At 37.9% G+C, this 72,089-nt stretch overlaps 7 protein-coding genes across 7 annotated transcripts; 3 read left to right on the forward strand and 4 right to left on the reverse strand.

The window, feature by feature from the left end:
- Nucleotides 1-5,319: 5,319 nt before the first annotated feature.
- LOC105260890 (keratin-associated protein 21-1-like) lies at nt 5,320-10,675 on the forward strand. The gene is made up of 2 exons (XM_023238568.2): nt 5,320-5,366; nt 9,960-10,675. The coding sequence occupies exons 1-2, from the start codon at nt 5,320-5,322 to the stop codon at nt 10,342-10,344; spliced, it is 432 nt and encodes a 143-aa protein (XP_023094336.2). The 3' UTR covers nt 10,345-10,675.
- A 6,201-nt stretch (nt 10,676-16,876) lies between these two features.
- On the reverse strand, nt 16,877-17,303 carry LOC111556359 (keratin-associated protein 20-2-like). The gene has a single exon (XM_023238824.2). The coding sequence runs from the start codon at nt 17,301-17,303 to the stop codon at nt 17,157-17,159; it is 147 nt and encodes a 48-aa protein (XP_023094592.1). The 3' UTR covers nt 16,877-17,156.
- Nucleotides 17,304-22,284: 4,981 nt separating this feature from the next.
- Nucleotides 22,285-23,125, forward strand: LOC102899561 (keratin-associated protein 6-1). The gene has a single exon (XM_006935954.3). The coding sequence runs from the start codon at nt 22,562-22,564 to the stop codon at nt 22,808-22,810; it is 249 nt and encodes an 82-aa protein (XP_006936016.1). The 5' UTR covers nt 22,285-22,561; the 3' UTR covers nt 22,811-23,125.
- Nucleotides 23,126-29,636: 6,511 nt separating this feature from the next.
- Nucleotides 29,637-30,253, reverse strand: LOC111562341 (keratin-associated protein 6-3-like). The gene has a single exon (XM_023260847.2). The coding sequence runs from the start codon at nt 30,182-30,184 to the stop codon at nt 29,936-29,938; it is 249 nt and encodes an 82-aa protein (XP_023116615.2). The 5' UTR covers nt 30,185-30,253; the 3' UTR covers nt 29,637-29,935.
- A 9,520-nt stretch (nt 30,254-39,773) lies between these two features.
- On the reverse strand, nt 39,774-42,853 carry LOC105260889 (keratin-associated protein 6-3-like). Its single transcript, XM_045036453.1, has 2 exons — nt 42,810-42,853; nt 39,774-40,053 (listed from the first exon to the last, which is right to left on the reverse strand). Exons 1-2 carry the CDS (start codon nt 42,851-42,853, stop codon nt 39,774-39,776), a joined length of 324 nt encoding a protein of 107 aa, XP_044892388.1.
- Nucleotides 42,854-44,018: 1,165 nt separating this feature from the next.
- LOC111556335 (keratin-associated protein 22-1-like) lies at nt 44,019-44,165 on the forward strand. The gene has a single exon (XM_023238574.2). The coding sequence runs from the start codon at nt 44,019-44,021 to the stop codon at nt 44,163-44,165; it is 147 nt and encodes a 48-aa protein (XP_023094342.2).
- Nucleotides 44,166-51,746: 7,581 nt separating this feature from the next.
- Nucleotides 51,747-52,418, reverse strand: LOC105260897 (keratin-associated protein 21-1-like). The gene has a single exon (XM_019839464.2). The coding sequence runs from the start codon at nt 52,376-52,378 to the stop codon at nt 52,064-52,066; it is 315 nt and encodes a 104-aa protein (XP_019695023.2). The 5' UTR covers nt 52,379-52,418; the 3' UTR covers nt 51,747-52,063.
- Between the last annotated feature and the right edge of the window lie 19,671 nt (nt 52,419-72,089).

The raw sequence follows: 72,089 nt of genomic DNA on the forward strand, positions 1-72,089 counted from the left end.
CATGCTCATGGATTGGAAGAACAAACACTGTTAAAATGTCTATACTATCCAAAACAATCTACAAATTCAATGCAATCCCTATCAAAATACCACCAGCATTTTCACAGAGCTAGAACAAACAATCCTAAAATTTGTATGGAACCACCAAAGACCCTGAATAGCCAAAGCAATCCTGAAAAAGAAAAACAAAACTGGAAGCATCACAATTCTGGATTTAAAGCTACATTACAAAACTGTAGTCATCAAGACAATACTGTACTGGCACAAAAACAGACACACGGATCAATGGAACAGAATAGAAAACCCAGAAATGGACCCACAAATGTATGGTCGACTAATCTTTGACAAAGCAGTAAAGAATATCCAATGCGGAAAAAACAGTCTCTTTAACAAATGGTGTTGGGAAAATTGGATGGTGACAAGCAGAACAATGCAACTGGACCACTTTCTTATAGCATACATAAAAATAAATTCAAAATGGATGAAATATCTAAATATGAAACAGGAAACCATCAAAATCCTAGAGGCGGCAACTTCTTTGACCTTGGCTGGAGCAACTTCTTACTAGACACATTGCTGAAGGCAAGGAAAATAAAAAGTAAATATGATAACATCATGTTGACATCAAGATAAAAAGGTTCTGAAGGAACCAAGCAATAAAGCTAAAAGATAGCCTATGGAATGGGAGATGATATTTGCAAATGGCATACCTGATAAAAGATTAGTATCCAAAATCTATAAAGAACTTATCAAACTCAACTCTCAAAAAACAAATAACCCAGTTAAAAAATGGGAAGAAAACATGAACAGACACCTTTCCAAATAAGACATCCAGTGGCTAACAGACATGAAAAGATGCTCAACATCACTCATCATCAGGGAAATACAAACCAAAACCACAATGAGATGCTACTTCACACCTGTCAGAATGGCTAAAATTAACAACACAAGAATCAACAGGTGATGGTGAGGATGAGGAGAAAGGAGAACACTCTTGCTCTGTTGGTGGGAATGAAAAGGGGTGCACCCACTCTGGAGAACAGTATGGAAGTTCCTCAAGAAACTAAAAATAGAACTACCCTATGATCCAGCAATTGCACTATTAGGCATTATCCAAAGGATACAAAAATACAGATTCAAAGAAGTACATCCACCTTAATGTCTATAGTAGTTTATCAACAATAGCCAAACTATGGAGAGAGCCCAAATGTCCATCGACTGATGAATGGTTAAAGAAGATGTAGTATGTATATACTACATCCCACATTATATACATATATAATGGAATATTACTCATCCATCAAAAAGAATGAAATCTTGTCATTTGTAATGACATGGATGGAGCTAGAATGTATTATAATAAGAAAAATAAGTCAATTAGAGAAAGAAAAACACCATATGATTTCATTGATATGTGGAATTTAAGAAACAAAACAGATGAACATATGGGAAGGGGCGGGAAAGAGGAGAAATAGAAATAAACCACAAGAGACTTTTAACGATAGAGAACAAATTATGGGTTGATGGAGGTAGGTCAGTGGTTGATGGGCTAGATGGGTGATGGCTACGAAGTAGGACACTTGTGATGAGCACTGGGTGTTGTATGCAACACTGAATTCTACTCCTGCAACCAATATGTAAATGTATATTAACTAACTAAAATTTAAATTAAAAAAACCAAAAAAATTAAGATGTAATGCTATAAAATGTTAAAAAATAACTTAGAAGGCAAGAAAAATAATCAGAGTAACAAGAATTAGAAGAAACAAATAGAAAACAAATAATAAAGTGGCAGACTTAATTGCTAACATATCAACAATTTCATTGAATGCACATGGTCTAAATACAACAGCCAAAAGACAGAGATTGGAAAAGTGCATTAAAAAAATCCAACATGACCTAGCTATATTCTGTTCATAAGAAACTGACTTCAAATTCATTGACATAGGTAGGCTGAAAATAAAAGGATGGAAAAAGTTAGGCTCTATAATTGTTAACAAACTAAAGCAGGAGTGGCCACATTAAGACCAGATAAAATAGACCTCACATCAAAGAAAATTACCAGAGACAAAGAGAACTATTACATATTTTATGAGGATTAATCCACCAGGAAAAATAATAATTCTAAGTATACACCAAACAACAGTCTCAAAACATATGAATAAAATGTGATCCAGTTGAAAATAGAAATAGAGAAATTTACAATTACACTTGGATATTTTCAACTCCCTTCTGACAAACTGATAGAACTAGTATGCAGAAAATAACCCAAGAGACAGATGATCTGAAGAACACAATCAGTCAAAAGAGTTTTTCATATATAGAATTCTTCACCCAGCAGTGAGAATATATATATAGTTTTTGTCTTTGTTTTGTTGTTGTTTGTTTGTTTGTTTGCTTGTTTGTTTGTTTTTTAGGCTAGTCTTCAAGGTTTGCCCTGCACCCAGGAGGGCTCTTAGCCATCTTTCCTCCTGGTTCTCTCTGGTAAACTAGCCAGCTTATGGTTTAGCTTGTTGTCTTAGAGCAACAAACTTCCTCTTAATTGTTTATCATCAAAATCTCTATTGTTTGAAGCATACCCCTAAGTTTGAATTTCCTACACACTATTCTAAATAAACTAATTCATTTGAAGAAGTGTTCAGAGCTCTCTGTTTTATTTTTCATTTATTTTTATTTATTTTTAACGTTTTTAAATTTATTTTTGAGAAAGAGAGAGAGACAGAACGTGAGCGGGGGAGAGGACAGAAAGAGACAGAGACACAGAATCCGAAGCAGGATCCAGACTCTGAGCTGTCCACACAGAGCCCGACATGGAGCTCAAACCCACGAACTGTGAGATCATGACCTGAGCCAAAGTTGGACACTTAACTAACTGAGCCACCCAGGCACCCCAGAGCTCTTTGTTTTTATGGCTTGCCTCCTGCTCTGTGCAAAATATCTGAGCAACTACTCCAGAACTGGAGATAGAAACAGTTGTTTGCTTATTCTCTCATAGAGACACATCTGCATTACTAGTAGTCACTGGGCTTGGGCAGTAGCCTCTAGGTTTTTAGGTTTGATGTACCCATCCTGTCATGAAACCTCCTTCCTATGAATGGTGTGATGGAAAGCAAGATAAGGACTTATGGCTGTTAGCTTGTTGGGTGATGGGTAGAGCTTGGCACTACAGGTAGGAATGGGTAGATGAAGGGAACCACCTACCTCTTGGCCAAGTTCACTTGCAACTTAGTCATTGCAACATAGAACAAGAGATCATGAGATATACTAATGGCCTGCCTACATAGGAGAGATACTGTAGCCTTTGACAACAAAGAAGGGGTACTATTTTTATGGCCTCCTCTGCCCAGTGTTGACCTTCTGCCATTTTAACCTGGAGGAGAAGAAACAGAAGGAGCAGATTGTAGCTTAAGTAGATCAAGACTCTCACTAAACCTAGATTATGTTGATTTTTTTGAATGAATGTTTCTTCATCTGTTTTGTGTCCTTGGGACAATTTCAGAAAGACTTGAATTTTTTTAAGCGTGTAATATATCTGAAGAGGGCCTGATAGCTGATGGCCACTTTTTAAGTGTGTGGGATTGGGCCAAAAGCCATAGCTTCCACATGGCTTCCACTCTGACCTTTTCGACTGCTTTAAGACAGGGCCCTCTGTTGACCTGCCTTTTAAGACTTCTGCCCAGTTTGTAGATGTCAGAGTGGTACAATTATGTGTTGTCTGTTTTCAATTGATGGAGGATAAATAGACATCCTCTGGATGCCTTCAGGAAACATGCATTTTGTTGCTGGTTAAGAGTCTTTCCAGCTTCATACTTTAATAGCCATTCAGGAAGTAATTCTGTGTGAATCTTAAATTAGTTGTAAAGGCCCCAAATTCTAACATAGTCATTAAATGTTTAGAAGATATTGTTATGTTATACTTTACCATTATTGACATCATCATTAACATTAATAATAAATGGGGTGGGGCGCCTGGGTGGCGCAGTTGGTTAAGCGTCCGACTTCAGCCAGGTCACGATCTCGCAGTCCGTGAGTTCGAGCCCCGCGTCGGGCTCTGGGCTGATGGCTCAGAGCCTGGAGCCTGTGTCCGATTCTGTGTCTCCCTCTCTCTCTGTCCCTCCCCCGTTCATGCTCTGTCTCTCTCTGTCCCAAAAATAAATAAACGTTGAAAAAAAAATTTAAATAATAAATGGGGTAAATGAAGAAGTGTTATTATGAACACCTTTGCTGAACACGAACCAAACTAGAAGGCTCAATGCTGCACTTTCCAGCCTATAGTTGGGTCAAAGTTGCGTTTCGTGAATTTGGCCTACCCGAATTACTGCTTTGTTATGAATAATAAAAGGTCATTGGCTTGAAGGCAGGCAAATATCAACCTCTGTGAAAAATTTAGGGAAGCAGACTTAAATTCTGTGTTCACTCTATGCCCACATTGGAATCGCAGGCAGAATAGCTACCTGTGTAACCACCATGCATAGATTGAGTTTGAGAATATATTTTGTCGGTGAGTGACAAGAAACAGGCATCCTATATAATTTAGAGGAAAACAGTTACAGTTGCCCAGAACCACAAATTCAACTGCTGAGTATCAAGAAACAATGAAATTGAATGAAGCATTAAGTAAGGGGGCACTGTTTTTACCAATGATTTTAGCCAAACACTGGAGATACTGAAGATGAGGCTTTGATAAGACCAAGGTATATTACAGTAGCCTTTGGATCTGCCCATGAAAACACATTTTGCCAAAGTGCTGGTTGAATACAGTGATCAGGCCTAACACACCCGTATTATCAACTATACATTGCCAAAGGGCGAGCAAACTGTCTCTCTTTCTTTCACACATACAGCAATATGTATACATATATATATATATATATATATATATATATATATATATATATAAACACATGTGTATAGTGTATGCTATGCATTTGTAAAATAAGATTACTTTCAGTGAAAAATGAATTTGGATATTTTTTCAAATGGAATTGTTAAGGTTGCTTATATTTAATCATGTATGAATAACACAACATTGAGGCTTTTTGTTTTTGTTTTAAATTGTTAGAAACTCTAGATAATAGATCAAAGAAGTCCTGATGTGGTTCTTATAGGCCAAGATTTGGTTGTCATTGTTTGAATAGCCCATAATACTGTTATTATAAATAATGGAGGGGATACACATAGTGCCTCACAGGATAATGATCTATAAAGATCAACAATCTAGATTTCTGAGAAGAATCCAGAAGACCAGAATCTTCCATAGCAGCATGGACGATAAGAGGCATATCCATAGCCACTGTAGTAGCCATTTCCCAGGCCTCCATGGCCATAGCTCAGGCCATCATAGTAGTTGCTGTAGAAGCTCATCTGTGAGAAGAAGGCTCAGAAGAACAGAGTCAGTTTCTAGAGCTTTAAATTTATAATATACCCAGAACCTTACAAACAAACTGAGTGGTATGTGGGGCAAACCACAGGCACTGTTGGATTCATGTTTCAAACTAGTTGGTATTAAAACCATCTCAAGAATTTCTCATGACCAATATATTTAAGACAACTTTACTGTGTGTCAGGATGCCTATAATGAAATCATGTGCCTTTGATGAGAGATTCTTCTACTTTGGTGACTTGTTTATTCCAGATTCCAAATTTAGACTATGTTATTGCTACCATGCCATCATATAACCTATGCAGATTCTACCTGTGTAAAACCTTAGTTTTATTTAACAATATTCTCCTTACACCTGAATATTTTCTGTCTTGGGAACAAAAGGGTAGTTTCAAAGGGGGAGAGAAAGATGGAAAAATTGTGGGAGAGGAGACATAGTGCCAGGATTCACTTGTAAACATTGAATGACTAAGTGTTTTATCTTTTTTTGGGGGGAGTAATATTATTAGCTTCAGTTTTTACTTCACATGTACATGTAATCTATAATTTTATACATGACCCCAAACCAGACAGTGACCTTGAAGTTTGACCCAATTACCCCTAAATATATAGAAAAGAAGGGACTTATTTTATTAGAAATTTGAATTTTAAAGGATGCCAGAAACTCTCAAGTGGTTTATTGATGTCATGCACTGTTGGGTATGTTGCCCCGAAAAGACACATCTCTTCTGGTTTCCTTGCTCAAAATGTATACCCTCAATCTGGGTATGATAAAAATTCAGACAAATCCAAATTGGAAACTCTTCTACAAAACACCCAAATCTTTCAAGCTGTCAAGGCCAGGAAGGCCAAGGAAAGACAGAGAACTGTCACTAATTGGAAGAGACTAAAAAGATCCTGCAACTAAATGCAGTGTGAATTGGATTCTGAAACATAAAAATGACACTAATGGAAAAAAATGGTGAAACAAAATCTATAGTTTATTTTATTTTTAATTTTTTTAACGTTTATTTATTTTTGAGAGACAGAGAGAGGCAAAGAATGAGCAGGGGAGGGACAGAGAGAGAGGGAGACACAGAATCTGAAGCAGGTCCCAGGCTCTGAGCTGTCAGCACAGAGCCCGACACAGGGGTTCAACCCATGAACCGTGAGATCATGACCTGAGCTGAAATCAGATGCTTAACACAGGCACCCGTAAAATCTACAGTTTAAAGTACTGTTCAAAGTTAATTTCTTTGGTTTGATAAATATACCATGGTTATGAAAGATGTTAACATTATAGAGCATTGAGTGTTGGGCATATAAGAGTTTTCTGTACTATTTTGGCAACTTTCTATAGGTCTAAAGTTATTCCAAAATATGAAGTTAAAAAGAAAAGTAAAAATAATCTTTCATTTTATTGACTTGGCCATTTACTAATTCACTTGTCAAATTTTATTAAGAACGAACTATATACTAGGCATTATTATGAGCACTGGGATGGGGCAATGAACAGGACAGACAAGGATGCTATTGTTACAGAACTTATGTTCTAGACTAAGTAGGGGCAGAAAATTCAAGACGGACAAAGATTAAGGGAGTGAATGAGATAACTTCTGATAGTGACGAGTCTATGTAAATAATAAATCAAGATGAGCTAAAGAAAACTTCAAGAGTTATTGGTGAAGGATTACTTCAGACTGACTGGTCATGGAAAGGTTCACTGAAAGAAGCAAGAGAAAGATAAACCACTCTCGATGTTACTTCAAGAGATCAAAGGCAGAGACTTTAAGTTGGAAACAAGCTAGGGTCATTTGAAGAGCTGAGAAACCACTGTGATCTATATATTATAATGGAGAAGAATCATATGAGCTCATAGATGTAGTCAAGGCTCTGAGATGCAGGGTCATGTCGGCTGTATTTGCTAAGCTTCGGGGTTGCTAGGTGTAGCAAATGAATATTGAAATTCAAATTTAACTGCATGCCTTGTAGGTACTCAAGTCATTCTAATGTGGGTAGTAGACACTGAAGGATTACCATCAAGGAGGGCCATGATCTGATCTGTGCCACGCATGCTTTGAGACATAAAAGGAAAGAATGAAAAAGTCTGGGTAGTATAAATAATCATCAACTTAATTTTGTCATGTTAAATTTCTAATGATGATTAATCTATGAAGATATATACATTTATATATTAAGATTAGAAGTATATGAAATATTATATATAATACGCCTGCAATGAGATTGGAAATATAAATAGAGACTGATTGGAGAAGAGAATGTATACAAAGTGATTCATCTAACAAGAGTTTGGGTAGAGACCAGAGACCATAAGTGGGGCAAATACCTAGCAAGACATTCTCACATTTGGGGGTAAAATCTGAGATGTAAAAAGACAGGACACTTAGAAGAAGCAGTTACTGAGGTTGGGATTAAACCAAGTGTGCCTGGTAGGTTGAAGGTGAAGGTTGGAGAGCCTTTCAGGAATGAAGACAAAAGTTGGTGAATCTGAATGCTGCTCAGAGGCTGAGTAAAATAAAGACTTGACCTCTAGATTTGGCAGGACTGCGGTCTTGATGACCTCAGTAAGAGCAGTCTCAGAAGCATATTGGAGATGAAATACTGAAACACAGGACCAGATCGATAAAGGTTCTCAGAACACTGCCATAGAAATACACTTGTGAAGTTTTGTTATGAGGCAGGATATAGAAATGGGGATTACTCGGAAGAGTACTAATTTATGATAACAGAATATATTGAGAATGGAGTATATTTAGGACAACACACCAGAAAAGATAGAAAAAAAGAAAAAGGCAAGTGCGAAGCTTTCATTGCTATTATCAGAGAGAATAACTTAATTTTTCAGGAGAACCACATTCATTTTAGGAAGTAAATTCTAGAGAGATAAATGTCTAGCAAATGTTATTACAGATATCATTTGCACAAAATGCAATGTATTCGATATCCTTTTAAATCAAATACAAAAACCTTAATTATAGTTTTTTTTAATTAACTGATGCAATTCATGTTTACCAAATTTAGGCAATGTTTTAAGAGCGTAAGTATCTTTGAAGAACAATAAAAATCATGCTATTTCCACTATTTTTTCTTAAAAACTAATTGTTTGCTAAAGCTCTGAACTCTGAGAATTGAGTTTATTGCTATTTACTCCGTGGGAAATTTGAATGTCATGTGGTGAAGATGTCCTACACCTATATGTTGGTCCAGCCGATAGTGACTAAAATGTCACAATAATGTGGCACTTTACAAAAAATGCACCTACCAAGAAATGCACCTGGAAAGTACATTCAAAAACATGATCACTGAATGTGATGAATGTGTTGCTGTGATCATAAGTATGAAACGACTTTTTGTTGAAGAGGCTATTTTTTTTTGACTCATTTGAAATAGTTACCACGTAAGACAAATTGAATAATTTGGGCAACTCTGTGTCGTTATTCTGATGATCTCCAGAGAGAGTTGATTAAAATGCAGAAGGTGTCTAACTTCTTGAACCATCTTCATGGTGATATAAAGCAGCCCCAATTCCATTCTACAAACCCTGCCTAACATTACTTGAGAGAATAGATAAAATGGCATTTTGCCTAAGAACTATAACCCAATATCAGAAATCAATGTGACTACATAGATAATACTGCCTTCCCACATGCATTTTTCTCAAATACACAGCAGTACATTTTTTAACTCTAACATAAAACTCCCCCTCCCCACTTTTCTTTGGCATCACTTTAAGATGAGCTATCACACTATTTGAATGAAGATAGTTATAATTCAAGGGTTATACAAGAGGGCTCAGCATGTCGGGTCACAAAGCATACTGTTTTGAGAAAGAAACAGTTCTCTGTCTAAATTTATTAACAAAAATGCATGATGCTAAGCTTATTGGACAGTTACTTAGAATAGTAACTAATGATAGCATATGTAATTAGGACAAAAAAAAATAAATGTAAAAATTGGATTCCACCAGAATAACTTGCATTGTCTTGTCCTTCAATAGAAGTTGGACATAAATGAGAATATAACTCATTGGTATAAGTGCAAAAGTAGAAGGTATTTTGTTCAGACCTGTTTCCCTTGAAATTTTAATGAGTTAAATTATTATCAACATTATGAGCATGAAAGATGCATTATGTTTTCAATATAGAAAAAGCCACTAAATCCCTGAAGAAATTAATTATTTGGATCAAAAGAGAAGAAAAACTCATGAATGAAAAGACATGCTATTCTCTGTGAAATGTTTTACAATAATATAATTATTTGGGGGCCAAGACCTGAGCAAATGTATTCTTTCTTGAAATAAAGGATGATTATAGGAGGTTAAAGTGAAGGTCTAATTTGGGGTAGGACTGTGTAGATGTGACTGAGTGCCTCCCCTCATTCAAGTTCTAAACTGGATACATGAAGTCCGGACAAACCAAATCACCGTAATACCTCTGAAGCTTTATCTTATGTTTGAAGAACAACAAACTAACCCAATTAGTCATAAAATTAGCCAATGACATGACACATGTAGTGGGCGACACCCACATCGAGAGCATATAAAAGGTCTCTGCAGGAAGAAATGTTCACAGTGAAGTGACACTTCTCCTCGCCTTCTCTACCCAAGCACAACCTCAACAGCCAACACCATGTGTGGAAGCTACTACGGAAACTCTTATGGAGGCTGCGGCTATGGAGGCTGCGGCTATGGAGGCTGTGGCTATGGAGGCTGCGGCTATGGAGGCTGTGGCTACAGAGGCTGTGGCTATGGAGGCTGTGGCTATGGAGGCTGTGGCTACGGAGGCTGTGGCTATGGAGGCTGTGGCTATGGAGGCTGCGGCTATGGAGGCTGCGGCTATGGAAGCTCTGGCTACAAAGGCTGGGGCTACAGAGGCTGTGGCTATGGAGGCTGTGGCTACAGAGGCCTGGGCTGTGGCTATGGCTCCTGCTATGGCTGTGGCTCTGGCTGTGGCTACTGGTAACGAGGGCACCGTGGGGGACTCTTACCCTCTACGCCTGGACGTGGGATTCACCAATTCTGAGCCTCACACTGTTGGGTGCTGATTATCCTACATCACAGGTTTTAGACACCACTTTTCTGAAGAGTTGAACTCTGGTTCTCTCTACGTCTGAACGACAAGTCCTTCCTTTCTTGAATATAACCCGTGAAAAGTAGAAGAATGTGAAAATTATCCTCTGAGCTCCTGTGTAGTGTTTCATCCGGATGAGGCTGTCATGGTTCCTGTCTTTTGATTTTCATACTGAATATTTTTCTCCATTTCTCTAATAAACTTCTTCAATTTGGCATAACAATCCTGGTTTTCTTATTTAATATTAATAGTTATCTTTTTGGCTTGTGAAAAATTATTTGTATTAAAGGAAACAATAGCCTTCTTTAGGGGATATTTTCTTTTTATATTTCTAATTCCGTTGTCATACCAAGTCCTTGATTTGTGATATGAAGAAAGTAACAATCTTTGTAATGGTCAGTTTTCTTCTCTGGTTAAGCAGTAATAATGTGTGACGCTGGGCTATTGTTAAGATAAACAAGACAGTATTTGCCAATTTAGTTAAGCAGTACTATATATTCCATGTACTTTTACATCAACATTTTCATCTATGTGAAATTCCTTACAAGATATGAGTTTTGATGCATGATTCCAATATCTAGTCTTTGGTTGGGGCATATTTAAGCAACAAGTGTTTCTTACGCTTGTTCCACTCAAGAGTAAAGTGGTTCAAATCCACCCCAGCCTGTTTCCAGCTAACAAGTCTTGTTATGGTTTAAAAAATAGTTCTTAAAAGATTATGCCATTTCTAAAACCCATTATGTATTTATGTTTAAAGCTGTTTCATGGCATCCCCCATGAAAACAGGGTACTTGTTTATCCTGAGTTGTTTCTTTCCCATCATTTGTGTGGTTTCATAGTTGTAGCTGTAGTTATTTGCCTTTCCCACTAGGGTGTGTGTGTGTGTGTGTGTGTGTGTGTGTGTGTGTGACTCATATGTCTGTAAACTTGTCAATTATTTTTTCTTGAAAAGTGATTTCTAAATCTTGGACATGAATGAGTTTAAGTGCTGTGTTTAGTTTAAGGTCATGGATATGCCCCAGTTCACAGGTTGATAGCTTCACACTTTGAAATTATTGACCTTGCAAGAAGGAATTAAGATAACTGGAAATATCAAACCCCCAAAGAGAGCATATTTTCCCCAAAGTATACCTATGTGAGGACTTGTCTTTCCTATTTTTTCTTGAAGCTTAGAATTTTTGTTTAGTATTGACTAAAAATTAGCCAATCTATGCTTACACATCAAAAGAAATAGTAGATTTTACAACTGTTTTAACTTGCTTGGTAAGTCAAAACAGTTGGAGACAAGCAATGCCTTTGATGTAGCTCACGAGTGAAGATTGTTGGTTATGATTTTCCAAGATCTCCGCCCAACATACGTTTTAATGTCACCTAGAATTAATTAACATTCTTAGTAGCTCTAACATATTGAATCTGATGTTAAATGTTACCATTATCATCCCCAAAGAAACATCCATTTTTGTGCTCATATTGGTTGGTTTGTGTCTTCAAAGTCTTCAAATTATGAATATCTCTAATGAAACTGAATTATATAGGCATCTTTTACACATTACCCTATTCCTTATCCGTGTCTCTCTTTTTCTAGAGTGACAAACCTCCACCCCAACAACGCTGTGTTTACCCTATCCAACGATATACACAAAATATTTCCTAAATTACCACCCTAAAATGTAAAACATAGGTCTCATGACATTTGAAAAATTATGGAACCCCTTGGAAATTGGTGTTCTTACCTAAATGTGAGGTATAACGGTAGAACCAGTCTTCTCAGATTGTTATGAAATGTTAGTATCTAGTAAATGTAACTTTTTGCTATCTCATGCATGGTTTATTTTCTGAATTCTTTGCATATAAAAGAACAATTTTCTGTCAAACTTATTCTGTGCTGCTTCTGTAATTCATATGCCAAAGCTCTGTATATATTTATATTTATAATATATATTTATAATCTAAATAATAATAATAATGTAGCATTTTTTACCTGTTTACCATAGGACAATCACTTGCCAAGTCCTTATGCATATCATCCCACAGAAGCGCCAGAGCAACTCTACAATGTGTTAAAATTACCCTGCTTTACAGCTGAATAAACGAGCAATGAGTTCACTCACTTTCTCACGGGCAGTTTTAATGTGGCAAAGGAATGTTTTATAACTACTTGTTTGTTTTCTCTGTGCGTGTGAATATAAATTTCTATTGGTTTGTCCTGCTTACATAATTGCCAGGATTTTTTCCCCCCACTAAATGCAAAAGAAAGATAAGTTGAGTTACTTGTAGCATTTATTATTAACTAATATTAAATTAGTGTATAATGTGATGACCAAGTTTGTTTTCTAACGCTTCTTCCCCATTAAAAAGTCTTCCATTACATTCTTCCTTCCTCCTTTATTCTCTTCCTGCCACTTTGGTTATGAAATTCCAAGTCTCCTTTGCTAGTCATCTAGAATCATTGACGTATATGTCTTACTCTACTTGGCGCAATTGTTGTCTTTTTCTGCTTTTGCTCCAAATTTTAGGAGAGTCTTTCAGTCCTTCCCCCCCCATCTCAGCTTATGTTAAATTTTCTACCTCCAGTAAATTTAGTACATTTTTCATGACAAATATATGTTTCTTCCCTTTATATTTTGCTGTTTGCTTGTATACTTGTAATAGCATCATCTATGCCATGTATCCTAAACATTATGAATTCTAGAATAAAAAAAATATGTTAAAGGGTTCTCCCTTATTTTGCAATAGCACTTTGACAGATGGGCTTATTCCAAGCCCTTAGATAGATTCTTTGATTTTTGCAACTTTTTTTTTTTAAGAGAGAGAGAGAGAGAGAGAGAGAGAGAGAGAGAGAGAAAGAGAATGTGAGCAGGGGAGAGGGGCAGAGGGAGAGAGGCAAAGAACCTCAAGCAGGTTCCACACCGAGCATGGAGCCTGATGTAGGGCTCACTCTCACCACCCTGATATCACAACTTGAACTGAAATCAAGACTTGGATATTTAACCGACTAAGCCACCCAAGCATCCCCCAACTAATTTCTTTCTCCATGGATATATATCCAATCTCTCTTTTTTAAAAATGTTTTTTATTTATTTTTGAGAGAGAGAGAGAGAGAGAGAAGGGCAGGGCAGGAGCAAAGAGAGAGGGAGACACAGAATCTGAAGCAGGCTCCAGGCTCTGAACTGTCAACATAGAGCCCGACATGGGTCTCAAACTCACGAACAGTGAGATCATGACCTGAGCCAAAGTCGGACACTCAACTGACTGAGCCACCCCAGATGCTCCGATATCCAATCTCTTTTTTAGGGAACTTTGGAATTTACCAGGGCAACTGAAGTCTAGGAAAAGAGAATATCTAAATTTTTAGAATGCTATTGTCATAGGGTCTGAGCTCACGTTTATATAGGGACCCTAAGTACAAGAATTGTCTCTATTAGGCTGGAGGCACACAAAGACCAGATGTCAGTCAGAGTTCTGATCCAAATCTGTCTCACCATGGGATTAATGGTTCCATAAACCCATTTCACAGTAATTTCGGCAGTCTTGTGGGCATAAATAGCATGGATATACATAGAAGCTATGTTCCCTCACCAGTATAGTGAGAATGTTCGAATGGAAGACCCTGAAAAAATATATATAAAGAGAGAAAGGAGGATTTATGATAGGCATTGTCTCACAGAATTATGGAGGCTGAAAAGTCTCACAATTTGCTATCTACAAGCTGGGGAACTGGGAAAGCCAGTGGAATGTGAGTCCAAAGGCCTTGAGAACCAGAAGCACCAATGTCTGGAGGCAGACGATGGGCATCCTGGGTCAGGCAGAGAGCAAATTCACCCTTTCTCTCCCTGTTCTATTTATGCCCTCAGCAGATTGGATGATGCCCACTCACCTTGGTGAGGGTGACTGACCTTCCCTAGTTAGTTTATGAACTCAAATGCTAATCTCATCTAGGAACATCCTCACAGACACATCCAGAAATAATGTTGTATCAACTATCTGGGCATCCATTAGCCCAGTCAAGTTAACACATAAAATTGACCATCATAGCATAGAATGACAGGGATTATTGCCACCATTAAAGACTTATAGGATGTAGGAATAGTGATATCCATCACATACACACTTGATTCATTATTGTTCCTCCTGCAAAATTCAGTTTTTGGCAACCCCCCATGTGCGAGTTGTAGCACAGATGGCTAGCTTTCTGGAGCAAGGCCATATTGTGGCAGAATATATTCACAGCGCAAAAAGAAGCTCCTGGCATACTAATGGCCCCAAGCAGAGACTGAACATCTGTCACTATGCAACATCAAATGACGATGTGTGCTGACCTTCATGACTGGGTACTCTCAGACCCACCAAGTCATAAATTTTGGCAGACTTAGCAGCAGGAGTCTGATGTTAAGTGGTAATATAGATTCAGAGTCAGTTAGAGCAGGTGCAAAGGGCATGAATGAGTTGCACGTGTTCCCTGCCTAAAGACTTAGGGGGCCTAAAGCCTACCTGTAGCACTGAAGTCTTTCTATCAGTTCACTGCTATAGCCCTACGGGGGTGTTCAATTGACTAAATGGCAGAGCAAGAATACATTCACGCCTGGTTCATGGATGGGTCTTCTCAATATGTTGGAATTAGCCTGAAAATGGACTGCTGTTGCATTCAGAATTGCTCTGAGAAAGAATAGTAAGGGAAAATGTTTCCAGGAGACAGAGCTTTCTAGAAGTATACCCAATCATGAAATTTACGTGGAGAGAGATGTGGCCTGAGGTAAGAACATACAAGGACATTTGGACAGTTATTAATAGTTTGGTTAGTTGTTCAGGGGTCAGAAAGAGTATGATTAAACAGAGATCTGGGGAAGAATTGTACAGATGGACATATTGGAGTGGATACAAATTAAGTAGATTTTTGAGCTTGATGTCAGTTTTCACTATAGTGCATCCACAACAGAGAACGTACAAAACAATCAGGTGGACAGTGACTCAGCCAGGAAATGTCTAACAGCTTCTGTCATCTGTAATACCAGCATATGTGCAATGGGCCCAAGAATAGAATAGCCAGAGTGGTAGAACTATTTCTTCTTTTACAAAGCTGATCTAGCTGATATTGGAATTGAATATCCAATCTGAAAGCATCAAAGGATTTTTCTGAGCCCTTGATGTGGGGATACCATACTTAGAGGATTCCAACCAGCTCTTTCTGGCAAGTTGATTTTATCAGGCGCCTTCCATATAGATGGAAGTTGCTATTTAATAAGAATGATAGATATTCTGGGTATGGGTTTGTCTCAGCTGCCCACAGTGACATGATCATCACCAGTATCTGAGACATGTGGTGGCTTATTTATCATCACAGAATTCTGCACAACATTGCTTTGGACTGAGACAGTCTCTGAGAAGAAAGTGAAATAATGCACCCATTGCTATGAGATCTATTCATCTTAGCACATACCACATCAGCCCGCTGAAATGGCTTCTTAAAATGCTGCGAATGAATGTGCTAAGGATTATAGTTTGTGAGATTTGGTATTGTCTTTACAATGGAGAAATATATTTTTAACCAATGCTACCCGGTCCCCAATATCTAGAATATATCGGTCTGAAAAAAACACCTGTTAGGTAAAATTGCTCTCTTTCACCATGGCTCCCTGGGACCCACTAGTTAATGAATTAATATAGAGTTTTTGCCTACCTGATAATCGTGGGCTCCACCTACCAGTAGACAGAGAAATTAATTACAGTGTTGATTATAATGAAGAGATGTAGTTCTGCTCTATAGTGGGAGTTTGAATGTCCATGGCAGAAACTCACAGGATCTACTGGGGTTGCTTCTATTCCCAAAGGACTGCTGTATACGGGCACAAGACCTGAGGGGTCAGGCTTCTCAGGATAAAGTTTTAGCTACCAAGACCAGCAGAGGTGACAGAAAACTCTGAAGGCAATGGAGAATAGGTAATAAAGAACAGAGACCATGAATGTCGATTACTGCTTAGAAAGCAGTTTGGAGCTGAAAGGAGACTTTGGCTGGTCCGACCAATCTTTTTGCTGTTCTTTAATAGTGTTTTGTTTTTCAGAATTCATGGCCGGCTATTGTCTTTAAGGAGTGGTGACAGAAAAACTTGAACATGACATGAGATACGCCTGCACCTGAGTGATGTAAAGAATAAACTCTAGATGATGCTTGAGGGTGCTTCATCAGTGTCTCATTCATCATTTCACTCATGCTGATGGCTTCCTAGTGCAAGCCATTGCAGTTCTCACAATGAAGTCTTTGTCCTTTCAAGTGCCAATGAAGTCACGTCTTTGGAGCAGACTTTAGCTGGTAGAAAAGTAGCAGTTATACAGCCACACACACACACACACACACACACACGCACGCGCGCGCGCACATTCTTACGTTCAGAAATGATGAAGATAAATAAATGTATGTAAACAAATATATGGCATACTTGCAAATGAGCTTTTATTTAATGAAAAATAAAACCGGAATTTTCCCAAATAAATATTAAGATTAGATTTGTGCACACGTATAGAAACGAACGGATATTTTTTCCGACAAAATCATTGGATAGTCTAGATAATGAATTGATTGGTGACTCTTTTATCACAGGTGGCCTAGGATTTAGATATTAGTGTTAGAAGAGAAAATAATACTAATATAATAAACAATCCTTATATAATAACAAGAACTATCCAAGGTATCAGAAGTCTAGAATACTTCAATAGAAGCCGGAACACCAGTATCTTCCAAAGCAGCATGGACGGTGGCAGGCATAACCATAGCCACCATAGCCACAGCCGTAGCCACAACCCAGGCCACCATAGCCATAGCCCAGGCCACCATAATAGTTGCCGTAATAGCACATGGTGTCAGGAGCAGAGGGTTCAGTTGAGGAGCAGAATCAGTTCCTGGAGTTTGAATTTCATAATCTGCACAAGGCCTTTTATACAACCTGAGTGGTATGCAGGTAAACCACAGGCAGAATTGACTCATTTCCAAACAAATGACATTAAAAAAAATCTGAAGAATTCCTTATAACCAATATATTGGGGACTCTATTGCTGTAGTGTCATGTGCCTTTAAAACAAAACTTGTTTCCTAATTACACAGTGTTTGCTTACTTGAGAACCCAGCTTCTAAGAGATATTATGAGCAAGGCTATAATGTTGTTATTTGATTTGAAAAAATATTTGAAGGTTTTTTTTCTTTTTCAATGTTTATTTTTGAGAGAGAGAGAGAGCACAAGCAGGGGAGGGGCAGAGAGAGAGGGAGACACAGAATCTGAAGCAGGCTCCAGGCTCTGAGCTGTCCAGACAGAGCCCGATGTGGGGCTCAGACTCACAACCCTTGAGATCGTGACCTGAGCCCAAGTTGGATGCTTAACCGACTGAGCCACCCAGGCACTTTTGATTTGAATTTTTTAAAGTTTTTATTTAAATTCCAGTTAGTTAACAGACAGTGTAATATTAGTTCCAGGTGTACAAGATAGTAATTCAACACTTCTATACAGCATCCGGTGCTCATCACAATTGTGCTCCTTAATCCCAATCACCTATTGCATCCACCTCCCCTCTGGTAACCATAGATTTGATTTTTAAAAGGTAAGATAGGTAGCTCCTTTTTTTAAACTTATTTAGGGAAAATTGACAAATATAATGGTATACATTTAAAGTGTACAACGTGATGCTTCGATACACATATTCATTGTGGAATAATTACCACGATCAGGATAACTAGCATGTTTACATGTCTATCATCTTACATCGTTAACTCTTTGTGTGTGTGTGTGTGTGTGTGTGTGTGTGTGGTAATGAAACTGCTGTAGAAATGTAAAGATAGATGGAAATTAAGATGGACACCCTACTGTTTCAGCAAGACTTGACTTTAAAGTAAACAAATTTTTCTCTTCTTTTCTTGAAACCTCCCCTTCTCTCTCACTTGTTTTTCTGTAGAATCCTCTCTTCCAGGACCTCAGTATCCATATTGGCAACCAGCTGACCTCAGTGAACACTTAGGAACAACACTCAGATAGCCCGTACCAGCGCTGGTCATGAGACCACCTTGAAAGGATAAGGAAAGTGACTGGTAGGACTACCAGATTCCTATCAAAACCACTCAGGTCCTGTATTTTCCTATAAAACCCCTCAGCCTTTTACCCCTGGTGGATCTGCGATTTTGAAGGCATTAGCCTGCTGCAACATCATTTGGCTGGTAAGGTAATACAACTATCATTCCTCTTAATCCCCAAACCCTGTCTTCATGTTATATGTTGGCTCTGGAACACATAGGTCGGTTTTCATAAACAGTAAGAGTGCATGAAATCTCTCAACAACGTTCAAGCATGCAACTGTTGTGAACGACAGTCACCATGCTGTACGTCAGCTCCTCAGAACTTACTCTTATAACTGAGAATTTATACTCTTTGACCTACATCACCCCATTTTCTCCTTTGCCTCAGCCCCTAGCAAACAATGTTCTATTGTCTGTTTCTATGAAATTGCCCTTTTTTTTGTTTGTTTGTTTTAGCTTCCACACACGAGTGATACCATACAGTATTTATTTTTCTCTGTCTGGCTTATCTCCCTTAGTATAATGCCCTCCCAGTTGATCAATGTTCTCCCGAATGGCAGAAGTGCCTTCTTTTTTTATGGCTGGGTTTGTGCCATTTATCTTTATGGGACTTAGACAGGGAGAGGAAATATTTATTCTACTAGAAATCTCAGTTTAGAAAGCTATTCTACTTTGTTGCTTTTTTTTTTTTTTCAGTTGTTTTTTTATTATGAACTTACTCCATGCCAGGGGTTCATTTCAAGCATATGGGATGAGGAAATGAAAATGATAGATATGGTCCATATTCTCAAGGAACTTAAATTTCTCATTGTAAAGAAGACAGTCAGTGACAGACACACAATAGGCAATTAAACTCTGAAAGAAATATATTAAATTCTGATAAGAATGACTACTTGAAAAACACAAAAACCCCAATGAGTTGAATAAGCTTATTTGTTACTTGGGGGAGTTAATTTCAAACTGAGTGGTCAGAGAAGACATATCTGAAGAGATAGCACTTTAATTGATACCTGCTCAAGGTAGGATTCAAGCATTCCTGCTGTAATTTCCAGACAGGGAGGCCAACAGTACAATGACAAGGAGGGAGAAAACTTGGTCTGAGATACTGAAGAGCCACTGTGTTTGGCATATGGAAGATGAGAAAGAAAATGGTAGAGGACAGTGTTGGAAAGAGATCGTTTATTGTAGGAGATTCTAAATGCAATGGAAAGTCTATGTAGGTATGCCCCAGGGGGAGGATATGATTTAATTTTTTCTTGAGCCATGAGATTGAGATATTGGAAGAGAATACACTCGGTGTCATAATGGGCTCTTTGTGGGGAATGTTAAATTTCTGATGGCTATTTAAGATAAAAATTGAATAATCAAGTGGACAGTTGAGTGGACATCTATAAAAGGGTGAAGATAAAGGACATAGAAAGGCCAAAAACAATGGTCTGAGATTTGGGTCAAAGTAGGGATCATATAATACAAAAATTTCTGAGAAAGTGAAGTTGGAGGCAAAATAAGTGAGTAGAGTGTATCAGAATCCAAGAGAGAGAATATGTCAAGAACAAAGAGTTCAATTGACCTGAATTTTCAGAGCTTTGGTAAGATTAATACAGAGAAACAAACCATATTTAGATTTGGTAAGACATGACAGGCACGCGTTCAGTGGAGTGGTGGGTCAACAGTCTAAATGTTTGAGAGAAAAGGATACAAGACAGTAGATGCAGTATCTTAGAAATACATTCCTGAAATTTCTATGAAGAAGAATAGTGAATTAAGAAATTACCTTGGAAAACTCAAGGAGTTTTGTTGGGGAAAGATTTGTCTGTTGTTTGCTTTGTTTTTCATGAGAGACAATTAGCAGTAATTATATTTCAAAGCATTGGCCAGCAACACTTAATAAAAACCTGGAATGTCATGGTGAATACATAGGCAGAGCACAAAGGATTTTTAGGGCAGCGAGACTATTCTATGTGACACTACAATGGTGGCTATCTGTCATTATACATTTGTCAAAACCCATAGAATGTATAAAATCAAGAGTGAATCCCAATTTAAACTATAGACTTTGACTGTTAATAATATGTCAGTGTAGGTCCATTGGTTGTAAAACATATTCCATTCTGCTTCCAGATGTTGATAGTTATGGGACAGATGGAAACTTCCACAATCATTTTAACCAGTTACAAAACTACCCGCTATGTAATTATTTTGTTAACTAATATAATTTAGTCATACACCCTTCTGGCAATGAATTTATTCAATATATAGGATTTAAGTCTAAAAAAATGACAATCACATTATTCCAACCAGCGTTCATTAAAAAATAAATTTCCATGGAAAGATAACTGATTGATGGAATCTAAAGTATGATAATTTGAAACAAGTATCTGATGTAGTGAGATTTTCTAACAGTTATTACCATGGTGAAGGAGGGACTGAAATGATACACGACTGTAATGATGTGTCTAGTTTGTGGAAATACACTTATCAATAAAATAAATAGAAAATACATGAAAAATGCATGGCAAATGGATAAGTGATTGTGTTTAACCTGATTATTAGTAGAAAAACATTGCTGTGTTCTATTTAGAGGCTATTTACCCTTGGATAATTTGAATTACTTATCAAAGCAGATGAACTGAATGAATTACAAAGATCTTGGGCACTGAATTCCACAGGAGGGTTAACTGTGGTTTTCAGTCTGGAACCCTCTTCGCTACTGCATAACCCAATCTTATACTCCTTGGTTATGTTTAAAGGTTATATGAAGAAATAAATATGTAATAACAATCTTTAGACACAGAAAATCATTGTATTGTGACCACCCTGGTCACTGACTATGGATTTGTGTGTGTAATTGTACCTCCTTCCTGAATCATCCTGACGACATAAAATCTAATTGTTTTCACATGATGACAAGATTCTCCTGGGTTTTCTGTACCTCCTAATAGCCTGGATTATCATAGTGAAAACAATGAAATAAAAAAAAAATTCAATGATTATTTAAGAGAGTTCCATGTGCCTGATTAAAAATAGGTTGCCTTTTTAACATTGTATATCTTTACAAATGAACTTTCCTTTGTGTAATGGGCAAAATCAAGTATCTGAAGATAAAAAGAAATATCAGTTAGTCAGAATATTAGCTGATTATTATATATTCCCAAATGTGAACAGATCTCCCTATTGACTGGTAAGGAATTACCAAAAAAAAAAAAAAAGTTTTGGGAAGCACTGACATTTCAGATAAACTTCTCAAAGTTAAAAAAATGGCCAATTGAAAATGGCAATTGATAGAAGTCTTAATAAAACAGGATTAATTATTATCACTCTTTCTGGTGGTAAGCTCTGAACAGAAATAGCAGTTCATAGGATAAACTATTTTTAGTGTCCTGAAGAAGAATTAGGCATAAAAAATAAAAGACTAATTTGTATAAGTGAAAACCCGGAAATGCAGTTGGCTTAGGCTGGCTCTCAAGACATGGGAATAAGCTGGCTGTTTGTTAAGTGTATTACAGAGATGGACGGGCATTGCGATTTTCTGTGCTGCGTCATTTCAGAGGAGGACAGACAGCTGAAACACTGAAGAGGAAGAATGTTTTGAAACAAGGTAGAGGCAAAACTCATTGGTTAAAAATGAGTGCTATTGGTTTTTGGAACGATAGGGAGAAGAATAGAGATTTTATTTTGTGCCAAGAGCAAGTCAAAATTGGCCTGCTGCAAATGCTACTTCTTGAAATGATGCCTGCTTCTTGAGGTTTAATTGAGTATTTGGTGTCATGCAGAGATTTGTATGTCTATCTGCTCTCATAGCTGACATTGAATTATTTCGAGGGAGTCCTGAGTCTTTAGATAAAAAAACAAGCTTCTTTAATGCCTCTGTGGTTTTATCTCATGGTTGAGAAACAAACCAATTATAGTCACAAGATTAGCCAGTGGCCTGACTTGTGTGGTGGGTCCCACTCACACTGAGGGCATATAAAAGGCCCTCTGCAGGGGAATTGTCCACAGTGAAGTGACACTTCTTGCCTTCTCTACCCAAGCACAACCTCAACAGCCAACACCATGTGTGGCAGCTGCTATGGAAACTACTACGGAGGCTGTGGCTATGGAGGCTGTGGCTACAGAGGCTGTGGCTATGGAGGCTGTGGCTACGGAGGCCTGGGCTGTGGCTATGGCTCCTGCTATGGCTGTGGCTTCCGCAGACTAGGCTGTGGCTATGGCTGTGGCTACGGGTATGGCTCCCGCTCTCTCTGTGGCTGCGGCTATGGATGCGGCTCTGGCTATGGCTGTGGCTTTGGCTACTACTATTGAGGGCACCATGGGAGACTTTTATCACCTGCACATGTAACTTCATGCTTCACCAGCCTTGATTCCCATGCCCTTGTGTTCCCACACTAGATTGGGATAATTCTGATGTGATTTGCAGATTACCTACAGTCTGGCGGCTCCTGTCTGGATCTGAAACCCTTAGTTATTTATTCCCAACCTTTGCTTCCCAAAAAGGGAGAATGTGATTTTCATCCTGTGAACCCACTTTATCTTCTTACTGGTCACTGATCCTACCTTGATAATTCTCATGCATGTTTCCCAGTGATCTTAATAAATTTGGCTAATCTGAAATAGAAACCTTGGTTTTCTTTCTATTTATTATAAGGAATAGAACTTATGGTATTTAACAATTTTTTTTTTGTATTTGCTTGATTCCAAGAAAGGTTGAAATTGCTTGTTTTTGCCGTATATATCTTTTGCTCTCTACGAGTTGCTCTACCAGTTCTATTGTGTCTCTGTTGCTGGGAGGTTTTAGACTAAATGACATAACATTTTTCAATTAGTTCATTTTGCTTAGCTCATGGTAAATATTCTGTGTATCTTTTTCCTGCATAAACCATCATCTGCAAAGCCTCCCTAAATCATTTTTTTATGTTTTATTTTTAAATTATAGACAGAAAAGTTCACTCCCTTGGTGTAGAGTTCTGTGATTTTGAAAAAATGCATGATGTTGTGGTACAACCATCACAATCAAGATGTAAAATAGTGCCATCACACTCCCCCCCAAAATTTCTCATGCTTTGTTTTCTTTGTGGTTTCAAGTTTTTATTTAAATTCCGGTTAGTTAACATACAGTGTAATATTGGTTTCAGGAGTGGAACTTAGCAATTCATCACTTACATATAAAACCCAGTGCTCATCGCAAGTGTCGTGCTTAATGCTCAACACCCATTTAGCTCATGCCCCTGCCCACCTCCCCTCCAGCAACCCTCAATGTATTCTCTGAAGTTAAGAGTCTGTTTTACAGTTCGCCTCTCTCTCTTCGTCCCCCACCTCTGGCCATGTTCATCTGTTTCGTTTCTTAAATTCCACATATGAGTGAAATCGTATGGTATTTGTCTTTCTCTGACTGACATTCCCCTTGGCATAATACACTCTAGCTCCACCTACAGCGTTGCAAATGGCAAGAAAAGATGCTCAATTCATCATCAGGGAAATACAAATCAAAACTACAATGAGATATCACCTCACACCTAGAATTAACAGAACAGGAAACAACAGATGTTGGTGAGGAAGTGGAGAAAGGGGAACCCTCTCATACTCTTGGTGGGAATGCAAACTGGTGCAGCCACTCTGGAAAATAGTAGGGAGGTCCCTCGTGCTTTTTCAAAACCTCTTTGCAATCAAGCCCTCCTCACACTCCTAAACCCTATAAATAACGGATTGTTCAATCTATCTACACCTTTGCCTTTTCCAGGTCATATTGTGTTGGGGGGTCCTCAAGATCATGCCCAGTCTTGGAGATTTGCTAGAAAGACTCATGGGCTTAGCATAGAATTGTGCTCTTGGTGAAGATTTATTATAGCAAAGTATGTCATGATACATAGCTAGATAATAAGGGGAAGGGACCCAAGCAGATTCTGGAGGTATCCTTGTGAAGACCTTCTTATTCCTTCTCGCTCTAGGAGGGGCCACACAGAACTTACTCTTCCCCTAGCAACAGAAATGAAGCAATCCATGGGTGTTATTTCTTCTCAAGGAAGCCCAAAATTTTAACTGAGAACAGATCAAAAAGGCTCCAGACTCCCACAAGGAAAACACTAGTTCAGCAAAAACCACATTGTTTATACAAAAAATCTAGGCACAGCGAGTCTTGCTTATCAGTTAGGGAATGGTGGGAACACTTCTGACATCCAATTTCCTGGATTTGGTATCAGGGTAATGCTGATTTCATAAAATAACTGAGAAATATTCCCTCCCCTCCTACTTTTTAAATTTTTTCTTCTCTCTTTCTTTTCTGGAGAGATTCCATATGGCTTGCATTGTTTCTTCCTTTCATGTTTGGCGGAATTTACCAGGGAAATTATATGAACTGTGAGTTTTCTTTTTTGGAAAGATTTTAATCACAAAATGTAGTTTCCCAAGAGTTATTTGACCCTTCAAATATATATTTCCCTTTGAGCAAGTTTTTGGCAATGTCCTGCCTTTTAAGGAACAGATCCATTTCACCTAAGTTGTTGAATTTATGAACATGATATTGTTCCCTGTGTCCTCTTATTGTTTTTGATATGATTATAGGGTCTGTAGTGATGTCCCTATTTTATTGCTACTCCTGGTATATGTATCTTCTTTTTTTCTTTTTTTCTTTGTGAGTCTTGCTACAGGTTTATCTTTTTTTTTTTTTTTTTTTTTTTTTTTTGAGAGAGAATGAAGGCATGCCTGAATGAGTTGGGGAAGGGCAGAGGGAGAGGAAGGGAGAGACTCCCAAGCAGGCTCCATGCTCAGCACAGAGCCAGATGTAGGGCTTGATCTCATGACTGTGAGATCATGACCTGAGCTGAATTCAAAAATCACACACTCAACTGACTGAGCCACCCAGGCACCCCAGGTTTATCAATTTGATTGAAATGTTCAGAGTTGGTGTTTGGTTTCATTTATTTTCTCTATCTTCTGTCTTAAATTATATTACTTCCAGCTGTTAGTTCTATTATTCCCCCTTCCTTTTTTCGTACTTTCTACTAATTATTTTGGAGGAATCTTGGAATACTGATTTGAGAACTTTCCTAATTTTCAATATAAAAATTGACTGCTATAAATTTCCCTTTAAGCACTGCTTTATTTACATCTCACAAATTTTGAGACCTTCTATTTTAATTTTCATTTACTTCAAATATTTTTAACATCCCTGTAAATTTTCTCTTAGACACGTACACACTTTGTATTTGAAGTGATTTTCGTATAAATGATACATTTATTATACACTTTAGCCAATTGACAGTCTAATTTTAGTCAATTTGACAATCTCTGTCTTTTAATTGATTACCTGAATATTCACATATTATTTAATTATTGTTACTATGGGAATTATTTCTACCATTTTACTATTTATTTCTGTTTCCATTTCTCAGTTTCACTTCACTGCCTATTTTGTATTATTTATGTATTTTTAATATTAGATTTTGTCTTGTGACTTTTTGGCTATATCTCTATATTTTTTAGTGGTTAATCTTGGGAATGCAATATCCATAACTAATATTTCAGAGTATTCTCAGAGCTCATATTTTGCTACTTTAACTAAAAGGTATACACCTTACAAACTTAAATGTCTCTTTACCATTGCTTCTTCTTATTGCATTTGTTATATATATCAATATACCTTGAAACGCCCTTATTCATTATTATAACATTTTCTTTTTAGTAGTTATACATATTTGAAAGAATTTAAGAGGGAAAGAGTTATCTGTTTTATTTACCCAATGCATAAAATTTTCTATTGCTTTCCCTTTATTTCTGAAGTTCTGAGTATCCCTTTAGTATTATTTTCTTTTAGCTGGAAAATTTCCTGTAACATATCTTTTAGAAAAAAATCTCCTGGACACAAATTTTCTTATTTTTCCTTCATCTGAGAAAGTGTTTATTTCACTTTTGTTTCTAAAGCATATTGTTAAGTATAGAATGTTGGATTCTTTTCTATTAGCATGTTAGGTATATTTTCCACTATCTTTTGGACACTGTTTCTGACAAAAAAAAATCCACAGTAATTTGAATCATTTCGTATATGTAATATATTGTTTATCTCTAGCTGTTTTCAAGAATTTTTCTCTTTTTTTGTATATCAGAAGCTTGGTTATAATGTATATGTGTCACCAGCTAGACCCCAAGTCCTGTACTTTACTGCCCACCCGCTTGTACTCACTAACCTTTTTCTTACATATTCCTCTAAGCTCTTCTTTCTGGCTTTCCTTTAACTCAGACAAATGGAACCCAAAACCACCCCCAGGTGATGGCAACTGCCTTAACAAAATCTCCTGCCTGCTCAACACTGGTTGAGTTAACCTGACTTGTGCCTTTTCAGATGGACCAGGGAGTGACCTCTGGAATGACCTACAATAGTCTTTACCTCCTTATAATACTAAAATCTCTGTCCAGGGAGGAGCCTCAGCCTAATTTATGTGACATGCAATGTATGTATAGGACTGTCTCCTCAAGGTGCATGCAAGACCTATGCCCGCCTCTACAAATAGGAGGCTTCCCTCTCTGAATATTCATCCTAACTCTAGAGAAAAGGAACCTATTCACCCTCTCCAGGGGAGTCATGGCTTTGGAAGCCATTCTCCATGATTTCCTTATTTGCTGTAAATAAGTTTCTTTGTGTGACCCCTCAGCCTGATGCAGTTTCTAACTCACCAAGGAGTGAAACTCACTTTGGTTCAGTAACGTAGAATCGTAATTTTTTTTTTAGTTTATCCTAATTGGGATTTATTACTTCTTGACTCTGTAAATTTGAGAATTGTACCAAATTTGAGAAAATTTAAGCCATTATCTCTTTAAATATGATTTCTGTGCCAATCTATATTCTTCCTCCATTTGAGATTCCAATGCCGTGAATGTTAGAAATTTTGGTAGGTCCCACAAACTCCTGAGGATTTTTATTCATATTTTTAAACTGTATTGTTTTTTGCATTCAATAATTTCTCTTGATTTATCATCATATTCTCTGACTCTTTCCTCTGATATCTCAGTTCTGCTAGTGAGCCCATCCAAAGAAACTTTTTTTTTTAAATTTCTGATATTAACTTTTAATTTCCGATATTTTTAGTTATAAACTTTTCATTTGGTATATTTAACAATTCCATTTCTCTTTTGAAGATACATTTTTTTTCTTTTCATTCAGTGCTTATCTTTACCCCGTGGATCACGGTTATAAAATTGCTTAAAACTCTGATAATTTGGAGGTTGGCATCTATAATAGTTTATCTGTTGTTGTTACCACAAACTTAACATCTTAAAAATCACACACTTACTTATTATTTTCACATTTTTTGTTAGTCTGTGCTCCAGGCATGGTTTAGAATGGTCTTCTGCTTAAGGATTTTTCACAAGGCTGCAGTCAAGGTGTCATCTGGGTCTTAAAACACAGAATTGCAGGGGCGCCTGGGTGGCTCAGTTGGTTAAGCGTCCGACTTCAGCTCAGGTCACGATCTCGCGGTCCGCGAGTTCGAGCCCCGCGTCGGGCTGTGGGCTGATGGCTCAGAGCCTGGAGCCTGCTTCCTATTCTGTGTCTCCCTCTCTCTCTGCCCCTCCCCTGTTCATGCTGTCTCAAAAATAAATAAACGTTAAAAAAAAAAAACACACAGAATTGCCTCAAAGATTGACTGGGGAAGGATCCATTTCTAAGCCCACATGTTTGTTGGCACATTTCAGTGACACACAGGTTATGGGACTGAGGGCCTCAGTTTCTTGCTGGCTATTGGCTAGATGCCACTTTCAGTTCCTTTCCAAATGGACCTCTCCGTTGGGCAGTATACTACATATCTGTGCGCTTAATCATAGCCTGTGAAGAAGAAAATATGGAAGAAAGATGCACATTATGATCTTACATAACACAATCATAAAAGCAACATCTTATTACCCTTCTACACTTACTGATTAGAAGATGCCACAGACCCTGTCACACGGAAGTGTGAAGGATGTGAATATCAGTAGGTGGGGGAAATGTGAACCATCTTAGTATACACACCAGAGCACTTCTCTCAATTGTCTCCTCCCTTGAGAATGCATCATAATTAGTAGGTTTTTGTATGCCATATGATTTCATATTGTACCTTGGACATTTTGAATATTATGTTGTGATTATCTGGATCTTGTTAAAAATCTTGTGATATTGTTATTTGTTATTGTTGTTTTCATTAGCAGGAGATCAGCCTGGTAAGCTTCATTCTACTACAATTTGTCTCAAATTCATGATTGAGTATGAGATATATATATATATATATATATATACAGTATATACTGTATATATATACAGTATATATATACAGTATATATCATACTTTGATATATATATCAAAGCTAAAGAAGAAGCCTGAAGCCAGAAGGTAAGATTTTTTATACATTCAGCTATGTTCATATAATATGTTCTCAGGCTGCAATATCTCCTGTCTATTATGAACCCATAAAAATTAGTGTCAAATAACTTGCTGAAATATTGATACTAACCCGTATCTATGGCAAATTCTAAATCTTTTGAATAGAGCACTTGGGCAAACTGAGCCATATTATTTTCCCCTCCACTCCTAAATACGATTTTCTTTTGCTGATCTGAATGGTTGATAGGGCCTGTGAGCAACTAGGTATAAGTGAAGATTAGGGTTCTGTGTGGATTCCAGTGGAGAGAATTCATACAGGGCTTTCTGCACTGTAGGTTTGGCATGCACTTGACAAAGTTCCATATGTCTTATGTAAGTACTATAAGTGAAACTTATTGACAGCATCAGTACTCTTAAATCTCTGAAATGTCAACTTCAGCCCCACATGCCAGGTCTCTGTTGAGACTGGAGGCAGCCTGAAGTAACCAGTAAGCAACTACAGAAATCTATAGAGCAAGAAACATAAAGAGCTAAAATCATTATAAGGAAAAAATATATTTCCCTCTCTTTACAAGATAAGAAATAATATTTACAAAGGTCACAGATTTTTCTGTAGTCACAAATCTTGGAAGCACTACATACAGTAAAACACAAGGTGATATTGAGGACAGTTATTTCCTGAAGAAAAGTAATTGTTACCCCACTAACGACCAAAAAAAAAAAAAAAGAGTCAAACTCTGCATAATACATAAGTAGAAAAAAAAGTTTTCTCTTTCAGATTTATGAGGAAATTCAAAATTTATTAGGAAAACAGAGAAGCAAATTTAGCATAAAATTACAAAAACAAGCACTATAGCAACGTCATCTTGTTGCAATATGAATTCACAGGTTGAGTTTTATATTCTTCCAGACATTAAGTGACATCAGTTCCAGATATCAGACTTTTAGCAAATCATGTCAGAAGTTTACAGGGTAGTGTAGAAAAAACATCACTTAGGGGTGAGGCAGAAAATTTGTGTGGTTCAGAACTGCTGAATCATTAAGTGATGGTTCAGAGGGTGAATTTCTCATGGTGTTCTCAGTAGTAATAGCCACAGCCAGAACCAAAGCCATAGCCACAGCCTAGTCTGCGAAAGCCACAGCCATAGTAGGAGCCATAGCCACAGCCCAGGCCTCCATAGCCACAGCCTCCATAGCCACAGCCTCCGTAGCTACAGCCTCCATAGCCACAGCCTCTGTAGCCACAGCCTCCATAGCCGCAGCCTCCATAGCCGCAGCCTCCATAGCCGCAGCCTCCATAAGAGTTTCCGTAGTAGCTTCCACACATGGTGTTGGCTGTTGAGGTTGTGCTTGGGTAGAGAAGGCGAGGAGAAGTGTCACTTCACTGTGGACAATTCCCCTGTGGAAGGCCTTTTATATGTCCTCACCCACCACACATGTCTTGTCATTGGCTAATTTGTAGGACCAATGTGAGTAATTTGTTGACTTCTGGTTTTAGACATGGCTTCAGAGGCAATGACAAGATCTGTTTTGTTTCACCACATCTGAACCAGTTTGTGGGCCTTTAATGAGAATCAGTTGTCTCAGCCTCAAAGCTGTACTCACAAGATCTTTAGTTGCCCTTTGTAACCAATCTCTATGGCAAGAAATAGCTTTTTTATTGACAAACTGACCTGCTCCCAACAAATAATTTTACCTTCACGGTATTGACATTCAGCAGATCATACTATTCTACCTTAACCTCAAATCTCTCCACCTGTTATTACCACCCCCTCCAAACCTATTATTTTCCATGAGGGATTCTTCCCATTTTCACGTGAACAATGCTTTACGACTAAAAGCCAAAATTTGTTACTTGGCTTCATGAAACTTTTGATAAAAAACAAATAGTTTGGTATTCGGAAATACTTAGACTTTCTCATTTGCATTAATGTTTCTTAAAGCTTTTAACACTCTATTTTTAAAGCATGAAATATTTTCCTCATGGTTTCAAATTTATATCCTGAATTCACAGTGAGGAAAAAGGGAAATGATGAGATTTCATTTGATTTATGAAATGACATTTTCATGAAATATTTTTTTTTTATTTTTTTTAACGTTTATTTATTTTTGAGACAGAGAGAGACAGAGCATGAATGGGGGAGGGTCAGAGAGAGAGAGGGAGACACAGAATCTGAAACAGGCTCCGGGCACTGAGCTGTCAGCACAGAGCCCGACGCGGGGCTTGAACTCATGGACCGCGAGATCGTGACCTGAGCTGAAGTTGGCCGCCTAACTGACTGAGCCACCCAGGCGCCCCAATGAAATATTTTTTAAAGAATTAGATGTTTATACTCTTTGTGATCTGATGGGAGTATGGCATTTTTAATTTAAAACAATAATATTGGCAGAGATAATGTCTCATGGAACCTACTAGATTTTCCCTAATAAATAAACTCTTGGTAAAATATCCCATACCATGGGAAATATGAGAAACACATTGCTACTATTATAATTATTATGTTATTGCTTTTACTACAACGAAGTTCATTGTTGAATTCAATGATAAAGTCAAATAACCACTGTGAACTTCTTCGTTCCTAGAAAAATCAAATCATAGGAGTCAATAGAGCATGTTTGATATATATAAACTGAGTGTTACTCTATGTTTTCACATATTTACCAAATTTTTCTTCAGGAAAAATTTTAATTTAATTTTTACTAAATATAAGCTCCTTTGGAAGCATATTTTTAAAATGTATATTCATTAATCACCATTTCTCTGTGTGAAGGTATGTGTATTGTATCCGTGTGTGGGCATGTGTGTGTGTGTGTGTGTGTATGCAGCTGCCACTTTTCTTTTAAAGGGGGTTGGGGCACTTCAAATCTTTTCCACTTGCAGGGACAAAGCCCTCAGTATGAATGCAAGGGGTTTCAGTAGGAGACTTCCAGCATGACTAAAATGATTAATGCAAAGGAATATGGTTGACTTACACAGGTATCTATCTCCTATAAGAATCTGGAGATTCAATCTGCTTGTTGACCTACCTACAAAAAGTTAGGATGAAAGATAATCACAATAACTTAAGGGTCTGTGTATAAGAAAGCAAATCTCACCTAGGGAGAAGATAGAAGGAATTTGAAGTAGAACATCAATGAACATGTGTATAAAGTCTTTTACCCGGTATTAGAAATAACTAACTCTGCCTGCCCTGAGAGTAATGGATATTCCCAATGAGGCAAACTAAAAGGAGGTAAACTGAATACTTTTCTTTAAGTTGTCTATGTTTGAGGGGTTTACATACGAACACACATACGTTCTGATAGAATAAATCTCTAGTTCAGTAGTGGGTGTGCATAGATCAATCTTTTTTTTTTAATTTTTTTTTCAACGTTTATTTATTTTTGGGACAGAGAGAGAGCATGAACGGGGGAGGTGCAGAGAGAGAGGGAGACACAGAATCGGAAACAGGCTCCAGGCTCTGAGCCATCAGCCCAGAGCCTGACGCGGGGCTTGAACTCACGGACCATGAGATCGTGACCTGGCTGAAGTCGGACGCTTAACCGACTGTGCCACCCAGGCGCCCCTAATCTTTTTATGAAAGGAACTAGCAGTTCCAAATCAGAAGATCAATCCGGGGATGCGTAATGACTCCAGCTTTCACAAGAAGACAAGGGAAACACTATCGGCCATTTTTTTTTAAGTTTCGAATGTTTAAGAGCCACATAATTTAGAAAAGAATAGCAAGCATCCGTGCAAATGGCAAAATCCGAGAAGAGAAAATACATTTGTCATGAAAGAGTCGATACCCAAATGTAAACATTCATTAAAGGCAGAAAAATATGAATATGGGGTGAGATGGAGGGCAAATTCAGAAATTCTAAAATCTCGACTAAAAGGCTAATGAGAAAAATGATACAAAAATATCCCGCGTCGGGCTCTGCGCTGACAGCTCCGAGAGCCTGGAGCCTGCTTCCGATTCTGTCTCCGTCCCTCTCTGCCCCTCCCTCACTCTCCCTGTCTCTCCCTCTCTCAAAAATAAAATGAAAACATTAAACGATTTTTTAAAAGAATCGTACACACGCAAGGTGACAAACAGAGAAGAGGAGCAGGGAAACATTTAAGGGCATTTTCAGGAGGGGAGTTCCTATTTAGTTTCATCATCAGACATTAATAATTAAAGGATACTAATATTTAAATGTCCCGGGAGTTGCTTTGCCTTTCCTGGGGAAAATAGCACCCAGTAGATATTACCTAAGATATTTTCTAAAACAATATTACCTACACAATGTTTTATATTTACATACAGGAGACAAAAATCAGGTAGTGCTGAGAACTGCCGCTTGAGTCTGTTACTCCTCTCTACTTTTTCGCGGGTGTAAAATGTCAATGGTTTTTACCACATCTCAGAGTCTTTCTGAGGATTATGTGAGGTAATGCACCCAAGGGGTTTCACGCAGTAACTGCTCTGTGGTAAACAGCTAGTAACTGCTGTGGAATGGTCATTATTATTAAAATAATAATTATACATTGTTACACAGAGTTCTGACGTAAGGGTTCCATGAACAGCCCCAGGCAAGATAAACAGACAATATTCCCATGTATACAAAGAAGCAGAAAATACACCATGCATATGATAGTGCATGATACCCCATCGACAACATTTATTAAATTCCAGGCATGGTTTAAATGCTTTACATGTCTTAACACATTTCATTCCCATAAAAGCACTAAAATGTAGGTGGTGATTTTTATATTAGAATGGCAAGGCCCAAGAATTTGCATAATTTGCCCAATGTCATAGGCAGCTATGTGATGGAATCGAAGTCTCACACAGTGCAATGTTGCTGGAAGCCGAGCTGTCCCAGCCTGAGTGGCAGGGCCCGGGCTGTGGACGGATTGGTGACTGCAGGCAGCCCACCGACAGTGAAGCTTCTGGTCCTCCTGCTTTTAGGTAATTTGGCTTTAATAAAGTACTTGGGGTATCGTCTGTCGGGGAATGGCCCTCGGCAGGCCCCCTGGGAAAAGAACCATTAGGGAAGAAAAGAAGGTTCTGCAAGAAATTGTGTGGCCTTAGTTTAGCCCTTGACATCCCCTAAGGAGACTGCTCTACTTACAGGAAGGATAGCCTCATACGTTTGCCAGCAAAGAGGGCCTGTAAAGGAGAGACATATGGATTTGAAAGCCCCACTCCGGCAACTAAAGAGTGTATCTCTGGGCACAGGTGACTTCAACCCCTAGACCCACCTGGCCTCCCGGAAGCATTCCAGATGATGACTGAACCTAGTCGGATAAGGTACAGAATGGTTCATTGGTTCCTGGGTGCACTGTCTCTCTGAGAATGTACGGGGCATGGGTTTCTAAGGCTTTTTCGGCCCCTTTCTGGCACCTCGGACCGAGGCGAACACATTGTTCTTCTGGCCTCATGTGGTTAGGAGGTCATGTCCCAGGAACTGTTCCACCTGAGGTGTTGAGAAATGGAGGGCCTTTCACGAGAACAGCAAAGCAAATGCTTTGTAGATTATAGATAAACGCAGATGCATAATGGAATAATGTAAGAAATTAATCAAGAATCAAAGGGTATGTAAGAACTTTATGAGAAAATCGCCCTGTTATTTCTTAAAGGTTGATCACACATAGGAACATTTTTAAAATGAGGCAATGTTAGAAAAACATGGATGATGTATGTTACAAGGAAATCACTAGCATATATAATGCCAAGTTTGCTACAATAAATCAGCCAGTTCAACACACTGCTGTTGTCTGTGTCCCTTTTTATTTTTGTTTCATTTTCACCTTTTTGCGACGCCGTTCATCCTTTGGGAACCCCTGGACCTGCTGGAGCCGGACTCTGGCACAATGTATTTATACATACTTTTTGTCTCGTGAGACAGCCTAGGAGTTGCGATTCCTGCTATAATAATGGACTATTTATAACGGAAATCCGTGAATTTACACTGATGTAAATAAAGGAACAATGAAGCAGAAGGAAAAAGTTCCTTGCAGTAGAATGCCAGCCAATGTACTGAAAAAAGATGAAAATCAGAAAAATCAACATTTGCAATCCATCATCATCATAAATAATTCAGGCAAGGAAGAAAAACAAGTGCTAAGACTAATGATCAATTTGGGGATTTGAATGGAATATTTATAAAGTCACAAAATATCTCTACCAAAGTACTTCTTAATGGCTAACAGAATAATAAAAATACCTTTCAAGTAGAGAAACCTGGTCCTCACCATAAGGATCAAGTGTAAAATTATCACCATCAGTATTGGAACAAATCAACTTCGAGTGTGAACCGATAGAGTATAATGACAAGAAAACATTTGCACTCCCTTTATTTGCTTGACAAAATGCATAATCTTTTTCTGAAGTAGTTACATTTTTTTTGTTTATTTATTTTTGAGAGAGAGACGGAGACAGAGACAGAGAGAGACACACACAGAGTGAGAGCAGGGGGAGGGGCAGAGAGAGAGGGAGACACAGAATCCAAAGCAAGATCCAGGCTCTGAGCTGTCAGCACAGAGCCTGACACGGGGCTCGAACTCATGAACTATGAGATCCTGACTGGAGGCAAAGTCAGCCACCTAACCAACTGAGCCACCCAGACACCCTACGTAACCTTGTTCTAATCATGAGGAAACATTAGGCAAATCAGAACTGAGGAATATTCTAAAAGAAAAGACAATCTCTTGTAATCTGTAAGAATATTAGGGTCATAGAAGAGACTAGACAGTGTGACAACTGGGTGCACTGTGTGACCCCAGATTAGATTATTTTTCTATGAGACCATTCTTAGAGCAATTAATTCCTGGAATGAATATTGTAGAAATGAAGAGGCAGAGGCAGACTGGATGGGGCGGGGGGAAGCTGAGTTGGCTGTAGGCTCAGTGGAGGGCTCAGGAAACAATATGGGAGATTCTGAAGTTGGGATTTCCCAGAAGAGTAGTTGGAGGTTGGGGCGAGAAGGCATGTCATTATACCCTACGCTGATCCATCACGGGAGGCTGGCTGCAGGAAACAGGTATTGCTTTGTGCCAGGGGTACTCTTCAGCTGAAGGCACTTTGCTTGTAACACCCCCAGCAAATGGAGAGTCATTTCTTCATTGCTGAAAAAGATACAGTACTATTGCCCCCCAAAATTCGAGGAAATGGGGATCCAAGGTGAATGCACAACATTGAAACTTACGTGTGTTAGGGGTATAAGCATCATAAATGTAAAAAAAAAATTAGAGTAAAGTTCTTAAGTAATTCACCTATTACCCAGGATTCTCGGAGATACAATTTTGATACTTCATAGGTGGAATTTTGGTCTCAGGATTTATTATAAGGCACAAAGTTGCCTTATGTGCACTCAATGCTTGATTGACCTTTCGGTTTCCTAACTTTTGGCATATATAATGATCTTAATCTTTGTTTCAGAAAATATTGGTTTATGAGGGGCACCTAAGTGGCTCAGTCGGTGAAGTGTCCAACTTTGGCTTAGGTCATGATCTCATGGTTCTTGAGTTCAAGCCCCACCTCAGTCTCTGTGCTGACAGTTCAGAGCCTGGAGCCTGCTTTGGATTCTGTGTCTCTCTCTCTCTCTCTGCTCCTCCCCTGCTCTTGCTCTCTCTCAAAAATGAAAATAAAAATATTAAAAAATTTAAAATATGTATTGGATTATGAAATATATGAATACTATAATTGATGCAATCAGAAAAAATAGATTTTGACATGTTTTAGTAAATAATTATCTTGCAATGTTAAGAATATATTAATGTATCGGGGCACCTGGGTGGCCCAGTCGGTTGGGATTCTGACTTCTGCTAAGGTCATGATCTCGCGGTTTGTGAGTTCTAGTCCTGGGTCAGGCTCTGTGCTGACAGGTCGGAGCCTGGATCCTGCTTCAGATTTTGTGTCTCCCTCTCCCTCTGCCCTTCTCCTGCTTGCACTCTGTCTCTCTCTCTCTCTCTCTCTCTGAAAAATAAACATTAAAATTAAAAATATATATATTTATTAACATTGTGAAATAATAGAAGTCTGGGAAGTGCTCTAGATTTCATGAAATGCTAGATTATAATAAGCAATAAGTTGCAAAATATGATAGTTTTTATGAATTGAATTCTGTATCAGAAATAAAAGCTATATAGGGGGTGCCTGGGTGGTTCAGTCAGTTGAGCATCCGACTTTGGCTCAGGTCATGATCTCAGGTTTGAGCCCCATGTCAGGCTTTGTGCTGACAGTGCGGAGCCTGCTTTTGATTCTGTCTCCCTCTGTCTCTGCCTCTCCCCAGCTCATGCTTGCTCTTTCTCTCTCTCTCTCTCAAAAATAAATAAACATTTAAAAAAGAAATATTAAAAAACTGAATCTGACTATGAATTATGTAATAGTATTGTTCAGGAATGATTGCATGTGCTTGTGCATTCGTGTGTGTGTGTGTGTGGTGAGAGTCAGACACAGAGCCACAGAGAGAGACAGAGAACAGACAGGCAGAAAGGGGGAAACCAACGTGGCAAAATGCTAACAATTGTCAAATCTAGGTAGAGAGTACTTAGCTGTTCATTATACTGTCTTCTCCACTTAATTGAGGGTTTGAAATTTTTCAAAAGTAAATGCTGGGAGAAATGAGTTTATATAGAGAAAAATACTATTTTTTGGACTACCAAAATCTGCAGTGAGTCACTTCTTTAATGCCTAAATGTAAGTGACTCCTGTTTGAAAGGCTGAATATAAGCATAAAGGATAAAAAAAGGAAAAAAGAAAAATAAAACCCATAAAATAGAATGATGAAAGAGTGCAAAAAGTATGCAACCTTTGGGTAACACAAAAGGAAACTAAGAATACATAAATACAATATTTATGCTTGCTTCTGCACTAAGAAAGCAGAAGCAAATGAAAATACAAATGGGGTGAGTGCAAATGGATGGGAGGGATAAATATAGGCGTGAGACTTGTCTGAATATATCTTTTTATATAGTTTTGATTTCTGAACCATGGAAATACTTAATATATTAAAAAAAAAACGGAATAAATACACCTGAAATTGAATATAAATGGAAATAAAAGAATGTCCTCCATAAAATGAATAGCATAACTACTCAGGAAGAAAATTAATTCATATAAATGTTGAACACAATAATCTGTCCATTCTTGGTGGGATCTCTTCTGATGCTAAAAATGCTGCTAAGAAACTTTAGAGGTTGCTCACGGGCATTGCATTCAGTGTGGCAATTCAGACTGTATATTGTGCGCAGGTTTGAATAGAGTTAACACAGCAATGTGTTGGGGCCCAGAGTGTTCACTGTAAGAAAAAAAAAAAAAAGAAGCAATGTGGAACAGGAAAATGTAAAGGAATCTTATGTTTTCCAGTTTCGGTTGGCGTCATTCATAATTTGAAGCCATTAAAGAAGTGAACAAACCAATATGAATACAAAGTAGATACTTGCTTGGGGCTGTTAGCAGTGGCATTTAACCTGAAGTGAAATATGTTAGAGAAGATAACAATGTCAACCAAATATGGTCATGTTAAGACCGTGTAAGTGGCAGGGGTGCCTGGTTGGCTCAGTCTGTTGAGCATTGACTTTTGATCTCAGATCAGGCCTTGAGTTTAAGTCGCATGTTGGGCTCTGTGCTAGGTGTGGAGCCTACGTTTAAAAAAAAAAAAGCTTAAGGGCAGATCTTGGAAAATTATAATCAGCAACAATTTTGTCTTGTGAGTCTATAATGAGGGGCCTATTATCTAATTTGCATCAACATCTAATTTATTTGTGTTCAATTATTATGACCTATGAGGCAGGCCAAAATAGTTTTAAAATCTACCATTTCTTGGGATGGACAGCATAGACCATCCAAGCTTTTGCATACTATGAAATAGAAAATTTTAAGCTTCAAGAGTAAAGGAAATTAAGAAAGACAAGTTTTCATAAAATAATGGCTTTCTAAAGAAAAAAAGAAGGTGCTTTCCTTCTGGGTTATGATTTTTCCAGGGATCTTAATTCCTTCTTACGATTTCAACTTTTTTACTACCTTGGGCCAGTCAAAATGAATTGGGACATATCCATTATCTTGCGCTAAAACACTACTTAAACTCATTCATGTCTAACACAAAAGCTTGAAATGCTCTATCAAGAGAAGATAATTGGCCAAGTTTACAGGCACATTAGTCACAGAAAATTAGTGGAAAAACAAGTGATTACAGCTACCACTGTGAAATCACATAAATCACAGGAGAAAGAAATCTCAAAAAAACAAGAGTATAGAATGCCATCAAATGGCTGTGAAGTTAAATACGTAATGGATTTTAGGAAAGTTGTCACTTAAAAAAACTATGTATTTCCAGATACATAGGAGTTACGTAGAAGAATAGGTTTAAACCTCTCTACCTCTTGTGTCAAACAAGCATAGGAAATGCTTCTTATTTATGCCCCAAAACAGATTAGAACTGGAGAATCGTATGCCAACTTTCGTATCTTCTAAAGTATTTCACCGGTTATGGTTTTGGTGTAAAAGCACTTGGAACAAATAGCGTTTCCAGGCAATGTTTAACTAAATCGACAAACATTATCTTTTCTTGTCCTCACAATAAACCAGCATAACACGTGCTATCAGTGCCTTACCCAAGTAGAAAAACGAGGACATTAAATGAACAGAAAGCTAGGTTTATTATTTCAGACCGAATAAGTTTATTAAGAAAACAGAGAAATAGTTCTTGCATGAAAATCGAAACGGAGAATCTGTGACTGCATCAAGGCAATGAGGAACCACGCAGTGCTCAGGGTGAATTTCAAATGCTCCCACTTTTCATGGTTGAATACAGGAATGATAATTCTGTATTTGACCAAAAGGGCACCAGAAGGCAAGCCTTCAGCAAAGGTCAGACCGCGTGGGGCTCAGATTTGGTGAATGCCACATCCAGGCGTAGAGGGTGAGAGTCCCCCCATGGGGTGCTCATTACCAGTAGCCACAGCCAGAGCCACAGCCAGAGCCACATCCATAGCCATAGCCCAGTCTGCGGAAGCCACAGCCATAGCAAGAGCCATAGCCACAGCCCAGGCCTCCATAGCCACAGCCTCTGTAGCCACAGCCTCCATAACCACAGCCTCCATAGCCGCAGCCTCCATAGCTGCAGCCTCCATAGCCACAGCCTCCATAGCCACAGCCCCCGTAGCCGCAGCCTCCATAATAGTTTCCATAGTAGCTTCCACACATGGTGTTGGCTGTTGAGGTTGTGCTTGGGTAGAGAAGGCGAAGAGAAGTGTCACTTCACTGTGGACAACTCCCCCTCCAGAGGGCCTTTTTATATGCTCTCGATGTGGGTGTCACCCACCATATATATCATGCCACTGGCTAATTTTATGACTAATCTAATTAGTCTGTTGTTCCTCTACCATAAAGTAATTCTTGGAGGTGTTTGGGAGGCTTGTTGTGTTTGGCTCTCAGTTTGGACTCTCCTTATCCAATTGAGGGCTTCAAAGAGAGGAGATACACCCTCATACCAACGCAGTGTTGTCCCACATTAGACTTTCATTTCAGCTTCATATAACCATCCTTTATGTCAAGAAAGAATACATTTATTAGTCTCAATCTTATTTGCTCTTGGCATCGGTTGGTTGCACTAACATTTTTAACATTTCATAAGAACCAAATTATTTTTGACTCATCGGTTTTTCTTTTTCTAAAGAAATAAGGTTTATTTATTCATTTTGAGAAAGAGAGAGCAGTGCGGTCGGGGAAGGTCGGGGAAGAGAGAGAGAGAGAGGGAGAGAGAGAATCCCAAGCAGGCCCTGTGCTGTCAGCACAGTGCCCAATGCAGGGCTTGAACCCACGAAATGTGAGATTGTGACCTGAGCCAAAACCAAGTTGGATGCTTAACCGATGGTGCCCCATCTTCTCTTGATCCAAGTTAATTGTTTTCTTCAGCGTTTCAGCTCATTTTCTATACTAAAACCATAATGTAACTTTCATCCTCATGATATTGATAATAATCTAGTTAAAATTTTCAAAATACCAAGTCTGAGCAAAATGTATTACACTTTTCTATGTATACCAATAGGTCTGATTCTCACTTATGTTCAGTCTCTACCTAAGAACTACAAGACAGACGTTATCCCTTGGAATCCAATTGCTCTGCTTTTTTCCCCTCTAAATCAGGCACACAATTATACAAATTAGGATTCTCATTAATATTAGAATTATAGGGGCGCCTGGGTGGCGCAGTCGGTTAAGCGTCCGACTTCAGCCAGGTCACGATCTCGCGGTCCGTGAGTTCGAGCCCCACGTCAGGCTCTGGGCTGATGGCTCGGAGCCTGGAGCCTGTTTCCAATTCTGTGTCTCCCTCTCTCTCTGGCCCTCCCCCGTTCATGCTCTGTCTCTCTCTGTCCCAAAAATAAATAAAAAACGTTGAAAAAAAAATTTAAAAAAAAATATTAGAATTATATTCTAAGTAACTATCCAACAGTTTTAACATCACGTATTTATGTTTATCAGTGTATCACACAGAGGTCCGTTCCTTTAGCAAAACACCCAATCATTATTCTCTTTGTAACCAATCATATTGTGTTCTCTTGCATAACCTTGGCATTATTATTAGTCTTTATTCAAATTAATGTGATAATGCCTCCCACTGGGAGGCACAGGAAAAGTGAGAATAGCTTCACATGACAGACTTTACAAGAATGAATTTGGGGAGGTGTCATTACCCACACATCATGTGTAATCTGTCAGTATATTTCTGTTATTGTATTGATATTTCTGAGTCAAACTATTATCTTTATGTATCCCCTCATAACCGTAGGTGGGGACAGAGAGAATAAGCAGTTGGACACTTTCTGCATTTTAGTTAACTCTTCTCCAGAGATCATAAGAATGAAGACACAAGATTTAAAACTTTTCCAATCCATATGTCTTTTTAAGTATATCTAATGAGTCAATGCCTCTTAATAAAATAGAACGTTTTCAGGGGCACCTGGGTGGCTCAGTCGGTTAAGTGTCCGACTTCGGCTCAGGTCATGATCTCAAGGTCCCTGAGTTCCCACATCGTGTTCTTTAGCACAGGACCCGCTTCAAATTCTCTCTTCCCTTCCCTTCACTCATGCATTCTCTCTCTCTCTCTCTCAAAAATAATTAAACATTAAAAGAAATAGACTGTTTTCATACTAAGGATCCTATGAAACACATTCAGCCTGTAATTTAATGTGTGTGTTTGAATGTTCTTTCCATGCATGTCTTTTGGTAGCTTCATTTTTATGAAATAGACATATTATTGGGTCATTTTATTCACCATGTACTGGGTTGAGATATTACAAGGAGAGGACATTTTCACTATATCATTTTCAAATTTTTCATAAGGAAAATAAAAGTAACTTCAACTGTCACAGTGCAGTCAATCAAGTAATAACTTAGAATAAGTTTTCAAATAAAAACTAATTTAAATAACGTGATGATCAGTCTTCCTCGAGGCTAAGTTCTTAGAACATCACCTGAAATTTGTATTGCTAAATGGTAACAGTCAATTAAAAAAAAACCCTATAATTAACTTTTAAAAAAATTTTGGTATTTGATTAACATAGCTGCAAAAGACATTACTGTTCTGTGCAATACGATGTCTCTAATAACAACATTCACTAGGTTATTTCTCTATAGAATTTACTTCCTGGAGCTAATTTGTTTCTTCTGGAGAACTGAGTTCTTTCTCTGATGATAGCAGTAAGAGCTTGCCAGCCCAGTGAGATTCCACTGACAATTTGTTTTCTGCTGTGATTTTCTGAACTATGTTTGGATCTTAAGTACATCCCATAATCAAAAACAGAGTAAAAGAACGCTCCTTGCGTCCTCCTTTGCAGCTAATATCCCATTTTCTTCTGTTTCATTGCAAACCTTCACACGTGTTTCCATCGTAGCTTTCTGTTCTCTCTTTACATCTTTGATCACACCTTTTGGTCTTTGGTCCTTACCACGCCCCACTAAAACCGCCCCTGAACGTCTCACCAACACCCCAATCTTGTCACATCTAGAGATTCAGCCTTCTTCATTTTACTAAGTCTCTGAGAAGTGTTCAGATTCACCCGTTTCTCTTTTCCTTCCTGAAAGGCTCCCTGACACTTACCTACATCCTACCACACACATTTGATTTAATTTCAGTATCTCCAGTTGCTCCCTCTTAGTATTTTATTTCTTTTCTCTTTTTCAGATTTTGTTTTCAAATATGAAGGTGCCCAGCTAGGCATTTGGCCCTCTTATAGTTTCTATAGAAATTCTCTTTAAAAAAAAAAAATTAACGTTTATTTAGTTTTGAGTTGAGAGAGAGAGACAAAGCATGAGCTGGGGAGGGGCAGAGAGAGAGGGAGGCACAGAATCTGAAGCAGGCTCCAGGCTCTGAGCTGTCAGCCCAGAGCCCCACATAGGGCTCGAACTCACAGACCACGAGATTGTGACCTGAGTCGAAGACGGACGCTCAACCACCTGAGCCACCCAGGTGCCCCAGAAATTTTCTTTTTTTAAATTAAGTTTTTTTTAATTCTGGTGTAGATAACATACAGTGTTATTTTGGTTTTAGGTGTACAATATAGTATTTAAGCTCTCTTCAAGGATTACTTTACATACATTATTTTAGCCCATTGATCTCACTTCACATTTCCAATTCTGACACATATCCAAATGATAACTTGACATCCCTCAAAAATTTAATAAAATGAAACTAAGTTCTTGATTCTTCATACCCTCCCCCCAAATCTTTTTCTGCCACATCTTCTCCACAAGTTTTCCATCCTTCTCTACCTCTGTGAAACCATTCTTTTGTTTCCAAAGGTGCATATTTGCAGATGGGAAGGAGGATCTTATTAAAGAAAAAAAATTTTGAAGAAGTGAAATCTGTATGGGTTATGTGATCTCGTGGTAGTTAGTAATATACTTTAGACCTCACATCTGGAACAAACAAGTCACCACAATAGGTGAAAAAACTTTCATTAAAACGCATGATTTCATTACAGGCATCCTGACACATGGCAAAATTGTGTTATAGATATATTGGTTACGTGGAATTCTTGAGATGATTATAATGCCACTTAGTTTGAAACATGAATCCAATAGCTTGTGGTTTGTCCCATATATCACTCAATTGGCATATAAGGCCCCTGTAGATTATAAACTTAACACCCTAGAAAACGATTCTCTTCATCTGAGCCTTCTCCTCACACTATGAACTTCTATAACAATTACTATGGTGGCCTGGGCTATGGCTATAGTGGCCTGAGATGTGGCTACGGATGTGGCTATCGTGGCTATGGATATGCCTGTTATTGTCCATGCTGCTATGGTGGATATTGGTATTCTGGATTCTTCTGATAAATTCTAGATTGCTAATCTATTTAGGAAATTTTCCCATGAGGTACTGTATGTACCTCCTTTATTACGTATAATAGACATGTTACTTACTGTCTGTTCAAATAGAGACAATCGAATCTTAGACTACCATGTAACATCAGAACTTTTTTGATTGAAATCACTGGAGTTTTCAACAATTTATAAATGTATTCATTTGATCTTATATTATTTTATGATCGAACACAAATAATCTTCACCATTTCCATTTGGGAAAATGTCTAAATTCATTTTTCATTAAAAGCAATCTGTTTTGCATACCTACAACATTTTTGTGTATATTTATTTACCTAGGTTTCGTGTGTGTGTGTGTGTGTGTGTGTGTGTGTGTGTGATTGTTGACCCTTTGGATATCTTTAGTTTGTAAGTTAGAGGTGTGGTTGAATAACTACATTCAACCACTGCTCTTATTTTTATTTTTATTTTTTAAAATTCTGATACAGTTAACATACACTATTATATTAGTTTCAGTTGAACAATATAGTGAGTTAACAATTCCTTACCACCTACTTTTCATCAGGAAAAGTATACTCCTCAATCCTCACCACCTATTTCAAGCATCCCCCAACCTCCCCTCTGGTAACCATCAGTTTGTTTTTCACAGTTAAGAGTCTTTCTTGGCTTCTCTCTCTCTTTTCCCTTTGCTCATTTGTTTTGTTTCTTAAATTCCACATATGAACGATATCTTATAGTATTTGTCTTTCTCTTAGACTTATTTTAATTAGCACTATACTCTCTAGGTCCATCCATGTCGTTGCAAATGGCAAGATTTCATTCTTTTTTATGGCTTAATAATATTCCCTGGTATATACATGCCACATCTTCTTCATCCATTCTTCTATTGATCAACATTTGGGATGCTTCCATAATTTGGCTATTGTAAACAATGCTGCAATAAAAATAAGGGTTAATTATCTTTTTGAATGCATGTTTTCATATTCTTTGGGTGAATTCCTAGTAGCAGAATTACTGGATCATATGGTAGTTCTATTTGTAATTTTTTGAGGAACCTCCATAATGTTTTCCGCAGTGGCTGCGCCATTTTGCATTCCCAACAAGAGTGCGTTAAGTTTCCTTTTTCTCCACATCTTCGCCAACACTTGCTGTTTCTTGTGTTTTTTATTTTAGCCATTCTGACAGGTGTGAAGTAATATCTTACTGTGATTTTGATTTGCATTTTCCTGATGAATAGTGAGGATAAGCATCCTTTCATGTGTCTGTTGTCCATTTGAATGTCTTCTTGGGATAAATGTCTGTTCATGTCTTCTGCCCATTTTTAAATTGGATTGTTAGTTTGTTGTTGAGTTGTGTCAGTTCTTTATATATTTTGGATACTAACCCTTTATTGGATATGTCATTTGCAAATATCTTCTCTCATTCAGTAGGCTGTCTTTTAGTTTTTGTTTTGATTGCTTCCTTTGCTGTGCAGAAGCTTTTCATTTTGATATTGTCCTAAGGTTTATTTTCACTTTTGTTTCCCTTGCCTCAGGAGACACATCTAGAAAAATCTTGGTACAGCTAATGTCAGAGAGATTACTGCTTCTGCTATCTTCTAGGATTTTTGATTTCAGATATTCACATTTAGATCCTTAATTCATTTTGAGTTTATTTTTGTGTATGGTATAAGAAAGTGGTCCAGTTTCATTATTTTGTATGTAGCTGATCAGTTTTCTCAACACCATGTGTTGAAGAGACTGTCTTTTTACAAATGTATATTCTTTCCTCTTTTGTCAAATATTAACTGACCATATAATCATGAGTTTATTTCTGGGACTTCTATTCTGGTATATTGATTTATGTGTCTATTTTTGTGCCAGTATCATACTGTTTTAATCATTACAGGTTGGTAATATAACTTGAAATCTGGAAATGTGATACCTCCAGTTTTGTTTTTCTTTTTCAAGATTGCTTTGGCTATTCAGGGTCTTTTGTGGTTCCATACTAATTTTAGGATTATTTGTTCTAGTTCTATGACAAATACTGAGGAAGATATAGAATCAGTGAAACTTTCAAGGGGTCAATCTCTGCTTGCCTCTTGGAAAGAGACCTATTTCATGACAAGGCAGTGGCTTGTGTGGATTACATATTATGTAAACATAAGTCTGATCCAAGATACAGGATGCAAAGTGTATCCTTGATCCTGGTAGTCTGTTCAGTAAACGTGTTTATGGTAACTTCTTTTAATTCACTAGATTTATTATTATTATTAATAACAATGTCAATGATAATAAAATATGAATCAACAGTATCTATTAATATTTCAAGAAGTAACACTGGAATTTTGTAAAATGAAGACTGACCATGGGTCCACACAAAATTACTTTCTGAATAGAGATGAAAATATGAGGCTGACCAAAATCTTATCCTGCTCCCAAATGCATGTTTTCTAAAAACATCTAAAGAAGAGAATTAGGTAGATATGTCTTCCTCCATCAGCTGAAGATAGCACGTGGGACTATGTATGATTTCAATTATCTTAAATTCATTGGCTCTTGTTTATGACCTAGCATGTGATCTATCTTGGAGAACATTCTATACGTGTACTTGAAAGAAATTTGTGTTTTCTTGAAGTTGGGTAAATGCTCTCTAGAAGGGTGTTAGGTCTAGTTGGCTTATAGTGTTTTTTTCTTTTTCAAGTTTATACACATTATAATCTTTTATGTAGTTGCTATATCCTTTATGCAAAGTGAGATATGGACATCTTCAGTTATTATTATTACAGTCTCCCTTTTCCTTTCAATTCTGTCAATTTTTTATTTACTTCAACGCTCCATTTTTAGCACCAGGTGGATTTAACACTAGTACATATGCTGTATCTTCCTGATAGATTACTCTACTTATCTTTGCAAAATGTCTCTCTTTATCGCTATTAAATTTTTTGACTTTAAAGTATATTTAATCTGATATTGTTATAACCATTCCAGCTTTCTTACTAGTTGTTATTTGCATAATATGTACGTATGTTCCTATTTTACTTTCAAGTCATTCGTTTCAAGAGGATTTGATTGTTAAAACATTTTATGATGGTTACTTTAAAATTTGTTCATATAATTGGAAAACCTGATAGTGTTAGGGTCAGTTAATTATCTTTTCTCATCTGAGTTATAATTTTCTTGTTTCTTGGTATGATGGCATGGTGGTAATTTTGTGTATTAAAAGCATCCTGATCCTATTAAAAATGTTTTTTCAAAAGCAGGTAGTCACCCTGTTTAGGTTAAGCACATGGGTCTTGTGGGCTATGATTCATTATTTTCAGAGTTGCTGCAGTGTTATTTTGGTCTGTTTGGTTTATCTTGCACTGCCGGTTGTCCCACTGGCCCCTGCCATTGCTACCTGAAAGTGTGGAAGGAGTTTTGCCAGCTTATCTGCTGTGTGTCTCTTGGTGGAGCAGTGACATGGTGGGAATCCCCACTTACCTCCCTCACTGCCTAGAGGTCTTTTGAAAGGAGCATGAGAGCCTCAGGCATATGAGGACAGAATCTTCCTGGATCAGGAAATAACTCCCATTAAATAATATATAGATGAAAAGAAACTCACATAAGAAGTTCAAAGATATTTTGAGTTGATTAATAAAGAAGTACAACATACCAAATGTGTGGCTTACCATCGAAAAAGTTATTAGAAGAAAATTTATAGCTTTATATATTTATGTCAGAAAAAAGAACATTTTAAAACTCAATGCTCTAAGATTCTTTAAAAAGCTAGAAATGGAGGAAAGATTAAATATAAAGTCAGAAGAATGAAGGAAAAATAAAGACAGGAGAGGAATCAATTTAACAGAAAATGAACAAACTATAAAGAAAATTAATAATATGGTATTTACCTTTCTCTGAGTTATTTCACTTAGCATAATACTCTCCAGCTCCATCCATCTCATTGCAAATGGCAAGGTTTCATTCTTTTTATGGCTGAGTAATATTGCATCTTACATATCTATACCACATCGTCTTTATCCATTCATCAGTTGATGGACATTTGAGCTGTTTTGATAATTTGGCTATTGTAGATAATGCTGTGATAAACACTGGAGTGCACGTATCCCTCTGAATTAATATTTTTGCATTCTTTGGTCAACTGTCTAGTAGTGCAGCTGCTGGATCGTAACACAGTTCCATATGATTTCACTCATATGTGGAATTTAAGAAAACAAGCAAAGGGAAAAAGAGAGAGAGATGCAAACCAAGAAACAGACTCTTAATTATAGAGAACAAACTGATGGTTACCAGAGGGGAGGTGAGTGGGGGGATGGGTTAAATAGGTGATGGGGATTAAGGAGTGTACTGTGATGAGTACCAGGTGATGTACAGAAGTGTTGAATCACTGTATTGTACACCTGAAACTAATGTATGTTAACTGTATGTCAACTAACTGGAAAGAAAAAACAAGAAAATCAATAATACCCAAAGTTGGCACTTTGAATAAATCAGCCAAATTGATAAATTATAGACAGATTGATCAAGAATATAAGATAGAGGGACACCTGGGTGGCTGAGTCGGTTAAGCATCTGACTCTTGGGTTTTTGCTCAGGTAATGATCTCACAGTTCAAGGGATCGAGCCCCACATTGGGCTATGTGCGCACAGCATGGAGCCTACTTGGGATTCTCCTTCTCTCCCTTTCTCTCTGCCCCTCCCTTGCTCTCTCTCTCTCTCTCTCTCTCAAAATAAATAAATAAACTTTAAAAAATAACTTTTGAAAAAAAATCTGTAGGCCCAGATGTCTTCACTGGAAAATTCTTTTAAATATTTATACCACATTCTTACGTGTAACTTAAGAAAATCACAGAAGCCTTGGTACTTGAACCCCAATATTTTTCTCCCAAAGTGATACCAAACAAGAGCTATTATGCTTGTGAGTATTTTACTTTTGTGCCCAAAACACAGAACACAGAAACTGTTCTGTTCTTAAAATGATTATTTATTTATTTTTGAGAAAGAGAGAGAGTGTGAGTGGGGGAGGAGCAGGGAGAGAAAGAGAGAGAGAATCCCAGGCAGTTTCTGCACTGTCAGCGCAGAGCCCAATGTCGGGCTCACACTCATGAATAGTGAGATCATGACCTGAGTTGAAATCAAGAGTCGGATGCTAAACTGATTGAGCTACCCAGGTGCTCTGGAACCCAGAAACTATTTCTATGAAGAATACATGTCTATGACTCTATCCCTTCTCTATTTTTCAAGGAGATGTAGATAGAAACACACTAATAATGAAGTCTTTAACATACCATTCTCACAAAAAGTTAATAAAAGGTAGCACTTAAGGATATCTATCTATCTCTACATTGATAGCAGAAAATAAACCTTCCCAAGCTTCCACATAAAATACACAAAAATTAATCATATATGAAGCCACAAAGGGGGCGCCTGGGTGGCTCAGTCAGTTAAGCATCTGATTTTGGCTCAGGTCATGATTTCACAGTTCATGGGTTCCAGCCCCATGTCAGGCTCTGTGCTGACAGCTCAGAGTCTGGAGCCTGCTTTGGATTCTGTGTCTCCCACTCTCTCTGTCCCTCCCCTGCTTGGTCTCTGTCTCTGTCTCTGTCTCTCTCAAAAATAAATAAACACTGAAAAAAAAAATTTAAGTCCAAAGAAAAAATTAGTAAATTTTTAAAGTAAAAATACTGCAAAAACACTCCTTGATTTTTATGCAGTATAGCTAAAAATTGTTAACAAAAACAAAGAATAGAAAATCCCCTTCACCTGGAAAGTAATTCTTTGGTTAAACGATTCTCAAGTGAAAATAAAATATAATATGAATATTATATCATATTAATATACATAAGAGTATATATTAATATGATATAAATGCTATAGCATTTTAAAATAACAGTAATAAAAAGAGTAGTTAACAGAATTAAAGACATTTCAAGCAGTAATTAGAGAAAAAAATCGTAGCACATAACGCTAAACACTTTCTGTCAGTGAAAATGAAAGAAATAACATGAATGAGTTAACAACTCAGTTAAGAGAAGCTTCATAACTAACAACTAAGTAAACCAAATAAAGTGCAAGGAAACATTTTAAATAAATGATAACAAATAAATAAACAGAACTTAGTAGAGAAAAGACAAAAAAAAAGAAATTTAAAAAATGACTCAGAATGCTATTATTTGAAACAACTAACATTTATAAATCACATGCAAACTTGGTCAAGGAAAAAAAGGGAAAAGGCATGTACAAAATAAATAACAAGAAAGAAAGGAATACAGAAATAAGTTTTAAAATTATACAAATCTACTTTGCTCATTTTTATGGGTATAAATTTGAAAACCCAGATTCCTAGGGGAATACGGATTATCAAAATTGATACTGTTACACTGAGGAATTACAAAGAGATTAATTTTCTTAGAACAAACAGAAAATTATTAAGGAAGTAACCCACAAAATATTCCAGATTCAGATATTTTCTCAGAGAAATTCTACCAAATCTTTAGGGACAAGGTATTCTGAATGTGTTATAGATGGTTCCAGAGCATTGCAGGCGAAGGGAAGCTTCCTACTCCCTATTGGGAAGGACACACAGCATTGATATCAGTGGTGGACAGACAATTAAGGTGCCTCTGTGATTTCTGCCTCTTGGTGTCCGTGCCTTGTATCATCCCCTTCTCTTGAGTTTGAGCAAATCTTGTGACTTACCTATAATAAATAAAATGTGGCAAAGATAGTAAGACATATGTAATTGTGTGTATGTGATTATGTTGCAAAGAATTGTGTCATATTGTGGCGCCCTTCTTGTTGGAGTCTCTCTGCCTTCCTTCCTGGCTTTGAGAAGGCAAGCAACAGTATATGGGAATCCACATGACAGGGACTTATAGGCAGCCTAGCTGAGCTAAGGGTAGCCTCCAGGAGACAGCCTGCAAAGGCCTGTAGCCAACAATGTTGAGCTTCAGTTACACATAAGGGACTGAATTCTTCCGAGCATGTGAGCTTGGAGGCAGATCCTTTTTCAGTTGAGACTCAGATGAGACCAAGCACCTGGCAAACATCTTGGTTACTGCATTGTGAGACCCTGAAACTTTGCCTATACCTTCAGTGCTGTTTTTATCCAATTATTATGGCCCACCATGCATGCCACATAGTTTGACAATCTACTCCTACCTTAGGAAGGAATAGATTATAAAAATTTTCCTTAGGTTGTTTCTTTTATTAAAATATTTTTTTAAAAAAGAAGTAGAGAAGAATATAACCACATCCATTTATTTTAAGAGATACATGAATATAACATTGGGGAAATTATTATTTTTCTTAATTATTTATGATGCACCGCACAAAACTTAACTTATAATTTATAAAATAATATCTCATTTGGTGTTAAGAGATACGCAGTGTGAAAAGATTATTCCCTCAGTAGCAGGGGAGGAAACTGAAGCTTCCAAAAAATAAGTTACTTTCCTAAGATAATTGACAATGGAATTGGTCAAGAAGCTGACCTAGGAATATCAGGAAACTATCTCCCTAAGGAGATAATTGTTACCTTTCTTGTAAACTGAAACCAAAATATGTTAGGAAGACACCTGGGACAGCAAATGAATGACATAAAAACCAGGGCTGCTGTTCAGACTGGACAATTTTATTAGGCCAACAGAGAAACGAACTCCAGCATGGACATCATCAAGGCAGTCGCTGTGACACCATCATCCTGATGAGGGCGGAACTGTGGGGCCACAGGTGAATTTCGCCATCTTCCACTCCACGAGGTAAATCTAGGAATCTGTAGGTTAGGCTGTAGGCAGCAACAGACCTACTAGACTTTCATCCTGCAGGATATCGTCACCCAAGGGAAAGGCTCAGAACGTGTGGGGCTCAGAATTGGTGAATTCCACGTCCAGGTGTAGAGGGTGAGAGTCGCCCACGGTGCCCTCGTTACTAGTAGCCACAGCCAGAGCCACAGCCATAGCAGGAGCCATAGCCACAGCCCAGGCCTCTGTAGCCACAGCCTCCATAGCCACAGCCTCTGTAGCCACAGCCTTTGTAGCCAGAGCTTCCATAGCCGCAGCCTCCATAGCCACAGCCTCCATAGCCACAGCCTCCGTAGCCACAGCCTCCATAGCCACAGCCTCTGTAGCCACAGCCTCCATAGCCGCAGCCTCCGTAGCCACAGCCTCCATAGCCGCAGCCTCCATAGCCGCAGCCTCCATAGCCGCAGCCTCCATAAGAGTTTCCGTAGTAGCTTCCACACATGGTGTTGGCTGTTGAGGTTGTGCTTGGCTAGAGAAGGAGAGAAGTGTCACTTAGGTGTGGATTTCTCCCTGCAGGGGGCCTTTTATATGCCTAAGGGTTGGGGGGTGGCTCCCACACGTGCTCCTGTCATTGGCTAATTTTTTGACTCATCTAATTAATGTGTTGTTTCAAGACCAGAGCCCAATGCCTGAAGGCATTAAGGAGGCTTGCTTTAACCCCCCGAAGACCTTTAATAAGATGGTGGAGTCACACGTACAAAACTGTCTTTCATAACAAATCTTCACTTTAACGTTCTATAACCAGATATCATATAACGCAGGGAACATTTTCAGTAGTTTCAATTGACTTGCTCTTGACCGCAATTCTTTTTTCTCTTTGACCTCCCCAAATTCTATTGCCCTCCATAATATAGTTTTACCTCTTGTTCTAGCCTGAGTCAAATTATGTTTTGTGGATTATGTAACAGTAATGAGATTATTTTTTTTTAAATTTTTTTTTCAACGTTTTTATTTATTTTTGGGACAGAGAGAGACAGAGCATGAACGGGGGGAGGGGCAGAGAGAGAGGGAGACACAGAATCGGAAACAGGCTCCAGGCTCTGAGCCATCAGCCCAGAGCCCGACGCGGGGCTCGAACTCACGGACCGCGAGATCGTGACCTGGAAGTCGGACGCTTAACCAACTGTGCCACCCAGGCGCCCCAGTAATGAGATTAAAGTAGGGAACAAAGATTAAATATAGTATGAAACTAATTTGGGAGATCCTCTGTATCTCAATCAGCTCTCCCCTAATTATCAGAGGTGCGAGGACACAAAATCTTTATGTTACTGATTTCATCTGCCTTGATAAGAAATTCAAATAAGGAAAGGATTTTAACCCAGTCAAACCTATAAATGAAGCAACTTTTTTCTTTATTCAAAATGTTTCCTTTCAATGTATGTCTTTGTAAATATATTTTTGTAAACAAAATACATAAACACATGATTGTTGTGAAATGTTAGTGTCCTTCTTGATGGGAACATATTAGCAGACAGATCTTGACCATGTCAGTGTGAATTTTCCAGTAAACAAAATGGAATTTTCACTCTGGAAATATTATACAATATTGTTATCGTCTGTCCAAATTTGACCAAATCTAATCTTTGACTCCTGTGGGTCATAAGTGCACTGATTGGTGGACTTTCCTATCAATTAGGGGGAAAAATACTTTGATATTTTATTACTCTCATATGTTTATGTATAGTGTTAACAATTTTCATGTGGGAAAATTTCTAGTTTTACTTTTCAAGAAAAATAGTAACTTTTACAGTATATAGTACTTATCATAAATATTCATGTCTCTCCATCATTTGCACCCTCGTGTGTGTGTGTGTGTGTGTGTGTGTGTGTGTGTGTATGTGTGTGGTGGTGTAGGGGGAGGAGGAGGAGACAGATACTGCTGCCCTTGTAGCTATTTACTGGTGTGGCAAAACAGGTAAGTCATGACTAATGGTTTTTCTAATGGGCATCTACGTAAAAGTATTTTCACGTGCAGCTCCAAGACCTACTATGCTCTACATTAATCTAATGTAAGTCTCATTTTAGGAAAATTCAGTGTTTTATCCAGGTCATTGGGTAAAAATGGTAGCACTATGGCCTATGAAATATTCTATTTTCCACCCCAATTTTCTCTATACTGATAGTATATATTTCAACATGCGCTTCTAGACAGATATAATATCACCCCTACCTTATGTATTCTTATATTTCCTTTTCACTCACAGATAAGAATCTCTATGCAGCTGGTTGATATGCCTGATAACCTGGTATTCCCCCAGCAAAGATGATCTCATTTTAAGGTCAGTCTCAATGAGTCTTTTGAGTGTGTCAGACTCTGGTCATCTCTTGGCAGAGTCCCTATTTCCAGGAAGTGGTGGCTCAGGTAGAATCACATCATACAAAGCACATGTTTGGCCCAAATGGAAGCTTAATAGTATGGTCTCAATCCTGGTAGCTTACCTGACTTTCAGTGAAGCTCCTGGTGATGAATCCCTACCTTTATTTTCCTTATTTATTGATAGTCTTAACTAGGCACTCATAATATAAAGAAATGGCAGTAAAATATAAAGAAACAATGGTGACTATTTTTTATTTGCCATTCTTGTAGATAGCAGGCCTGTTAATGAAAAAGGATCCATGTAGGGATCCTTAGTAGATCAACATGAGAGGCTGGCATTATCCTCGTTGGTCCCTAACTGCAGGCTTTCTAAAAGCAAACAGAGGCAAGAACCGTGTGTTGGCATCTACTCCTTCCTCCACAAAGTGAAAAAGTCAATCCATTATGAAGTGCTAACCTGACTTTCCCAACTAGTGACTGGGTAGAGAAGTTGGTGATCATTCCTTTGAGAAAATATGAAGAGAAGAGGGAAATGATTTCTCCTTACTAAAATATATGTTGGGCCAATGCTGAGTATTTGCATACACTATACCATTTAGTGGATCAACAAATTTATAGGTGAAGCATTTTAATTTCTATTTTAGCTACGCCAAATTAAGCCAATTCTCAGAAATGGAAATTTGAAGGATTTTTGGTGACATTGTGCAGAACTGAACATCAAATATATTTATTCTTGAACACACATCTGATTCCTGATACAAATTGGTGATCTAGGGGCGCCTGGGTGGCGCAGTCGGTTAAGCGTCCGACTTCAGCCAGGTCACGATCTCGCGGTCCCTGAGTTCGAGCCCCGCGTCGGGCTCTGGGCTGATGGCTCAGAACCTGGAGCCTGTTTCCGATTCTGTGTCTCCCTCTCTCTCTGCCCCTCCCCCGCTCATGCTCTGTCTCTCTCTGTCCCAAAAATAAAATAAAAAAAAAAAACGTTGAAAAAAAAAAAAAAAAACAAATTGGTGATCTAGAATGTGATGGAAGCCATTGTAGTCTTGAATAATATTTCTTAATTATTAACATGTTGTGAAAGTGGGTTTCAGGGTATTTGTTCCGGCAGCTTGGAACACAGGACCATAAGACAGCGAACAAAATATTTTGTATCTAATATACAAATCATGTATACCGGTGCCAAATATACAGCCAATATACTTTTATTTATATGAAGTTATAGGAAGCTAAAGGGCAGGAAAAACATTAATTATCAGTGATAGCAATACGAATAGTGGTTACCTCTGGCTAACACGAGTGTGAATTCATTTCTTTAAGTGTTTTTTTCTGCATCTGTTGGGACGATCGTTGATATCTTTTGCCTTATTTATTCTGTCCATATTGTGAAATCTATTGATTGTCATATGGTAAAAAAACTTTGCATTCCTAGTTTAATTTTATTTGACAAAGATTTATTATGCAAATATTTCTTAAAACATTTTTGTTTGGTAATATTGGTCTTATGTATTGCATGGAAAAATGTTCCCCCTTCCTTAATGTGACATAGATATTTTTAAATTCAATATTTGATGTAATTTATCATTTAAGAACTTTGACCTGAATGTTGTATGTGTGTGTGTGAACATTTAAAAAAATATGTGTATATTTTAAAGATATAAGGTTATTTAGATTTCATATTTATTTTGTACTAGTTTTGATTATGTGAGTCTTTCAAGAAATTTTTCTATTTAAGTTGTCGAATTTATTGTTACAAAATTATTCACCCATCCCTGTATCTATTAATCATGTCTATAAGATCTGTGGTGATGTCATTTGTTTAATCTACATACTGATCATGTAAATTTGTAATCCTTTTAAATTATCAATTTAGATTAAGATTTTTCAAAAAATCTTAATGTTAGTTTCATGATCTTATTCTTTGTTTTCTATTTCATTGATTTCTGATTTTATCTGTTTTATTCCCTTCTTCTACGTAGTTGATAGAGTTTGTTCTTTTTTCTAAGGTAAAAGCTTAATTGTTGATTTTAAAACTTTCTTCTCTTCTAAGATATGCATTTGAAGCCATAAATTATTCTGCAGTCACTGCTGACATATAATCCCACAACTTGTAGTATCTTTTTTTATTGTCTTTGTAATTCTTTCAAAAAATTTTTTAACTTTCTTTGTGATTCATATTTGATCCATGAGATTTAGATTGTGTTGTTTTGGAGACATCCCAGATATTTCTGTGTTAATGTTTTACTTAATACAATGGAATTTATTACTTTTAATTTATTGAATTTAGTTTATTAGAATTTATTTTATAGTCCAGCTTATGATCGATCTTGGAGGATTCCATATGCATGTGAAAACAATGTACATTCAACCATGGTTGGTATAATGCCCTGTTGGTGCCAATTAGGTCAATTTAGTTGATATCTTCCTGTTTCCATAAATATGATTTTCTGTCTACTGAGTTCTATCAATAGCCAAGATAATTGTTTTGAAATCTCTAGTTAAAATTATGGATTTTTCCATTTTTCCTTTCAGTACTTTTTAGTTTATGCTTCACTTCATTTTGAAATTCTGTCATTAGGTGCAGGCACATTTAGAATTATTATTAAGGAATTGATTTTTCTATCATTATGACATATTACTCCTCAGCTTTAGTAATATGCCTTTTTATGAGATGTATTTGATTGGTAATGATATATATCTGCTCCACCTTTATTATTATTTAGTCTTTCTGTGTCTTTACATTTAATGTGGATTAATTCTGGATAAGCCACATTTGATTCTTATTTATAGTTAACATATTTTTACTTTCAAATTCAATGTATCTTGACACAGTTTTATTTAACTCTATACTATCTCATTATTTGTTTTCTATTTCCTAACCTATCCTTCCCCCCATCTGTTAATTTTTTATTGGCTTATTTTATTGTTTTATTAATTCTACTTTATCTCCTCTACTGGCTTATGAGATATAATGTTATTTATTAGTCGCTACAAATAGTACAGTATGCATCTTAATTTATCACTTTTTTTTCAAATAATGTGATACTATTTCACATAAGATAAACTTACAGCAATGCACATCCTTTCTTCTATACCATTCTTAATGCTATTGTCAGGATTCTTAGGGATTTTGTGTTTCACTGAAGAATTTAGTTTTTGAATTATTTTTTGGTTTGAGGCTTACCTTATCTGATATTAATATAGCCTCTCCAACTTTCTTAAACTGGTGTTTACTATATATTAATAATTTATATGCGTAGTATATATTTATTCACCCTTTTATTTTTAATTTATCTGCATTTATATATGTGTTGTGGGTTTCCTTTAGAGCATAGATATGGGTCTTATTTTTAATTGTCATGTTTAGACCATTTTAATTAATGTAATTTTTGTCATGGTTGTGTTAGGGTCTATGTCTTGCAATTTGGTTTTATTTTTTTTTTCTTTAAAATTATTTAATGTTTATTTTTGAAAGAGACAGAGATAGAGGCAGAGCACGAGTGAGGGAGGGGAGGGAGGGAGGAAGACACAGAATCCGAAGTAGGTTCCGGGCTCTGAGCTCTCAGCACAGAGCCCGACCCGGGGCTCAAACTCAGGAACCATGAGATCATGACCTGAGCTAGAGTTGGCCTCTCAACCAACTGAGCCACCCAGGAGCCCCTTGTTGTTTGTTTTCTACTTACTACATTTGCTATTTCCTTTTCTTACCTTATTTTCTTGTCTCCTTCAGATTTTTTTTTAGTGTCCCATTTTATTCCTCCATTGATTTATTAGATATATTTATGTTTGTGATTTTAATAGCTTCTCTAAGGATTACAGTCCATATTTTAATTTGCCACTCCATGCTGAAAGTAATATTATACCACTTTACACATATATACTAACCTTATACCAGTGTACTTCCTTCCTCCCACTTTTTGCTATTATAATAATATTTACTAGTTTTAGTGTAAGGTTAATTAGCATTTAAAGAAATTAGAACATGAACAAAATGTTTCAGTTTACCCAAATATTGATTATGATAATACCTGTCCTGGTTTTCTTTGTGTTCTTATTACTTGGTGCTTGTTGAGTTCTTCAGTCTCTGAGTTTATGGTATCTTTTTTTTATTAAAAATTTTTTTAATGTTTCATCTATTTTTTTTAAATTTTTTTTCAACGTTTATTTATTTTTGCGACAGAGACAGAGCATGAACGGGGGAGGGGCAGAGAGAGAGGGAGACACCGAATCGGAAACAGGCTCCAGGCTCTGAGCCATCAGCCCAGAGCCTGACGCGGGGCTCGAACTCACGGACCGCGAGATCGTGACCTGGCTGAAGTCGGACGCTTAACCGACTGCGCCACCCAGGCGCCCCTGTTTCATCTGTTTTTGAGAGACGGAGCATGAGCAGGGGAGGGTCAGAGAAAGAGGGAGACACAGAATCTGAAGCAGGCTGTCAGCACAGAGCCTGATGTGGGGCTCGAACCCACAAACCATGAAATCACGACCTGAGCCAAAGTCAGATGCCTAGCCAACTAAGCCAGGAGCCCCTATAGTATCTTTAAAAAAAATTAACTTTAGGAATATTTCAGCCATTTGTTATTCAAATATTCAAAACTTGTGATGTTTTTGAATGGGCGTGTTCCTATGTGATACAAGTCACAGCCGTTCATATTCCTTACATTCCAGACATGTCACATGGCAAACCCAGCATCAGTGGTATTGGGAACATGTAGTTGTTTTACAAAGAAGAGAGAGATTTTGGGGAAACAATAAAACATTTCACTGCACTGTACCTGTACGTGCTGTTACAGGTACTGCTCTGGTGAAAGTTTTGCCCATATACACTTGCACTGTGGTGAGCTATTTACATAGAACCTTCATTAGTGTCCACTTAAACAAGAAACCTTCCGGTCAAGTGAGCCCGAAGCACTTGTCAGTCTGTTCTCGACTTCCTTCCTTCTAGTCTATTCTCTTGCTGCCTTTTCTTCTAGCCCTTTCTACATTGGCTTTTAGTTTTCACAGCACATCCAAATACAGTCCCCTACATGTATAGCATGCAACATTTTAGATTAAAAGTCAGAGGGAAAGGCTTTCATTTTTTTATTTTTTTAAAGTTTATTTATTCGGAGATAGAAGGGGGGAGGGCAGAGAGAGAGAGAGAGAGAGGGAGAGAGAATCCCAAGCAGGCTCAGCACTGTCCATGCAGAGCCTGACGGGGACTGGAACTCATGAAATGTGAGATCATGATCTGAAACACGAGCTGAAAACACGAGTCGGATGCTTAACCGACTGAGCCCCAGGCGCCCCAAGAGGGAAAGGCTTTTAGATTCCACGTTCAACTTCTAATGGCATGATGATGATGCTGATGATGATGATGGTGGTGGTCATGCTGATAAATGTTAACACCTGCATAATACTGTGCAAATCTAAGTGTTTGACATAAATAAACTCATTTCATACTTTAGATAATGCTATGAAGCAATTGAAAATGTCATTTTAACTTTATGGATAGGAATGATCCAAGATACAAGTGTCAGAAACAATGGTTCCCTCGAAACAGACTTGTGGTAGGAAAAGGAAGTGGAAGGTGATCGTTTTGTTCTCTACCGTATTTTTGAAGCTGACCTCTTTAGCCACTTAGTAGCTTCTTTTTTCCCTCCTGTACTGAATCAAAGGGTGGAGAAGGAGAGTAAGAGGATAGAACAATCTTATTTGGCCGGTGGCCTTTGTGTTCTCCGTGCTCAGCAGATGGTTAAAGCTGGCATCTCTGGCATTATGTCCTGGGAGACACTGAGGATGACATTTCTCTCACTGGGTACTAGGAGACTGCTCTCGTAGGTTCCCAAATCCTTACTTCCCTTGGTCCGGCATCTTGCCATGCTTTCTGGTATGTGTCGTTTACCACCATCACAGGCTCTAACTCCGAAGCTTTGAAGACCGTGGCACCTCGCGCTGAATTCTATTCTTACACTGAATCCATCAAATCACATGTTAATGCAGACACTGATTTTAAGCACTCTTACCTCAAAATCCTTTGGTACCCTCGTCACGTTTGCTCTACTAGCAAATCACTCCCAGATCCACACTTGTCCATCTTAGAGGGTGCTCCTTTTCTAAAAATGAAACCAATATTCCTTACCCTCTTATTTTTTCCCAATTCTTCACACCTCACTGAAGGCCATGTCATTTCATCTAGACAACCAATATAATTTTTGTTCTGGATCACCTCATTTTAACGTTATGCTTTTCACATAATTTCTGATACGTGCTCTGGTTCATAGCTATTGTCCTGGGAGTATTCTTAATAGTGCCACCTTCGATATTCAAGTGTATTTAGTGTGGACGGCAAATTATATGGCCTTCTGTCTATGGTTTGTCTCATTTGTTACCTTTCTTTCAGCAACCTCTTTTCTCCTTCTAGCCCCCTTACCTGGTCAAGTGTCATCTGTGCATCAATGCAAGTCTTCTCTACTCCAAACCCAGGCTCCCACCTGCTGCCGGAGGAAACCCCAGTGCCACACGGGGTGGCGCCACTTGCGTTGACAGCATTCTCGGTGTAGGCTGAGTCCCCAGTGCCGCTTGATCATCCTTCCCCTTGTTCTCAGAATTCTTTCTTCCTTTCTTTCTTTCTTTCTTTCTTTCTTTCTTTCTTTCTTTCTTTCCCCCACAGCTATTCATTCCACCCTTCACCATCAGCCCTAAAGCCTCTTCAGTGCTCACTTCTGCCTCCGCCCTCCTCTGTCTGTAACTCTTGCTTCATATTTCATGGAGAAAAGAGAATCTATCAGGGGAAAACTCTATCAACTCTCTTCCCACACACTTATCTACATTTGCACCTGTCTCTTAGCCTTTTATCTTAGTCTCAGAGGAAACCATATCCTCCCTCCTGTCCAAAAAATCATTCTTCCATTTTGCGTTAAATGCCGTCTCTTTTAGCACCTTGTTTGATAAATTATCCTCTCTGTTGCTATATTTCCAGCTCCTTTTTTTTTTCCACTGACACCTTCCCTTCAGTCTATAAACAGGCTCAAGTCTTTTGATAGTAAAAAGCCGGTCTCAACACCAGATCGTCCCCAGCTGGCTTTCCCTCAACTTCTTTCATGTCGAAGGTTTTAAATAGTTTCCTCTGATGCCTTTCAGTCTTCACTCTGCTCTAACCTGTCTCCAGCCCTCTATAAGCCAAGGATTGTTCTCCCTCAGGTCACCGACAGCCTGTTGACTATGCAGTCTCCTTGACGTGTCTCGTGTTGGTCCTCTTTGTTTTAGGACATTTGGTGCCGATGACCACTTCTTTGCTTGGCTTCCATTATATGCTTTTCCTCATTTTATTCTCTTGCTTTGATAATGTTTCTTACCAGTCTACCTATAGGGCTGTTCTTCCTCTGTCAGCTGGAGGTCTGCTCCTGGTCCTTGTCTCCTCCACTAAACACACAAAATGGAATCTCATACGCAGGACATAAATTCCATTCTGATGCACCTCCTGGGTTAGTATCTAACACCATTCCCAGCTAGTCCCTCATATGCCAATAACTGTTTTATCCTGTTTTCCCTTAGAGTTTTCTGATTGTGACATTCATTCATAGACCTTCCTGTCCGGCCAATCTCTGAATCAACTGGTAAGTCTCAACTTGAGCATCACACCATCTGAGGAGAGTTTCCTTGTCTGCCTCATACACAACCTACTTAGGCACATCAGCAGATCCAGGTAATTTCATCAGTCATCATCCACAGAACCCTGACCTTTCGTTACTATCGGACTTAGCATTTGTTATTACGGTGGCTTATTTTAGGCCTACTTCAATAAGATTTATTAATTCATTAATACGTTCATTCATTAACGCATACATATTATATAAACTGAACACTTATCATAAAAAGAGAAATAAAGCATAATCCCTGCCCTGAATGAGCTTGTATCCTAGTGAGTTGGACAGACAGGTGAGTATACACTTCAGGTAGGTGCTCCGAGAGAGGTGGCTATGAGGGGTATCATGGGATCATAAAAAGGGAGACATCAGACTGATAGTAAGGTAAATGATCCAGAAGAAAGAACACACAGATTGAGTTTTCTATGACAGTGATGGAAGTCAAATAAAAACAAGATGGGAGGTTTTTTTGGGTAGAGGGCATGACATATAAAAAGGCATAGATTTACCAAACAACCTTGTTTTTCAAGAGATATACGTAGTGATTATAAATTCCTTAAATGTCTTGTCTTGTTTATTTCTGTATTCTCAACATTAGGCAGAATTTCTATGACAGAAGTTTGGCTCCTAAATGAGTAAACGAGTTACCAGATCAAGAAATAAAATACTAATTATTGGAAAGGCCAAATTGGGGCTGTGTCTATTTCTTGAGTAACAAAAGACTGCCCAACAATTATTAGTCCCTCAATAGTTCTGGACATTGATAAAGGTTTTTCATAGTTCAAAGTCAGCAGAAGAATGAGATTCACTGTACCCGACATGTGAACTCTACTGTCGTCACTTCTGTGCCAACTGATAGATGAGTTTGGGTTTGATACATCGCCACTGAGAAAATGTGATAGAACTACAATTCCGTGGGATGCATAAAAAGCTATGCTACAGACTTCATATTATATTTGTAAACAATATAGTGCGCATATGTGTCTGATGTCTCACACATCCTACTTCTTAAATTAAAACATTTTTCTTTTTTTGCCAGAAGGCGCTGCCTTGTCAGTGAGGTTGTCGAAGATGATGACAGACTGAAAGGGCTCTATGAATAAATTCTAGCAAAACCTGATAGTGTGAATGCCTCTGGAGGGGAAGTTGTTTGTAAGAAAGAACTATGCTTAGCCAAATTTGGTGATGTAAATGTAGTAGCTAGGTTGGAAAGGAATCTGTGCTCTAATCGGAATGTCAGAATCTGAAGGAATATTTCTTTAATAAATTAATAGAAAGTAGACTGAGGTAAACTTATTGAGTAAAATTTGACAATAGTGATATGTATCTTGATTCTGGGCATTTTTTTTTTTTGCTGTCAGTTATTAGTCACATTAAGATTCTAAGCAATATGGTTTTTATTCTTAAAGGAATTTGTCTTATTTGTATAAAAACTTTGAGCTTTTAAACAATCTCTCTAATTACTTTTATGTAAATATACTTAAAGCTTACTGAGGTGCCTAAGTTGTTTAGTTAAAGCTGCCCAAATATCTACCTCTTACTTTCCTCTTAGTACTAAGGTCCAGGAGCATGCGGTAATACTGTTACCTAAATGTGCTATTATCCAGATAAAAAAAAATTATTGTAACACACCCACAATGATAGCAATGATGCCTTTGAGTGACACAGTATTCTTAGCATTACTTGATTCTTAAGTATAAAATGTATGTATATCACTAATTCATAAAGGATGTTGGCCATCTAGATCCTTAATTGCTCTTCAAACATTTGGAAACATTGAGGAGGTCCCATAGGTGGAGTTCATGCCAGCTAATCAATACCTGTTAAAATATAAGAGGAGAGAATGACCTTTTGGTTGTAGAACAATTTTGGCCCTAAGACAACAAAATTGTTTGCCAGATTATGCATTACATTATTTCCCTTGTACCTCTAATCAAATAGGTGTTCTAAACTGTAAACTGATTCTGCGATCTCAGATATCATTAAGAAACCACTCAAAGTGGGTGAGCTGGATACATGTGATCCTTTGAAAACTGGTGGTGGATTGCCCCAATCCATTGTGGGCAAATAATTTAATTGGCAGAATTTAACCATAGAAGGTAGTTAATATGAGTTATCTAGTATAAAGAAGTTTCTTTATTTAGAGTATTCAGATCAGTCAATGCATTTCTTGTGAAACTTCATCCATCTGTCCATCCATCCATCCATCCATCCATCCATTAATTCATTCAGCAAATACTAAAGTACCTACCATGTACCTGACACTTGGTGAGACGATGGGGTATGGAGATGGGTAACCTAGGGTCTGTGCCCTGAAGTAGCTCATAGTTTCTTATGTGAGACAAGAATATAAGCAAATAATCAAAATAGAGTTGTCACGTTAGGGTGTCAGAGAGATACAGTGTGGACCTGCTGAACTGTCTGAAGGAAGGAAACGGAGAAGAATTTAGAAATGATGGGTTATTCAGGCCATACCATTAGGACGCCAGGTGTGCCTCTGGTTTGCTTCAGTCACTACTGAACATATAAAAGGTCATGTGCAGATAAGGACATTCAAACTCAGGAGCTTGACTCTGTTCTTTGAATTGACCTTGCACTCCTTATACCATGTGTTATTAAGGCTACGATTATCGTGGTTTGGCCTATAGGGCCATTTTTATAAATGCTGCCATCCTTCTGGTGGTGGCAGATGTTGGTGACACAGAGTCTACTGAAGAGCCTCCAAAACCCGTCAGCCTATTGGATTCATCTTCCTGTGAAGTGCTGTTAGCTCTTTTCCCAGGGTTCATCATCTCATCAATGTTATCAAAAGGTCAACAACCCATCTAGACCTACAGTTGAATTGCTTTAGAATAAAAATCTGCAGAATATGGATTAAACAAGAAGTACCTCAAAATTTTTATTTCTTTTGAAATTGTACTGTTTTAATAATCCCACACATTGCCAGTTAATATTATTTGTGCGAGAAGTTCTTGTTTTTTTAATTAAATATTATGTAATCTTGTGACGATCGTTATTTTTATTTATATTTGTTGATTGCAATAATTTTGCATCAGTGTTTTTATACTTGTGTTTTCATGACCAAGAATGCTATTGGTACTTTGAAGTCAATTTAGTTTAATTACACAAGTATTTGTGGGATGGTTGCTTGCTAGGTACACGTTACCATCCAGGCCCCATAGATACAGAGACAGACAAGACGGATATGGTCTCTCTCCTCTTGGATGTACAATCTACCTGGGGAGGTACTCTTTATCTATTAGGCAATTATTTTACAATTTGATATTTGAAATTCTTAGAATAGCATCAGATATCCTGGGACCATAGATTGCGGAGAGGTGAAAGCTTCCTGGAAGAAAGTTAAGTAAGTGAGTGGGAAGAGTGCTGGATGAAGAAGGTGGGTCCTGTGTGTGTGTGTGTGTGTGTGTGTGTGTGTGTAAGTGAAATGATGGCAAGAGGGTTGTGGGTTCTGGAATGAAGAAACAGGAGAGAAATAGAAAACATCATGAGTTAAAGTAACTAGTAGACATTCAATGTGAATGGACTCCTAAAGATTCCATGAGAATGAAAGAAAGAGAAAGACTTAATATTGACACGGCCATATTTTAAATCTTTGAATCACTGTGGAGCTGAAGTGTCATGTGTTTTCAGCATTTTTTTTCAAGACTGTGAATACAAACATCAATCCTTTTGCAAACAGGGCTGCGACTGTTAATCACAGCTGAATAGATTAAATCATCAACTTCCTAGACTCACCTTGAGGTGAATGGTATTGCTGCAAAATAGGACGTCTTTTCTTATTGTCACATTTAATTAATTCTGCTATTAATTTGCCAAACATTTACTGAATATGAGCTCTCTGTCAGCAACTATCCTGAACCTGGGGAAAACTGAACAATGGACTGTCTCGTCTAACAGGATTCTCCTGGTCTTGTACGTCTTTTTCACTTGCCTCTTTTCCAAAGAGGCTATGTTCTTAAACTTACCAGAACCTTATCTCTCCACTTTTCTGTATGCTATCACTTCCTGCCTTATTAGGAGCTCTGCTTCTCTTGTGCCTTGAATATTAAATCTCCAGGGTCTTCACGTTCTCTATCTTCTGTATCCTCCTGAAATTCAAATATTATGGGACAATGTAAAATGTGGAGTATGTAACATACAAATACACCAATAATAAATAAACATAAAATTATAACTTAACAAAACTTCTGCAAAAAGAACAAATAATACACACTAAAGATGCCAGTTCCCTAGAGACTCATTTCTTTATTTTCTATCGGGGCAAGTTTCTCAAAACAATCATGTGCACTTATTGTAACCAGTTCTGTCTACCCAGATCAATTCATTTTAATCTGTTTTTTGTTTGTTTGTTTTTGTCCTGACCACCACTGAAACGTCCCTTGATGATGTGAAATTTGATCCACCATAGACTACACTTCCTTTTACTCATCTACATTATTTCCTGGGTCCCTGTGGACATTTTCATGAGAAGTCTCTCCTTTGTACTTTCTTTATAGTTGCCTTAGAACAGGTTTCACCCACGTGGAGCTGGAGAATGGGCCTTGTAGACAAATGTTTTATTGGGGTACTCTCCAAGGAGAATTCTCTAAGACAGCAAGGGAAGCAGAATAGGTCATGGAAGAAGGCTAAGCAACTATGTTCTTGAAGCTGAAGTCTAGCCTCTGCCTGATCTCACAGGAATCAAAAAATTCTGAAGGGTACCCCAGAATTGTCTCCCTTTGAGGCAGGAGGGCTGGGCCTTGTACTCCCATATCAATTAACCATTGGCTGTGGGCTACTCTTCATCGAAGAAGGGATGGATCTCAAGGAGAGGTGGCTCTTATCAGCTGAGGGCAATTCTCTGAGGAAGAGGACAGCTGTGGGCCATCCAACACAGTGCTTGGCAATGGGTGCCCCAACTGATAAGGGGGAAGTGGATGATGTAGCTGCAGCATCTTCCCCATTAAGTAATCTTTGCCCCCCTCTCTGCTTTACACACTGACTACATGCAACACACTCCACATGGTCATTGTTAGCCCAGACCTCTCAGCGTGACTTGCATATCTAATTACCATCTTATCAAAGACGCATTTAGACATTTCAAACATAATCTTTTCCTCATATCCTTAATTTTCCACCAATACTTTAGATCTCAGAAAATTCAATAACTTCCTCCAAATTCATCATGCCCAAACCCTGGAATTTGTTGGAGATAATCTCTTTCTCATCCCTGAATTGAATCCATTACCCATTTCCATTGATTGTATTTTGGAAACATCCTAAAATTATCTGTCTTCATTGTCATGTCCCTCGTCTAAAATGCATCATTCTCCACTTGGACTATTGCTATAGACCCTTGTCTGTCTCTTCACTTTATTCCTGCTCCCTCTCTAGAGAATATTTTCTAAAGCCTATCTCGTACCTCACTCATAGGAGGGCTAGGCCTTGTACTCCCATATCAATTAACCATTGGCTGTGGGCTACTTTTCAAACTTTTCCACAATGGAGCTTCTAAGGAAAGAGTATGTAAGATCTATAAAAACAGGTATTCATTTTGCTTCTGCTGTATCACCAATTCCAAAGCAAGACTGTCTTACACATAATGGGGGCCCGATAAGTAATTTTAAGTGAAGTAGTTAAAGTTTGAAATCACAACCATGCAATGCCTGGGATCATCTCCTGAGCAACTCATTCCAAGCATGGTATTTATAGTTACTTTTGCGATTTTTCTATTTTTCTTTTTCTTTTTCAGATTTTGCATTATATTCATATGTAATCATATAAAATCTAAAAAATACATAAGCATCAGGGGCGCCTGGGTAGCTCAGTAGGGTGAGCACCTGGCTTCAGCTCAGGTCATGATCTCACAGTTCGTGAGTTTGAGTCCTACCTTGGGCTCTGTGTTGACAGTTCAGAGCCCGGAGCCTGCTTCGGATTCTGTGTCTCCCTCTCGCTCTCTGCCCCTCCCCCACTCGTACTCTGTCCCTCTCTGTCTCTCAAACATATATAAACAATAAAAAAATTTAAAAAACACGTAAGTATCATGAACTACTTAGGCTTTTAATAACTTAAAAGTTGTGTTCTAGGCAGATGCTCCTTTTTTGTTCCGTGTCTTGGGTAGCCAAGGCACAATGAATGAACACTTCAGCGTGGACAAGAAAGATTGACTAGTAGGGCATTGCTTCAATGCCCCAGCACGACATATAAACTCACCCATACTTTCATTTTTGCTTGATTTTTCCAGCCTCACCTCCTCCTTCTGTTCCTGTTATTTATAGAGCTTACTGATATAATCACATGCACCTGAGTTTTAGCATGAAACTTAAGCACAGAAGTTCGCAAAATTAAAACTACAAGCAACATAGCTTAACAGAGTGAAGGTTTAAAGGTTGCAGTAATGGTACGCCATTACTGTCAGAGTCAGTGCCTCTTTATTGGATTAATTTCTCTTTGTTCTTGTAGGTGATGGAATGGAGTGACGGATAGTGGAAATCTGGAAACAGGCTGTTAAGGTTCATGTGTTCTAATACTTACTACCTGTAACGTTTGGGGAAACTCCCTAGCAATCTTATCTTCTGTAAAATGAAAGCGATACACATCCTGCTTCAGAGTGTTGAGAATTAAATGAGATGATGTCTATAAAAGATATAGCGTAGTGTCTGGAATATAGGAAGTGCTCAAGATATATTAGCATTTTTATTAATACTAGCTTGTTACTCCAGGCTAATGACCACATATTGTTTCCAGACACTTGTTTTCTGCAAACTATAAATAGAATATGTATTTTCTTTTATAACACTTCAATTTCATGAAGATCCTGACCTCTTTTTAGATACGTAGAACATCATGGCATTGGAGCTGTGCCCCTTCTATGACATCTCACTATAAAATTAGTTAAAGTGAACACAGCCACAGAATGTACTAAGCTCTTGGTAGCTCAGACAGACAAAGTTGAAGTCACTTCAAGATTTCCTGGTGCTATGGTATTTATTAGACGGGAGCTTGTAAGAAAGCAATTGGTTTCACTGTGTTTCCTGTATAACGGATGTTAGTTGTCTCCTACATATTGTTTATCTATTTGCATAATCTCAGCTTCTGGAACACAGGAAAAATGTGGGAGTGGATGCAAGCAGCAGTAACACTAAAGATGACTTTGTTTCTTCAGTGAACCTTCCAGTAATGCCACTAATGGTAAAATGAAGCCGTTTTTGTTTGTTGCCCTTGGATTATGAGCAGAAGTGAAAATGAAGCATATTAACCCCATAACCCAACCACCTCTCGAGTTACCCAAGCTCTTGTATCAAGTAAATTTGTCAGAAAGTAGCTTACTTTGATTACAATGAGTTTAGCCGTTTTGAAAAAGCAGTTGAAGTTCTAATATTAATCGCCTTAAGTTTTGTTGTACATGCGGTCCAATGATAAACATTATATAATGTTTTGGGTCTTTTCTACAACCACTGTGTCTTGTGTTGTCCTTGAGAATTATACAGGCAAAGGAGGAAACAGAAGGTAATACATGGAAGTGAGAAAAAGAGTAAGAAATTCTGGGATCACAAGGATTCACAGGTTCACTGAGTATTAAAACTGGAAATAGTCTTACAGTTTTGTTCCAAAGAGAGTATATGAAAGTTTAGATACGAGGGAGTCTCATGGCAAACCCACAATACAACAATATGACAAAAGGTTTAAGAGGAACCAAGTTCCTACATACATTTAAATACATCCGGACTATGTTACAAATAGTTATTTGGGGGGGTCATGTGAGGATACTGATAAAATGTTCTTAAAGTAACATACATGTGGGTGAGCCAGGGGTCTGCCTCTATTTATGATGTTCTTCTGGCTTTGAAACTGCCAGCGAGATGCAAACTATTATTTCCTACTATAAAACAAGGTATAGCTTGTATTAAATATGTGATATAACTGGATTTGAAGACAACTTGTCAGAAACTCTATCTTGTATCTCTCTTGCCCTAACCCTCAGCACAGCATCTGGCACATGGAAGGGGTTCAAATGTTTGGGACTGATGAGTGAGGGATGTGCTGTAGGAACTGGCGTAGGAAGGAAGCAAGAGACTTGTAACCCACATAATCATTCTTCAGTAAAAGTATATGGTATGAAAGCAGAATAACCTTTAGTTTTAATGAGCATGCAAACCTTATCTTATCTGAAGAAATATATTAATGCCATCTCCTCCACACCATACAATTAGTCTGGAGACAGTGATGGGTGCTTGCTTCATATCCCTTCTACTGAGCGAGTATAAGAGGACTTGTGTGGGGGGTTCTCACAAGATACTCCTGAAACCTCGTGCTACTATGGCAACTAACAATATGGCCCGAACTGTGGCTCTGGATGGAGATGTGACTTTGGCTGTGGTGGATGTAGACGCAGCTGTTGACAACCACGCTACTTTGGAGCATGTTGGTCCTGTGGATGCTACTTAAGGTCTTATGGTGTAGTGTATGCCTCTGGATTCTTTTCTCTTTGAACCTATGACTTTACCTCTAAGTTGCTTTGTATCTTCTGCTTTATGTTCAGTCGGGCAATAAATCCTCACCTACGGCATGCAAAAGTATAGGATTTCAACCTCAGCCACCAGAATGAGCAAACTATGTTTTTGAAAATTGAAAAAAATAGGTAGGTTCCATTTTATTTTTTACTTTAGCTTTTCCCTCTTATGTGACCTTCACACATTCAAATAGTTTTAACTTAATATCTAATGTAGAAAAATTTTAGCCTTCTTTTTCATTGTCACCTGATTTCGACATCATGACCGCATGTTACTTTTGGTTATTTCTCTCAATGATATTTATTTGCATCTGTGGCTTTGTGATTATCAGAGTGAAAAATTTCCCTCAATACTAAAAGGTATAGATGAAGAAGATAGTTTTAAACATGCTAATGTGTTCTTGTTTTCTTTTGCAGGTAATACTCAGGTACCTGGTATTTACTATAAATAGTTCAATTGTTCTTTATTGGGTACCTGAGAGCATATAACCACTCACCGCAAAAAGTTGAACATAAGATTACTTATTGTTGATAAATAGACACATGGAGCCTAACATAATAAGTTGCAAACTTATTAACGAGAAAGGTGGTTTTAAATAACAACCTAGCTGGAAAACCCTCCCTCTCTTTCTTCACCAAATACTGAAGACTTATAAAATCCGCATTTCTTTACTAAGTTGGAGATATAGAGTTGGGAAGGGAAGGACATAGACTGCCGTGCCAGAGAAGATATTAGGTAAGTGTCCCCAAGAGACTGAGCGAAAGCAGGTCCAAGAGGAAAAGCAGGAGCTAGGACTTTCTTGTAACTTTCCTAAACCAACCAGAGCAACTTTTCCTTAATCTTCTCAAGCAGAATTCACTTTCTTTCCTTTGAGGAATTTGTTAATCTGAGTCATTGCACTGATTTTTCAGAGCATCCTGTAGCTTAGTGATCTCGTTTACCCTAATAAGGCTAAACATCATCTGCATTCCCATGAAATCGTTCTTTCCAGCCCAGATCCCTCATTTAAAAACCAGACTCGTACATCTGACTTTTTATATAAATCATACATATCTCATAGTTATTTTAAGCAGAACATGTCTAAAAATAAACTTTTAATCTTTCTTTACCCCAAAGACAATTTGACCTACCTTTCCCATATATGCTAATGACATATTCATATTTTCAGGCCAAAAGCCTTTGAGTTGCTTGACGACTCTCTCTTGAGGTCTACATCCAATCTCTCCAAAAGTCATATTAACTCTACTTTAAAAATATATCCAGAATCCAACTGTTTCTTGCCACCTCCAACTCCATATCCAGAGTCCTGGTCCATGGTGCACATAGTGGATTCTCTTCGTATTCCAAACATATCTCCTTGGATCTCTTTGCCAATGGCTGAGCACAGTGACTCTTTAATTGCTTTTACCACTCAAGTCTCTTTGTTGGAGACTGCTGACACCTACTGCTGCCTGCCCTCAGGGAGAGTTGGACCTGTTTGGGAATTAGTGCACTCTCCTTATTCCTGCAGACAGGCTTGAGGAATGAAAGATGGAGAAAGGGATATAAATCATGCAAGACCATGGCACTCTTTTCTAAATTCTCCTCTAGCTACTCACCCCATTCCATTCAGGGTAAAAGCCAGATTCCTCCAGTGGCCTCTAAATGCACCTCCCCATCTGCCCCTCCCCAACTCCTTCCCCCACTGTGGTACTTCTC

This window comes from Felis catus, chromosome C2 (assembly GCF_018350175.1).
Source record: "Felis catus isolate Fca126 chromosome C2, F.catus_Fca126_mat1.0, whole genome shotgun sequence".
In the NCBI taxonomy this organism is placed as follows: Eukaryota; Metazoa; Chordata; class Mammalia; order Carnivora; family Felidae; genus Felis; species Felis catus.

Bases quoted from the DNA above. Each gene is read 5' to 3' on its own strand.
- LOC105260897 (XM_019839464.2), bottom strand. From the start codon at position 52,378: ATGTGTGGAAGCTACTACGGAAACTCTTATGGAGGCTGCGGCTATGGA.
- LOC105260890 (XM_023238568.2), top strand. From the start codon at position 5,320: ATGGCCATAGCTCAGGCCATCATAGTAGTTGCTGTAGAAGCTCATCT. The intron at 5,367-9,959 runs GTGAGAAGAAGG...TTCACAGTGAAG, and splicing joins GTTGCTGTAGAAGCTCATCT to TGACACTTCTCCTCGCCTTC.
- LOC102899561 (XM_006935954.3), top strand. From the start codon at position 22,562: ATGTGTGGCAGCTGCTATGGAAACTACTACGGAGGCTGTGGCTATGGA.
- LOC111556359 (XM_023238824.2), bottom strand. From the start codon at position 17,303: ATGTGCTATTACGGCAACTATTATGGTGGCCTGGGCTATGGCTATGGT.
- LOC111562341 (XM_023260847.2), bottom strand. From the start codon at position 30,184: ATGTGTGGAAGCTACTACGGAAACTCTTATGGAGGCTGCGGCTATGGA.
- LOC111556335 (XM_023238574.2), top strand. From the start codon at position 44,019: ATGAACTTCTATAACAATTACTATGGTGGCCTGGGCTATGGCTATAGT.
- LOC105260889 (XM_045036453.1), bottom strand. From the start codon at position 42,853: ATGAAGAAGGCTGAATCTCTAGATGTGACAAGATTGGGGTGTTG. The intron at 40,054-42,809 runs GTGAGACGTTCA...TCTCTACCCAAG, and splicing joins GTGACAAGATTGGGGTGTTG to CACAACCTCAACAGCCAACA.